Consider the following 72,089-nt stretch of genomic DNA (forward strand, 5'->3'; position numbering starts at 1 on the left):
ATACTCTCTTGTGATTGGCTAATGTTAATAATAAAGCATAGAAAGAGAAGCATAATCCTCGCCTCCGTGTCCTTAATAGAATTGAAAATTCTTGACATGTCAGCTAGAAAAATTTTTATTGTGGTTTTCTGATTCAGGTCTGCCTGTTCCTGAAAGCTGGGAAGCTTGTGATTTTAGCCATTATCAGGGGAAAAACCACAAGCCTTTTTCTGCAGCCCTTTTTTTTTTTTTAACTAAATTTTCGCTGTATTGTGGCTAATTTCTTGGTCTTCTTCGGGGGGGGGGGAACCCACAAACTCTGGGTACCTCTAGAAACCCCTAGGATGTCGGAAAAGAAGGACTCAAATTTGGCGTGTGTAGCTTATGTGGCCAAAAAGTTATGAGGGCCTAAGTGCGAACTGCCCCAAAAAGCCAAAAAAAGGCCTAGCACCTAAGGGCGAAAAGGCCTGGTAGCGAAGGGGTTAAAAGTTACTATACTTATACCGCCTCCAGGGGCTTGAGGTTTAAGTCTGACAGGGAGCCCGTGGCGGGGAGGAGCCTGCGGTTTGAACGTGTCCAGCCATGTGCTGCAGTACACACGGATAGATCCGGAAGTGATACACGGGAGGTGTGTGCACGCTGCAGTGCCCTGGGCAGATCTGACGGGTCCCCCGCCGCCTGTAGAGGTCACTGTGCCCGCCTAATAAAAGCGGCGACCGGTCGGTGCGCGCATAAGTCCGCTGGAGCCATGGTGCCACTTAGTCTTGCCCGCGCGCTGCTGCTGCCGCCCTGCAGGGCCCTCGCCACCCACGGGGCCCTCAGCCGCGGCTGCAGCCGGTACAGGGAGGGGACCAACGGCGGGGACAGCGACAGCGAAGCCGGGAGCGAGACACGCGGAAACCCCGTGGTGTTCATGGACGTGGAGGCCGACCAGCAGCCCCTGGGACGCATCACCTTCGAGGTAACCTGCTGAAAGCACCGACCCCCTCCAAGCCAGGCGCGGGTCCCTCGTAACCTGGGTTATTTAATTCTATGCATAACACGTAGAACCTTGAAATCAGTCGGCCTTTGGTAGATGGAGTCAGTGGCTGCAGCATATCACGAAAAGTCTTTCGTGGTTTTCGCAGCGGGGGTGAAAATAATTCTCACCTCGCACTCCGGGGAGAGGGTGTGTTGTTGGGGTCAGAGTTGCCGATGTTAGAGCCGGGCGAGCAGGTTCAAGTCCCGGCGTCGGCTCAGCATCCTGCTATTTTGGAGCCACTCAATCTCCCCTGCCTAAAAAAAATGAACGTGGCATTTTGTAATTGTAACTGGCTTTCGTGTGAAGTGCTTCGGTGCCCTTGGGCTGAGTTCGCGTTATGTAAAACTATAAACATAAAAGATGTACAGCGTGATAAGCTTATACTTAGACAGACACGAAACGATTTAGCACTACAAAGTAATTTGCAATGTATTTGCCGAGAGCATACGTCAGCTAATGTAAATATGTAAAACATTTTGGATTAACGTCAGTGAGACGTGTTTTTCCGACTATCCGGAACACTTGCGAAATAAATGTCCATCTTTTATTTTAAGATGAGTTCCTAGTTCACTGACGGCCGTTAGCAGAGTTTGGTGCCAGCCCACAGTTTTCTGGTTCAAAGGAGATTAACGCTTCGTTGTTGGTTTGCTTTTAGTTCAATCATGCCTCCTCTCCAACGCCCAAGACGTGCATTGTTTTAGCCCATAACGATTAAAAAAAAGAAAACAGGTGCCCCAAGCCAGTGTCACGCGACTATATCTATTTTAGTTAGGTAAGCTTTGACAGAATCTTTCTAAAATCGAAAAGAATGCCATCAATTGTAGGGACCTACACTCTGTTCCCATTTGTATTCAAAATGGATCTACGGCAGTGAGGGTCAGAATGTTGATTCAACCTAATGAGGTTGAAAACGTTCAAAGTTCCGTAGATGTCAACGGAACCATAAATGAGGTGGGGGTTTTCTTGTGTGTGTGTGTGTGTGTGTGTATGTTTATTTTGGTTTTTTTAATGCAAATTTCCTGCTATGTACTGTTACCGAATTGGTATCCGGGTTCTCTCTTTATTGAAAAATAACCATTGTCACAGCTTTCAGAATTGATTTGCATTAAGTTCAAGTCAGAATTGGGGGCTTCGGGGCAATTTTATAGGTGGAGAGCCAAGTAAGGTTGGGTGTCCTGGCTATCTGTTGGGCTTCGATTTTGTGCAAAACTATTCAGGTTTTAGAAGTGAGTACTGATTTTCACGTCTGATGTCACAAAAACAGGGTTGTGGAATGTAATTTATCTACTTGTCCACGGGAAAGGTTACTTCTTAAATATATATGTCCAGTTAAAAAAAAAAAAAAATATATATATATATATATACTTGTCCCTTTTGGGTCTGTGTAGTGCGGTGACAAATTACAGCGGCAATCTCATTATGTAATAGCTCTGAAAACAGCCTCTATGATTATGCCACAGTTACTATTATAGTAGGGCTTGAATAATTGCAATTTCAATCCCTACTATAGCAATTTCCTTATTTTGCCACTTTTCTGCAGATCTACATACTGGGACTGGAAGAAGCAGTAAGCAATAGTTCCAGGGCTGGAATGCCTTTGAGTCTGCAAACCTACTAACTTGCATGTTTTAAGGATTCTCACCAGCTCTTCTCTAATCCTTGTCCCATAGTGAGTAAAATTGGAAACGTACTCCTGACAATGGCAGCTATAGAAGTTCTTCCAGGGTCGGGGAAAAAAGCAGTGGGAGGGAAAGTGAACTTGTAAACGTTCAATAGATTTTCACATGACCAAACCTACATGCTCATATTTGCTTGTGCTAAAACACAGTTCACCAATATTTTCCAGAAGTACGATTTTCTGGTCTACTTCTTCAAGTTCTGGTGAATTCATGAAAGCCACTAATTCAAAGACATATACCATGAGTTTACCTTTGTAAATTTCTTTAAGAACTGGGTCCCTAATTAAGTCTAGCATTAACAAAGACAATTTGGTTTTATTAAACTTCTATTTCTCCATCTACCGGCTGGCTTTACTCTGAGTGATCGCATTCTGTTCTTCTACAAGGAGCATATTGGAACACAAAGTAGTTTTTTTTCTGTGCCAGGAGCTTCTGTGGCGTACCAAAAATGGAGGGACCCTACCCCCTCCAGACTCACTCGGGGCAGATGCCATGCTGCGGGGCCTTTGTTATGCCCCTGGTGTTAATATGTGCTTTCTGAGACCAAAAACTTATTTTTTATTTTTGCCAGTGTTCCTCACAAAGATGAGGGCCTGGCAGCTACCACAACAATAAAGTGTTACAAAAGCTATGTCAAAACAAGACACACATTGACGAAACCAAAAGACTCAAGAAAATGTCACAACGGTTGCCTTTGCCGGTGCTTGTTTTATTTTCATGCTTCTCATAATCTTGTTGAAAATGGTTACACTGATTTTTCCATTTGGAATATTTTTGGGGGAATACTAGCAGGCATCAATACATTTGACTAAATTACATTTCAAAGATATAGCACCTAAGGTTTCATAGTAGTGAAACGTTTTTTTCCTACTTGCATTTTTTTATGAACCTTTTATTTTGAGGGCAAAGAATCATCACTCTTGCTTACAAGCGTGTGCAAACATTTGCATCCAATCAGACCATTCTGGGAGCATTATACTAAAAAACTTTTCAAATGTGTGTACACTTTTATTTTTTACTGGAACCATTGTCAGTAGTGCACTGTGACCTTAAAATGTTTATTTACAGCGCTCACCCCAATAATGAAAGCCTTTCGTGAGTGAGCCATAAATAAAAGTTAAAACAGCATTAACATATGGACACACATATTGCCTCACCTGCAGTTACCCTCTCTGTAAACTGGCAGCCAAAGTGTTTGTGCTGCAGGGGGTTGGGCCTACTTGTCCCAAGGACCAAATAAACATGAAAACTTGTTGCCCTTGACCCCAAACAATATGTCCCAGGCATCGGGCTATAGGAATTCCACATTCCTGCAAAAAGTGGTCACACTTCGTTTTTTGATGCTTGCAAAAAGTGACAAATGCTACCACTGTGCTGTATGTAGTTAAAACTCCTAAAGTAAATGCATACAATTTAGAAGTAAGAAAGTGCATTGAAAATGCCACCTATAATGATTAACACTTGTCTCCCATTGTGAAGGTAATATTAAGCACCCAGAAACTACCATTAATTACCTCAGACAGTGCAGATGTGTGCATGAAAGAGGATTCATACTGAGTCCAAAACACATCTATTTGGCACCATTATGGGTTTGCTTTTTAATTATGTTAATATGTTCTGCAGTCTTGCTGTCCAATGCTTGTTATTTGAGCACAATTCATAAAAACTAACCATTAAGTGTATAAATCATGAATGTAGTTTCTCAAAATTAAAAGGTATGAATCCCTCCATGTTAGTTTACTTTATCTCCACGCTACACCTTGGCACAGGCATATCAGAGGAACATATGGCCAGGGCAACAAAATAAAAGTAGCTACCCCTTAGTGAATCATAACTGAAAAAGTGTGCCTGCATTTGCAAATCGGGGCAGTTTTTAATTTGTAAAGACAGACTGTATAGATGTGTTGGAAGGTATGGGAGGCTCTGCATTTGTCCTGGCTGGAGGGAATGTGCGTTAATATTGGGGAAATTAACAGTAAAAAGCAAAGCCACCATACCATAAACAGGCCCACAAATAGCCAAAAAATGGCGCACACATTCTGACCTGCCACAGCAGCCCTTCTTGCACTGACCCACTGCCCTGTAGGTCAGTGTGACCATGCATACGGCCACAGAATCAGACAGTTATAGGTGGGTTTCTAAATAACCTTTTTTAATTGAAGGGTTCTAAATGAAATCTAGCAGGCATTGAGAAGAAAGCTCAGGTCGCATATGTCACTCTGAACTAGGTTTGCAAACGTTTCCAGAAAGAAATACTGCCCATTTGCTCACGTTTTTAGATTCTGCAAAGGCCCAGACATGGCACCTAAATAGAACTTTATAGAAAATTGTCTATATTAATTTTTAATATGGCTTTTCTGTCTTTTACTTTTTTTTTTAATTATTAGCCAGGGATCATTAAGAGACCATTAGAGCACATTTCAAGGTGCTTTCTCATGTTCACTGTTTAATATTCTACTTAGCAGGTTCTTGAACCACTCTTTCATTAACATTGATTTTTGACGTACGACCAGGCAGCTCCCACGAAGTTCTGACTCCTCCAAGCTATCAGAGGTGTATGGCTTGGCAAGATGAAGTCCTTTACCGAGATGTAGTGAATGTCTGCACATCAGCAGATATTTCCATGCTAAACCGTTCTTGAAACGAGTTTAGTTTGGAAAGAAAGCAGTGCCCGCAGCATCATCACTGTAATATTATGTTTGAGATGCCAAAGAAGCAGAGACCTCTTTGAGAAGAACCTCAGAAAATGGAAGGATTCGTTAGTTGACTTGATACATATTCCCTCCAGAGACTGCTCCCTAATATGAATCAGGGTCAGTAACATATCTCTACCTAACTTTTGCATGCACAAAGACTTATCTATCTTCTTCTTGGGTTTATTACTCTTGAAAGTGACCGTGCAGGACACCCCTCAACCCCATACGACCTCACTAGGAGTGGCTGATCTAAACAAGCCATATCTAAACCTTTCTATTAATTTTGTTGCTGTAGTGCGTTATTCACCATTATTCAAGAAATTCACCGGTGGACTGACAGGTCCCAATTTGACCATCCAGCGTATCAAATGTATTCAGATCAAAATAACGAGCCTCTAATACATCTTGAATGGCCCCCTCCTGAGAACTTGAAGACCTCACATTTAAAACTCTGATTACCCTAAAAGGTTTGCTTCATCATTCCTGTTAAGAGGGAACCATAATGGTTCAGAAGGCTTTCAAACCTCCGATTAAATGGTGTTAAGGTAAAGATGAGTAAACACTACATCCAAACAGCTCCTTTCACTGGGTAACCCAGTGAATTTGCACCCTTCAAAAATCACTCTACCAATACTTTGATCACCTTTCTCCATGCCTCACCTATCCCAGATAGCACCGAGCCTATCCCAGAGCCCCATGCTTCAGACTCATTCCTAGATTTCCTGAAGTATTTCCTGCCACCTATTTCCACGCAGTGAGTTTAGTATTTTTGCCAGAGAGGCAATCTTGCGACTAACTTATCAAAAGATGCAGAAACTATTGGCTTTTTGGTTTTCAGTGGGGGTGACATCAGAAGTGCTATACAAATCTTGAAGATGGCACAGAGGGACATCAGCTGATTGGATGTTTACTTAGCTGGAAATTCTGAACTCCCTAGGGCCTAGTGAATCATGTTTTGATCTGTGCGCTGAATTGCATATTACCAGTGGTGAGTGACCATTGCAAGATGGCAAACAGCAGCTGAGTAGGCTTTGCAATTTATAGTGCTGCTGACTGAAATTTCACGCACATATTTTTGGTGTGTTTGTTATTTTGGCACTATTGTTCCATATAAGGAAACCAAGTGTTTCTTTTGACCTCTTCAAATGACAGCATAGCCTGGGGAAAAGATAGCGGCTGATTACTTTCAGTTTTGATAAAGTTAGGGGCGTGGAGGAAAGAAATGTCTGATTCTGGGACCTTTTAGCGTGGGCCAGAAAGTTTAGATTGCCCTTTCCTTTTCAAATAATGCATTTATATACTTTTTTTTTTTTTTACTGTTTATTTTTGTTGCTTGGTTAAAGGTGCTCTTGTCATAAAGCTATTTTTTTTAAGAGAATACATTTTGCTTTAGGGAATAGGTAAAAATCAGTTTTGACAGTAATTTATCTTTTATGTTGCATTAGTGACATACTTTCAGGACATGTGAGTGACAGTGATCGAGTACGATAGTAGGAGGGCGAGCACACGAGTATGGAAAGTTTCTATTGCAACGCTTGCGTTTCAATGCTGTGTTCTGTTGAGGGACTTGCTTGAGTCATGCCCTCCGAATAAGAATCCTCAAACTGCATGTCAACCCCATACCCTGCCCTCTGTCCACATACCCAGGGCTCTTCGCCCTGCCCACATCAAGCGGAGTTGCTCCCACTGTCATGACACGAATACTGTTTTTGTATGTGCTTGAAGCACTTGCGATCTTCTCTTCTTCCATTATCTGAGACATTGGCAATGATCTAACTACCTAAATGTGAGTGTGTATGTACTTCACTGTTAAGCAGCCTGGCTTTATTTAAAGGGGCGAGATATATATATGTATATGTATATGTATATGTATGTTTTTGTTTTTGTTTTTTATAGCACTTCTCAAGATTTACTACTGACGGATTACTTTACAAAATAGCTTGTTGGATCTTGCTGTTGGCCTGAGCACGGGGAAAAGAGCAATAAAGTATGAATAGAGATGCTCGGGCTCATGAGTGAAGGTGCTGCTCTACTAGTCAGTTCCTAAGTCGGCATCTCTGGCCGTTGCTGCTCATCCTCTCGCCGACTGATGGCCTTGACCTCAACACACTAGGTGATATAAAGAATAAAAAGTTATTTGTCCTTAAAACATTGAAATAAACCTTCGCCCTAAACACTGAATATGTGTAATTTGTCATATCTTAGTCGAACATACTCTTGAATTGAACACCGAGAGGTAATATTTTCCCAATTGCATGAAACCTGGGACCAGCTCTTCAAAAATGTACGCAATAACACTACATCAAATACAGTGCCGACTAGCAATTGCTGGAAAAAACTAGACTTCTGGAAGTGCTTACTGAATTACTCTTCCATGCATGCAATGGATGAGAACACTCGGGCGCTAAACTAGGGGAAGGAGAAGCACATCTCTCATTCACAGATTTCACGATACTTACAAAAGTGGTAGTGGATACCCATAAAATGTAGTAGGGCAATCAATAACCGCTATAGATTACAACTGCCCGAGCCGTATTAAAACCCACTTGTGCACCTTCTGTGATACTGCCCCCAGGTAAAAGATTTTTTTTGTAGTGAATATGGAGGGGATGGCGCAGTAGGTATGTTCCAAGACATGGAGAAATAGGGAATAAACCCATGATCATCTAGCATGCAGAGATTGGTAGCTGCTGCCACGATGATGGCAAAACAATGCGCTTAACACATGCCGAATCACAAGTTGGCCCTTCTTTCATGCCTGGCTATTGGAACTGTCCAATATAGCTACCTACAACAGATGAGTGCGTTGGAGGTTCAATCAGCAAGGCTTGATTCGCAGAAATAGTGTAGTTTGATGGCACTGCCTCAGCAAGCAACTAAAATGCATACTGCTCACCTCTTTAGCATGCCTTTTCTTCACAACTACATCTGCGGCAAAAGCAGGCACACAGGTAACATTTCCAATAGCACTGCATGACCCGTGCCTAATGCCAGGCGAATCAGTGCCAAAGACCAACCAGTTCACAGAATGTCGCAGAGAACACCACACCCTCATAGCCAGATGTATGCAGCTCTATATCCACTTACGAGAACTTGTTTTTTAGTCACCTCAGCATGTGACTGCATGTACAACGTGCTCTGCATGTTTGACAATTGCCATCTGAATTCTATCTCCGCCCAAGCCAAGCACGGCCACTCAGTTTGGTGGAAGAGGCCACACTAGAAGCAGGCACTTGTTAAGTGAATACGTGTAACATAGGGTTAAGATACGTTGACGCTGGCTTTGAACAAAGAGGTGAAGGGGAAGAAAGAGCTGCCAACAAGCTTGTGGCCCTGGAGCAATATGGCATTCAAGACAGTTATTTTTGCTGAAAAATATGAAAGCATGATGCCTCTTGGTGCGCTTGGTCTAGATGTGTGATAGGATAGGACTGGAAGATCATTTTGTAATAGAAATAATGAGGAAAGTGTTAATGTAGCAAGCGTGAGGGGAGGATGGAGCCTGCTACACCATGAAGGGCCATGCAGTGGAAAGGGGCTGCCTCCAGCCAGTCATCTGCTCCAGTGGAAATGGTTAGCAGTGATGGAGGAATTTACCAAGCCCCTGAGTGATGGTGAGTAGGGGCCAAAGGCAGGGTAAGTGATTGTAATGGAAACTGCACCATTTCATTCACCAGGCTTAAAAGATGCCCCAGTGCCTCATGTTAGAGGGTCCAATTCCTCAGAAGTAGTGAAATACCCTTAGAAAAATTACTGGGATAGTGGCTTCAAATCACAAGATTTCAACTGGCAAAAATACGAATATTTCAAGAGGGAAAACTCATCAAAAGAGAAAGTTATAAAATAAAACATCTCAACCGAACTCTGCAGATACATCTGTGTGTCAAGAGTAGCTGGCAAATCCCGCACAGACTGCCTCACTCGCTTGGCTTCAAATCCCAGGCGATCTCCTGTACTCAATCGGACGTCTTTTTGTCCCTTTCCCTTCGGGCACTGACGACTGACTTTGGTATTTGATCTTGCAGACAGACCTATTACGGCTTTCACATCTTCTTGCAAGCCGTCCCTAGTCAATCTTTTAAGTCAAGTCACGAGTATCTTTCAGCCACAAATTATCAACAAGATTGCAGATGTCGCTGCAGTGTGCAGAACTGCCAGCCTGGCTAGCAATACGGCTCTCCCACGTTTAAGACTTGAATTTGTTTACAGAGAAACAGAAAATACAACTGGAGACTGGCTGCTCAAGGTCCCCTCCAAGTCGGACAGTAATAGGGCGAGATAACGATCCACGAGTTTTCATCTCTTCCCATGTATTGGCCATTCCAAGTTACCAGGCTGTAACGAATAATACTTTGAACTCTGCAACACGAATCTCAACACCTGTAAGAATTCTTTCGCAGTGCTCCGGCCCAGAAGAGGGCCCGAGTCACTGAGCTCACATAACTATTTCTCCTTGTTAATTGTTGTACTGAGGCCTGCTGAGCAGATAGATACGATCTTTCAGTGTTGTCACTGCCAAAGTTGTCTTCCAGTGCATCTACTAATAGATAGTGCCGCGCAAACGCGAGCAGGCTTGTTTCTAGCTTGTCCTCAGGGCCCCAGATAAAGTTTGAGGTGAGGAGTATTACTTCTTGCTTTTGGGAAGTGAGAGTAAAGTATTTTCTTGAAGAGTTAAAAATAGATATTTAAATTCGTGCCATATGTACTTTAGAAATCGAGCGGAAAAATACACAATTTGAAACTTTGTATGACTTCTTGCTGTTCTGCTTCATTTCATTGTAGATTAAAATTCATCAAAATTAACTTTTCACTTTTCAAAGCTGGTCTTCTGATAACGACACTATATATAAGTGTGGCTTTCGCTGGGTGGCATGCCTCTGATATGGAGTGTCAACAGGGCACTGTGGATGGATGTTGAAATATTAGTCTGTGTACCCAGCGCTTGCTTTTTTTCCCCACTGCTGGCAGTATTTGTATGCTCAGAGACCAAAACAGGCTGGGGCACTTTTGCCATTGTGTGCCTCACTGACCACAGTATATTGTGGCCACATTCTGAATACAGGCAGGCTGCTTTAGTAGAGAGAACTATTGAAAGGCAGGCAATTGCCTTTCGTTACTTATTTGCAGGCAGGCTTTAACCCTGCAGTGACCAGTTGCTATGGTTCAGGCCTGCCAATTAATGGCAATAGATCAAGGCTGAGACTTTGCCAAAAATTGTTATGAAAAAAACACACATTCGACCTAACCTGTTGGCTCTGAATGAACAAGCTGTCTCGTGTAACTCTGTGCCACTGACTGTCCGAAATTCTGGTAAATTATTTCATGTGCCAACATTGCCATGTGGCAAACACTGCTGGAGTCCTGTTTAGACCAATTGGTTCTGTAAACACGGAGGTCAAGGAGCCACAGTTCTGCCCATATGTCAATCAAGGACTGACCCCAAATCCAGTTCAGGCCACTGTGGCAAGGACTTTAAACTCAAATGTTCCGTTAGTTACACACCGTTTTGTTCATTAACTGCTTCTAATGTGGGTGTATGAATTCTAATTTGCGAAGTCAGACCTGCCTCAAAAAAATCAACCATGGTTTTTGTGTTCATTGGTATTGAATGGAAGGTCTGTAGAGGAGACTGCATCTTGAATGAGCGAATCCTGGCCCACTTTTATGGTTCGAATCTCTAAAAACTAAAGTACTCAACTGATTCTTGTTCAGTTCCTATAGAATGATGAACCTGTAACCCTCTATCTGAGCGCTTGTTTCTTATAACTGCAGAGCGTTGATATTTAGTTACATTTTGAAATCATGGCTATCGTTTAGCATAGTATGTGCTTTTTTTTTTTTTCTGTCTGTATAGAGGAAGTAGATCGATCCATACGTAGTCTTGTTGTGCAGACCAAGTGCTTCTGTTGCTTTGTATGTATAGCAAACTACCTGTTGTGGCATATCTGTGATCTATACAAGCGCATCTATTTCCATTTTGGAAATGTAGCAAGTTCATGACTAAACACCAGTAATGCGCCTGACATTTTCATTGAAGGGCCAAGAGAATGTTGCTAACACCACTGCATGCTCCAAAACCCATGTTCCAAAGGAAGAAGGAAATCTTTCTCTTGCATTGATGCAGAAAAGTGCGGAGTTTAGATGTCTGGAGTGCCTATCGTAATTTCTCTGGGCCTGAGTGGTTATAACAACCCCACCAAAAGTAATGAATCTTTCATTCTGTCAGATGCCAATTCTGAAGCTACACGATAATGCTGTGTTCAAGGGAGTACGTTTTCAGCTCTGTTCTTCATTTAAAGAAAAAAAAAATTCCACTTCTCCAAACTGACCTCTGTGTACAGCTGAGACTATTACATACGTAGTTGTGCCTCAATACTCCTCGATAGTCCACAGGAGTGTAAAATCCGGTGTCTGTCTGAAGCTCAACAAAAAACAGACACATGAAGCCAGCTCTAAAAGTGTTCAAATTATTCCAGAATGGAGGGTCCCATTTAAGTTGGTTGGCATCATGCAGAAGATCCACAGAGGGAAAGATTACAACTACTTGCATTCATTGGCCAATTAGTTCCAAAGCAGGCATCTAGGTTACTCTGGAACCTATGCCCCTTCAAATGGCTGAGACACGAAGCTAGATGCTTGGGAGTCCAAGACCCTAGGGTTAAGACTTCCTGAGCCTAAAACTGAGATACGAATCCAGGCACAACCTTTTCTGGAAACCTTTCTGAACACTTAAAGCTTACTTACAAGCATTACAGAAAATGGATTGTAGTGAGGAACATCTAGGTAACCTCTTCAATGATCAGAACATGACTGCTCAGAGCATACGTTCCTTTGTCCAGACTGTGAGCTTTAGCTATTCAAAGGGGACCGGAGTTGCTGTACAAAACTTATAGATGAATAGATATCCTTTTTGTTTCTGTGATTCTTAGGTGGGTGTTGCCACATGATTGGGGGGGGGGGGGGGGAATAATTCTGTTACCTGGTTTATTAAATGATTTAACTAATAAATGTATAACCATAAGATTTGTATATACTTTGTCATATGTAAATGTAGGAACAAGAGGACCAAGCCAGCAGTGCAACACCACAAATTGAAAAATTTTAGTTGGCAGACACCGGTTGTCCAGCAGTAGCAAATTAATAGTTTAGAAGAAATCTAGAGAAGTTACATTTGTGCATGGTTTTACTTTCCTGTTTGCATGTCTAGCACTTACTACGTTGCTGACCCAAGATTGGCCTTGGCATATATGGTAAGATTCCCCATCAAGATGCCAGATTGGCAGCATATTAGTTTGAAGGTACTATTAATCAGTGTAGTCTTAACCTGAGACCCAAACTTTTTTTCTTCCAGTCAAATGCAAGCTAGGGCTGTTGCACCTTGAACTGCAAACGTTGCAGCTGGTATGGAAGCAACATGGAGTGTAGGATATATCCATTGTCAGTATTTATATTTATTAAAACTCTTCTGATGAATGTTGTTGGAAATAAAAAGGGGAGATGGTTGAGCTGTGGAAGCTTGAAAATGAGCAATGAATTACTAAGCTGATTGTAAGGTCGATTAGAACAGCAGAGGTTTTTTTCAGTTCTTATGTACAATGTTAAGTGACCAGTGAGGACTGTCAGCAGATGATGATGGGGACCAAGCAGCATTCCCTCTGATTGGGGTGGTGTTAAACATAAAAGCCTCATAGCCTTTCCCTCGGAATCGCTAGCACACTGTGCTGTAAATTCTCCTGCTAATCAGCAATGGCCCCATGTTTCATCAGCACACTAGTGAAAGCCAAGCCTATGCTCCATCAGTTTGTTTATGAGAGACCAAAGTTAAATCTTAAATCGCAGTTGATGGAGCAACAGCAGGGAATGTTGTTGTCGTAATCTACAGCAGACATGAGAGGTGATTAATGGTCTCCAGTCAGAACTTCTAAATTTGATCCTATAAGAACAGCCCAAACAACTACAGGGTTGCTTCTGCAAATCTTTTGCAGTAGAAGCTAAGTACTCAAACATGCTCGCCCACACAGAAGCAAAAGTTGCTGCTAGACCCAACAACGATAATTCTCTCATATGTATTTGTTTTTAAAATGAATACATCTTTTTTAAAAAAATCAATAACCTAATTAAAATATTGTCACAATACAGTTGGAAAAAACAACGAAACTCTACTTGAAAACACCAGTAGTGAGAAACTCAGTTTCTTAGTTTAACAAGTAATGTAATCAAGAAGTGCTTATTCTGCGTAATACTTCTGATCATGTCATGTTGGTGTCTTGGTGAAGATTTGAATGTATTATTCCAGGTTTGGTCTCATTTAGGTATGTCACTAGAAGCACTCCGTGGCACGGGAGCAGTTAAGAACATGTGCTCCTGAGTTACTCTGCTGCCGGTGTTACTATCTGACTTCTCATCTCACATACTTTCTAATCGATTCACCGAGAGTGCAGACTCCCTCCACATCTGGGTTGTCCTTACCTAAATGTCTTGGATTTTACTGCAGATTCTAAACTTTGCCCTTCGGGAAGGTTGCACATTTATTTAGACTGTGAAAATCCTCACCCCCAAGGCCACACTTTTTTCAAATATTTTTGAGGATTAATTTTCCTTCAGGGACTTTTTTGCAAGGGAATTCTCATAAACGTTGCTGTATATCCAGCATATTCATTTTCACAGGATTTTTTTACTTTTATATGCTAAAGTTTCTAGGCAGTTTGAAATTTTGAGTACTCCATAAAGTTCACTGGGGAAGAAACGTGATTACCGTTTTATTTAACTGTTCTGGGACCTTCATTCACTGCTGCACAACACTGTATACCTCGTGAGTTTTCTTCTCATTGCATGAAAGGGAGGAAAACCGGTGTACACAGAGGAAAGGTTTCTGCCTATGTTTGAATCTGTTTTTACATGGTTAAAAACAGTCCTAATGTTGGTATGGACTGAAGCTGCACGCTATGCACCACAGCCTTTTCCCACAGAAAGGGACACTGGGTGGTAGTGTGTTAGCCTTTAAATGTTTCGTCATCTCCACTGGTGATCCTTTAATTTAACTCCAAAGAGTGAAAGACCCCGTCTGCCTATTCTGGATTCAAACTTGCAGCCGTGCATTACGAGCCGATCCAGGCAAGGTGTGTTCCATCCTGTTGAACATACCACTGGTGTGGTTAGAACTCTTCAAAGCCACTGCCATTCGCCGAAATGTGTGGTATTGCCCTGCCCTACCCCCAGTCAACTGTGGCATGCCATTCCAAGTCACCAGCATTCTGCGTTTAGCTCAAATGTGTTAATCGCTTCTGGAAAATAGAGGTGAGCGGGCAATGCTAGTTGCTCCCAGGAGGGTGGAATGACCAGAGGGTATATTCACTATGCGTTTCTGGCCACTGTGTTGCACCCATTTTGACTCTTAAGTGCTGAGAGAACCTAGATCGAGTGGCTTTGCAAGACAAAACCACCTGGCAACAGTTGTTTTTATGATTTTAATTTCTTAACCAATAGGAAATAAGTCCTTCATTGCACATTATCCCATTCCATTGTATTTGTGTCTATGATGCTTCATTCAAAATATAAAGGGTGGCCAACTGGAACTCTGTGTGACACCACCCCTGTTTAGGTACCCAGGGCATGGGGTACTATGGGTAAGCCCCTGAGGGCAGCAGTGCGAATTGTGCCGCCATCAAGAGCTATGCATCCAGGTGCACCCATCGCTGCCATAGCAGGCTGAGTATCCTGATACAAACTCAATATGGCACACTCTCTGTGTGCCCTGTCCACCCTACACTGCATATGTTATGGGTAAGTCACTCCTCTAGCAGGCCTTCCAGACCTAAGGCAGGGTGGACCGTACTATATGTGAGGACATAATTGCATGAGCAATATGCCCCCACTGTGTCCTTGCCAAACCTGGGACATAGTGAGTGAACAGAGCAGCCATTTTAATCTATGTGCTGGACAGTGGTCAGTGTGAGTTTCACAACTACATAATGGCTACTCTGAACCCTGGGTTGTTTATCAAACAACTCAGAATAATAAATCCAAACTGGTACCAGTACTGGATTTATTATAAAATGTACCCAGGGGTCACCTTGGAGGTGTCCCCTGCAAAAAACAACTATCCTGGCATGGTTGCGGACTGGTTCCAGCAAGCCTTCCACATCCAGACAGCCAATACACAAACCCCGGGGAGAGACCTGCATCTCTGGTTTGTGAAACAGAGCCCTTCCTGGGTGGAGGAGCTAACTCCCCCCTCCCTCAGGAATGTGCACTGCCCTGGCAGTGAGCTTCAAAGGGCTACTGCCCTTAAAACTCAGCCTGCTGCTAGCAGCAGATGGCCTCCCCCTTTGCAAACCCCCACTCTTGGAGGGAGCAAAGGTGGGAAACCACACAGAGGGTAGGAGGAGTGGCCTCACCTAGCCTGCACCACCCCTAATGGGCTTGCAGGTGAAGTGGACCCTTCATTTCATTTTTCTCCATCTTGGAATAGAGGAAAATAGGCAATCAGGTTTAGGGAAGTGACCCTTGCCACAGGAAGTGGTTACTGTAGTGGGTGTAGCCACCCAAGGGTAAGTGTCCCAGTGTACACTACCAGGTTTCCCTTCAAACGCCCTCTAAATTCAGTATTTAGTGGGCTCCCCTAGACCAAGAATTTTAGATTTGAAAAGGATCCCCAGAAGAAAGGAAGACCAGCACCAAAGAACCCGCCAGGACAAAAACAGAGGACCTGCTGCACCAGAAGAGATACCAAGACCCTTGCTTGCTTCACCAGAGTCCCAACAATCGCGACTGTGGAGGAGTTGGACACCGGACCGACCCCAAGAAACCCAGGGGACATCCAGGCTTCAAGGATCACCCCAGATCTCCCTCCTGAGTGGAGGCACCACTCAAGAAAAGCAAGAAACCTACAAAGGACAACAAACCAGTGAGGGTCCTTTCACTGAATCGCTGATATCTCCATGACCGGAAGTCACAGCCGGATCCGACGACACACAGATGACCACCCCGAAGTGCCCCACAACTGTGCCAAGTTTGGTGGCACTGCGCCCTCTAGTAGCCGAGATACAGCAATAACCTGGGTATGGGTCAGCTGGCGTTGGACCAGTGGAAAACAAGCTCACCAGGGCTGAAAAAAGGATCAGGAGGAAGCCCCAGTTGAGGGACTTCAGGAACACCCAGGACCTCCGACCAGACTGCCCCCACCCCCCTTTTGTCCTGTAAGTCGTCCATAAAGACACTCTCCTCCAGCTGCAGTGTACTCCGTTGCACACAGCATCCAAGACCTCAAACGCCCTGCACATGGCCGCCCTGGGCCTTGCATCGCAGGATCTGCTGTGTGCCCCGGGTCCCTGACCCCTTGCGACCTCGGTAGCCCAAGGGGACCCCAAGGCTCCATCTTTAAAACTGCAAATGAGCTCCTTCTCCAAGTGGCCCCTCCAGGTTGCCTTGTGCCTGTGCCAAGAACCTCTCCAACGCTGTTCCCGCCGGAACTGGGTGTTGCCCGAGACTCTCCAGCTGACAGTGTGCCCACCGACTGCTGCAACCACCCTGCAAAAGAAGAGACTGGTAACTCTACTGTGCATTCATTATAATTTTTTTTTTTTTTTTTTTAATGCATTTTTAAAAGTGACTGCCTATTGATTCCAATGGTGCGGAATTACACACAGAAAGACTAAGTTTTGCTGAAACGTTAAAAAGTCATAACTTGAAAAGTACTTAATGTATTCTAAAGATCTGGGTCTTAAAATTTTATATAAAAGTCTGAAGTATTTTTGTAAATTCTAGTCTGGAGTTATTCATTGAGAGTTTGTGGTACATGATTGGATTTGTGAGTAGAGCAAATACTTGGCACACCTCCTGGATTAGCCTAACTGCTTGACCAGCTACCTTTTAAAAATTGGAGCATTAGGTGGTCTAATTTTTACCTCTGGAAACCAATGTGTGGTTGACTGATCCCTCTGCATAGTGTACTCGCCAGCATCCAACACTCTGTGGATGTTATAGTATTGCTAGATCAATGCCTTTTCTGCACACTCTTAAACCGTCAATCCTGTCTACCTACAACTTGGTCTTCACTATCACATTCAGATTACTGTGTCCGTCTTGAGACTGTTAGCTGTGTGTGTTTTTTTTTTTTTTTTTTTTGCACACTGCTACCTACCCTCTCACCTATTAGAAGAAAAGGTGGACAGAAGCTAAATTATCTTAAATTATGTAGTGGAGGCTCGGTTGGAGGACTAGAAATCTGAAGCTAGTTTTCAAAAGCAGCTTCATGATCTGGTCAGATTATTGGCAGTTCAACTGTCAGATGTCTGAGTTTTGTTCATGCTCTAGGTTAAAGACTAGGTAGTCTAGGTCTTTTCGACATTCCAGTTTTGATCGGTGTTGTTAAAGGACTTCTCAGCCAAAAATAGTTTCTGAATTTACCTTCATGTGTTCATTAAGTTATGAAGGGCTTCAACAGATGAATTTCGGTGTAGGTGGATATTTCCATATCGGTGTGAGGACTTCCCCTGACGGATTCCTGGGTAGTTGAACCAGAGCTGACTCGATCTTGTTAAGGTACATCAGAATATAGTTGAGGTACTATTCTTCATCAAACTCTAGAACACCCAGAAAAACTCGATTAGCAACTTGGAACTGGGAACACATTTTTCCTCCTCTGCAGGAATCAAATGCACAATGACCCTTTTACTCAGAAAGATGTATGGGGAACCATCAACAATTACTTCAACACCAAAACAATAATTTAGGTACCATGACCCACTTGGCCATAGGAGTTTCTGGTGTGAACTCTATAAATGTTTATTTAAAGATCATTAACTAATACTGCAGCCTTGAGAGGTCCGACATTGTCGTGTTCCTTAGTTTATTTAGGCATGTTTCTGGACTATGTTTTTGGTAGAGGTCTTTATGGGGATGTGTACTTAAAGTAACAGGCCAAACCCTATACATGAGACTGCCTCCTCGCAGTTGTTAAATATCATGGAAATAAGCATCTAATTTATGTAATGCTACTGTGACTTCTGATATTTGTTAATCATTTGTATTTTAAAAAAATACACATTCTGAACTTTACACATATTTTTGTTACTTTTTTCAGCTGAAATCCGATGTGGTTCCTAAGACTGCAGGTAAGATGTGGTCATTATATTTGTTGGGTATTACACAGGGTAGAAGCCGTGTTTGAAAGAATGATTCATCTGTTTGCTCCTACTTTATGTAACTTTTAACAACGTCATTTTCATGTTCCAGTCAACACCTTAAATCTCAAACAATCTATATGCAGTTAGGAGAGGCGTGCAATACTCAAAGGTTTTGACTGAGTCATAGAAATCGCTCGTTTATCCAAGTGCGAAACCACCATGAAGATAAATGTGGTGCAAATGTGCTCCAGGGCAGGATCAGAATTGTTATGAAAATTTTTTTTATTTTGAGTTTAGAATAATGTATTGAGAGATTACATGCAGCATGTAAACATTACGACTCCGAACTCAACTGGTTGTGTGATTGTGTTAAGATCCAAAGAAAAACACATGGAAAATAATGCACGTAAGTGCTACGAGAAATAATTCACTGAAAGGAAAATGCTGTCTGTGGAGGCACAGTAATCCATATACCTTGAACACAGACTATGTTTCAACCCTTATTGTCGTTTAAAATGTGTGGTCGTCATCAGGACTGAAACATGGTGATGAATATAACTGCTAGAAAGTCATGCATCAAGTACAAAGCTAGTGTGTTATGGTGCAGGCGAAGTGGTATTTTGTTATAGGGTCAAGAGGTTGTGCTTTTGCGGTGCTAGTATTTGCTTAGAGGGGTACGCTATAGCTAGAGTATGCATTGCCCTAGTTAGAACATTCTTATGTGGTTTCTTGAAGGGAGCTGGAGACATTTGCTGGCCTGACACTTTCTCGTACCTTGTAACTATTACCTTGGTGTAACCCCCTCACCTGTGATCACCTGTTGGTTCCTGGTGATCATAGAAGCCTTCCTTAGACTTGGCCCTCCTTCTGGAACACAGTGCCATTTTGGTTAGAGATTACAGAAGTGGGTATATATCGTAAATAAATTAATTCTACATTCAAAGCACAGACCAGCCGTTTAGTTGACTTTATATCTTTGCCAGTGATACCCATGGGCAGTAATTAAGATGTTCATTGCAGACAGTTTTATATTGCAGTATGCAGCTGTGAGCGTTCATCTTATCACAATTTATGAAAGTGCTTCATTGCACAATTTACTGCACTGACTCAATTTAATTTTAGGTTGAGATACGCGACGGACATTTTGTAAACCATCAGATTTGTATATAAATCTGTATAAAAAGCATTGTTAGCTAATTGAAGAGGAGTGGGTTTGAAAGCTATTTGAGAGTCCTCTCTGATGGGGACTTTAAGATTTGTCCTCGATTTCGTTCTGCATTGACTTTATCAGATTTGAATCTGTAGATGGGCTTTCATCAGTTGAGCAAGAAAAAAGAGGTTTCATTATGACTGCGTATTTCAACCTACATTCAGGCCATGTATCAGTAGGAGTGAAAGCAATGAGATTAATTTTTAATGTCATTTATAAAGCAATAGCAAAAAGAACAGATGTTGGACGGAAAGCTGAAAAAGCAAACATTCACTTCACCCCTAGTCATAAATCTGGGTTTAATTCATTGTGTTTTTTTTGTTTTTGGTTTTTGCACTCCACGCCACCCCGGTTTGGACTGAGCCATATGCAAATCAATCTTGACCCTGCTCCCCATCTGAACAGTACAGCCTGAACAGCCAGACCCATCCGGTGGTGAAAACGAGCATCCTGGGACCATTTTCAGTGGATCTCCCCTCATCAGCCAGGCTAGCTTAATTCCAGTGGCACAGTGAGCATGGGACCCACGTCTGGACATATTCGTCCCACTTAGGGCGACATCATCTGTACCCCCCCCTTTTTTTTTTTTTTTTTGGTTCCCCTATGTGGGAAGGGTATGCCCAGACCTGGGTCCCATGCTTACTGTGCCTCCAGCCATTCTAACCGGCTGGACGGTGTATGCGGCTTCCTTTTTGCAGTGTGGTACTAGTAAAACATGGGGGGTGATTTGTGTGAGATGGTCATGATGCAGGATACTGAGGTGAGTCTCCTGGGACCCGTTTGGGGTTTGGCATCTGCTTGCAGTGTGGCAGCTTGTCTTGGGTTCTATATTCTTTCTCCTGGTCGGAGGTCTACAGTGCCTTCCTCCGGCGTGGGTGGGGGTGGCCTTCTGGTTGTGGACTGAGTTTACCCTGCCAGAGGCCTGCCATGCCTTTCTCCAGCCTGGGGTTTGTTCCTGGTTTGCTATGCTACTGGATTCACCACGCCCTACTGCAGGGGCTTTCTCTGCAAAGCTACGATGTTGTTGATTGTTAGATGTTCTGTCTGCCGGCCTATTAATTTCGTGGCATTTCAGCAGGCTTGGATGTTTGAATTTATGTATTCTTCCCCATGCTCGTCTTTGTGCCATGGCGCTCAGAAGTCTGCTAACCAGGGTTAGCATGTATGGGATGAGTCGCTATGGCGTTGTGGTTTGGGTCTTGGTCTCTGGCTCTGACCGTTAAGGGTCTGTCCCCTGGTGTTTCAGTAGTGTGTGCTCAGTTGCAGTGTTAGTCCATGGTTGTCTTCCATCTCAGTTCCTCGACTGAATGCCAACAGAAGTGTGCCATTCTGCTGCAACCGCTTTCCTTGCATGCAACCTCAAGCTCCACTTTCTCCAGCAATACATCCATTCTACTTTAAAGTAGGTGAGCACTTACACTTTGCACAAGGTCGTTTGATAAGAGCCAGACATCAAGGGTAGTAATTCTTTGAAAAGGTCATAGTGTTTAATAATAGCTGTTTGCAGGCTGGTTAGAGATGTTGCACTTGACAGATGGTAGGGAAGTGGTTCACGTGCTTGATGTGTGTGTTTTTTTTTTTTCTTTTTCCATTAAGGGCACCCTTTGGTGGTTTTACCAAGCAAAGTTTAGTGGAGTAAACTTTGCAGTAGAGCAAGGGGAATTACGTGGTTGGTCAGCCAGAGCTAGTTAATTAATTTGGGAGAGAGTTACGTATACCTCCATACGTCTTACAGAAGGCAAGAACTAATAATGAAAGCAAATGAAGTAAGTATGGAGGTGTGGGTGAGGGGGTAGAAGTTGTAAAGTAAGCCTGTAGCAAATGTTAGCAGCTAAGACATCTGCAAGAGGGCTTCCGGTGGGAAATGCAGTTACAGAGAAAGACTGGCATAAACCATTTGAAACAGGAACAAGGAATAACATGTGTTGACAGCCACTAGGTCTTGCTGTTTCGCTTTGCTGATGCAGAGCTATTTGCTGATGCTGTTCCACATCGACAAAAAAAAAAAAAATACTTGTCTTCTAATGCCGAACATCGGCAAAAAAATAAAGCATGATGATCTGCATCATAATGCCAGGATGATGACCTGTGTGCACGCATAATGCATGGCACAGCCACTATGTTGTGGTTTAAAAAAAAAATATATATATATATATATATATATATATACACACACACTGTTTGAAGCTGGACGCTCACGTCTAAGTGGTAAATAAGTGACTCGTGTGTACAAGTTCCTCGAAAGAAATGTTAAAAAAAAAAAAAGTGAGGAAGCAATAGAGGAGGGCAAAAATCAGCAGCATTGTGGGAGGGAGCAGTGGGATTGACCTGATGAATCAAAGGTAGATATATTTTTTTTTTTCTTTTTTCTTAAAAAAAAAAGAAAAGCCAGTCTGGTAATTTTAGCCAAGCAACACACAGGGTGAGATTTGAGGAGGGGAAACAGCATATGAAAAATATGTACTCGCCAGGATGCTTAAAGGCAAAAGAAAAAGAGTAATTCCCTAACTGTGGGCATGGCAAGGGTACAAGTCATCCAATCAAAAGGATGGTAACAAGGCTATGTTCAAGGATAGGGGCAAGCCGGAGAAGAGCATACAAGTTATAGAATTAGATGCAAGAAAATTAATGATAAAGCCAACTATAGGAAATAATCTTTTTTTGGCTTGTTAGCCCCCCACTTTTTGCCTGGTATCTGATGTGGCTTTGACAGTGCACTGGGTTCCTGCTTAGCAGCTCCCCAGTGCCAGATCTCTTTTGCTTTGTACAATTGGCACACAATTTAGCACCTACTGTAAGTCTATAGTAAATGGCACCCCTGGTACCAGGGGCCTGGGGTACCAAGGAAGGCCCATGACAGTTGCAGTACCAGTTGTGTCATCCCCAGGGAACCACCTCACCAAACCCACACAGTACTGCCATATCAGACTGCGTGCATTGGTGCAGGCTAAATTGAAAGCATGACCTGTCCCACACCCATGTGTGCCGGTCCTCTCACTGTGCCAGGTGTAAGCCACCCCTGAGGAAGCTTGCATTAGGGCACATGTGAGGACATCAATGCACAAGCAGATATGCCCTTGCTATGTCTTTGTCGATTCAGAGACCTAGTAAGTGAACAGGCAAGTCCGTTTAAATGCATGTGCTGGACACTGGTCACTCTAAGTTCCCCAGCTACATGATGGCTTCTCTCAACCCTGGGATGTTTGGTATCAAACATCTCACAATAATAAACGCTCACTGAATCCAGTGGTGGATTTATTAATAAATGCACACGGAGGGCACCTTTTAGAGGTACCCCCAGAAAACGTACCAGCTATTCCTGATCAGTCCAGCCACCACAGATTCATTTCTACCACCAAGGTGAGAGCCAGTGGTCTTGAGGGCTTGAGACAAAGCCTGCACTAGGCAGAGGTGTTACCACCTCACCCAGGCAGGATTGACATTCCAGTGCGGGGAGCTTCAAAGGCCTAGCCACCTTTGCCATTCAACCCAGGTTTCTCCAGATGGCAGAAATGACTGACACATCCAATCCTGAACCCCCTTTTGGCAGCTGCACAGGTGGGGAGAAAAATAAGCAGATTAGAAGGTGTGCTCACTTCATTCCAGGCCCACCCCTAAGGTGGACGGGCTGAAGTGAACACTACTTTTTTCAATTCCTTCTTCTTGTTTGGAAGGAATTAGGCCGTTAGGGTTAAGGTTATGCCCTCTTCTCAGAGGAAGTGGTCATCGAAAGTGTTGTCACCCTAAAGTTGAGCAGCCCATAGTTTACCGCATGGCACTCCCTGCAACACCTCTAAATTGAGTATTTAGGTGGCGCCCCTGAACCCTAGTTCTCAGATCCTGATGACCTAAGAAGACCAGGACAACGAAGAGTTGCACCTGCATAAGAGGAAAATAAGCAGCAGCTGACCATGCCGGACTGCCTGCTGACCTCAAAGCACTCTGCCCAGGAAGTTGACTTGTCCTGCCTTCCATAAAGACTCAAGTCTCCCTTGAGCAGCGGACCTGCTCTGCAAAAAAAAAACGTCCAAAAAAGGACTCCCCAGCTGCTAGAACCCCAAAGACCGACTCCTGAAGTGACCACTGCACCCGATGTCCCCGACCTCAGGTGAAACCTACCATTAGTGCTAACGCAGGTCCCTAGCTGCCCAGAAACCGAGTCCAGTGCTGTCTCACTCATCTTGGACTCGCCTGAGTGCTTCCACCCTCTGCACACAGGTCCCCCTCTCTCGCACCCTTGTGAGAGAAAACCCAACACCACAGAAACCAAGGCACCTGTTGCCCCTGACACCATCTGAGGTGGGTCACTGGTGTTCACAACGTTCTCTGGCTCCTGAGAGCTCGAGTTCACCCCGCTGGACTCCCTGACAAAGCTTGCAGCATCAAAACACAGGACGCCCTGACCGTGAGTGCTCCCGGGCAAGGAAACCTGACGCCTAAGGACACCCTTACATCCATCTCCCCTGGAGACGAGGACCAAAGGTGCACCTATGTCCCTGAGCACCCCAAGTCTACTACCTACCTGCTTGTTGTCCCTTACTGGCTTCCTAGCCAGAGCATGCAGCCTGTTTGTCTTGAGGTCCAATTCACATAGAAAACTACTGGGCACCCGATGCCTGACTGCACCCGGCTGGCCCATTGCTGCCCGCTGTGACCTGTTGTGGTTCTGATCAGTGCCCAGTAATTACCTTTGGTCCCTGAGCTAGACCTCCTAAGTCGTTGTTAACCCTGTATTTCGTGCACCTTGCTTTCCTCAATAGGGTAATATTGAGAGAACTCTGAGAATTGCACTGTTGATTTCTGAAACTGCAAAGTATTTATGCTTAGACTACTTACCTGATTACAAACTTCTTGGTTTAAAGTATATGTAAAAAAACAAGTGTTATTTTTCTAAATTGGTCTCCAGTTTATTCTCTGACTAGGTGTCTCATTTATTGCCTCAGAGTACAACAACTGTTTAGCACTACTCTCTAAGCCTAACTGCTTGCCCACAGAACCACAAAATGGTGCATTAGTCCCATCTACTTTTGCCTCTGCAAACCAATTGGGGGATCAGCTGTACTCTCTGCATGGTGTACTTCTTTTTGATGCACCATATGGAGAGCCAGCTTCCTACACAAACCAGTGGTAAGCAGTGGACTGACCTAAAGCACACTGTAAGTATTGCTATTGCCATCAATATGTCTTCAAAAACCAAGACTTAGGAAGGCTGAGAGAATGTGGCAAGACTATGAAGGACATGTCCAAGTGAAAAATAAAGCAGTCTGGACCTGGAAACCTGTCTACTTGGACTTCGTGAGATTGGGGTAACCATGCACCCTTCACTAAAACTTGGAGAAATTATCATACACTGCGTTTTCTTCACTAGTCGTGATCGAAATTTCCACCCGAGGCATGAAATGGGCACTATTATCTACCTTGCCAGAAAGTTTGTCTAAAAATGCCTGGTCTGATTGGCTGTAATTTTGCCCAAATTGTGTTTTTATATTTGTGTATTTTCCAGTTGGAACAGAACTCGAATATAAATTTAAGGTTAAGAGAGCCACAGTGCTTAGTGCATGCATATTTTGCTCTGGGCTGCTGTCAAAGGTTTCTTCTAGCAAGGGGTACCCCTGCTATGACTATGTGGCTTCCGAGACTGTTTAATCAATATATAGGGTCCTGTTTATCGCTTTAGTGTTAATGTTTTTTATGGCACACACTGTAAATTGAATTGCTTATAAATGCCTGGAAGAATCAAGAGTGCATGTTTGCTGTTGGTGAGAGGTGACAGGTTGCTTACAGTGAACCGTGAAGTCTTGCATTAGTGTGCCTCTGTTCCTATAATTTGATTCATGTGCTTAATATTTTCTGAAATGGTTAGTTTGTTTTTCCACACAATACCACTTTATTTTTTCTTTGTTTTTAGAGAATTTTAGGGCACTTTGCACGGGCGAGAAAGGCTTCGGCTACAAAGGGTCCACTTTCCACCGGGTTATCCCTCAGTTCATGTGTCAGGTGAGCATACGAATGGCCACTGGGCCCTGTGCTTCTTATGAACATTGTTTATTGGGATTTCGTGCCCGTTATGACCATTCTTCTACCATCCATTTCCTTTTCCTATGTGTTCTACAGGGAGTGCAGAATTATTAGGCAAATGAGTATTTTGACCACATCATCCTCTTTATGCATGTTGTCTTACTCCAAGCTGTATAGGCTCGAAAGCCTACTACCAATTAAGCATATTAGGTGATGTGCATCTCTGTAATGAGAAGGGGTGTGGTCTAATGACATCAACACCCTATATCAGGTGTGCATAATTATTAGGCAACTTCCTTTCCTTTGGCAAAATGGGTCAAAAGAAGGACTTGACAGGCTCAGAAAAGTCAAAAATAGTGAGATATCTTGCAGAGGGATGCAGCACTCTTAAAATTGCAAAGCTTCTGAAGCGTGATCATCGAACAATCAAGCGTTTCATTCAAAATAGTCAACAGGGTCGCAAGAAGCGTGTGGAAAAACCAAGGCGCAAAATAACTGCCCATGAACTGAGAAAAGTCAAGCGTGCAGCTGCCACGATGCCACTTGCCACCAGTTTGGCCATATTTCAGAGCTGCAACATCACTGGAGTGCCCAAAAGCACAAGGTGTGCAATACTCAGAGACATGGCCAAGGTAAGAAAGGCTGAAAGACGACCACCACTGAACAAGACACACAAGCTGAAACGTCAAGACTGGGCCAAGAAATATCTCAAGACTGATTTTTCTAAGGTTTTATGGACTGATGAAATGTGAGGGAGTCTTGATGGGCCAGATGGATGGGCCCGTGGCTGGATTGGTAAAGGGCAGAGAGCTCCAGTCCGACTCAGACGCCAGCAAGGTGGAGGTGGAGTACTGGTTTGGGCTGGTATCATCAAAGATGAGCTTGTGGGGCCTTTTCGGGTTGAGGATGGAGTCAAGCTCAACTCCCAGTCCTACTGCCAGTTCCTGGAAGACACCTTCTTCAAGCAGTGGTACAGGAAGAAGTCTGCATCCTTCAAGAAAAACATGATTTTCATGCAGGACAATGCTCCATCACACGCGTCCAAGTACTCCACAGCGTGGCTGGCAAGAAAGGGTATAAAAGAAGGAAATCTAATGACATGGCCTCCTTGTTCACCTGATCTGAACCCCATTGAGAACCTGTGGTCCATCATCAAATGTGAGATTTACAAGGAGGGAAAACAGTACACCTCTCTGAACAGTGTCTGGGAGGCTGTGGTTGCTGCTGCACGCAATGTTGATGGTGAACAGATCAAAACACTGACAGAATACATGGATGGCAGGCTTTTGAGTGTCCTTGCAAAGAAAGGTGGCTATATTGGTCACTGATTTGTTTTTGTTTTGTTTTTGAATGTCAGAAATGTATATTTGTGAATGTTGAGATGTTATATTGGTTTCACTGGTAATGATAAATAATTGAAATAGGTATATATTTTTTTTTGTTAAGTTGCCTAATAATTATGCACAGTGATAGTCACCTGCACACACAGATATCCCCCTAACATAGCTAAAACTAAAAACAAACTAAAAACTACTTCCAAAAATATTCAGTTTTGATATTAATGAGTTTTTTGGGTTCATTGAGAACATGGTTGTTGTTCAATAATAAAATTAATCCTCAAAAATACAACTTGCCTAATAATTCTGCACTCCCTGTATTTATTTTGGTGTTGCTTCCAGTTTGGGTGAAAGCAGAGCTGGGGAAGGGAACACACCACCGTACTGTAGTGCACCAGCATAAATAAACATGGCTGGTGGTTCAGGCTTTGGTTCTCTCCTAGCAGATCTGGTAATACAGTGTGATGATAGGCCAGCTAAGATCTCTTCCTTTTCAAAGGCAGTGTTGCATAGCCAAGGCAGGCTGGTTGCCAGGCTAGGAAATTTCATTACATTTTACTTCTCCTTCAGTACCTGTATTGACTCCCATTAGGGGTCAGGTTACATTTTAAAATGGTCAGTCAGACACGTAATGTGAATTGTCTGAGGATTCCAGCATATTCAACAGATAAAGTGCAAATTTTAATAGGAACTCAAGCAAAGGAAGTGGTTATTTTTCAAGACCGGGAGTTCTGAGATTTAAATTGTCTAAAACCTAGTGGCTAGCTTCTGTAGTCAGGGATACGTGAAATCCTTTACCAAAATATTTGACATAGGAACATTCTCTGATTTGCCTGCTGAAATTGAAACCACTTGTGTTTTTTTATTTATTTTTTTAACTAGTTTTTAAATTGTTTCTATCCACATTTTTTTCTAAATATAGATATTAATGGTTTTTAGACCATTTTTCTTAGGCTGACCTTATTTTATTTTTGCTGCATTACAATAGCTTTGACATGATGTAAGGCTTTAAAAAATATTATTATTTTTATTTATTTATTTTTTAAACCTCTACCCCGCAGGGATAGTTTTGGCAAAAACAGTAGATGAATGCTAAAAAACTTGAGGCCACCTGAGTCGCAAGAATAAATACGGGAATTAAGTAGGATCTCTGTCCAGCAAAACAGGCCTTGTGGGTGATACTGAAAGTCTGTTTGTTAGCCCTGTTTTGTGCTCGTTTCTATGTAACCATAATGTAAAACATTCTGGCAAGTGTGTATATATACAGTGAGGTCATGACATTTCGTGGAAATAAAAAAACAGGTTATGTTTGTTTGCGGGAGATCATCACCTTCCCTCAGCGTTTGCATGTTTTATAAAAAGCTTATTAGGTGACTCAGCAGAAATGCTTATGCTCCCTGGCTCACCTAGAATATAAATAGGACATTGTCTAAGTGGCTTCTGGTTGGCAATTTTTCACAAACTATTAGGTTAACTAAGTAGGTCGACTACCTGCAGGAGAAACTCCGTGTTGGGCCAGCCCTAGACTTGAATCCCGGGAAGGCCAGATCTTTTTTTCTTTTTTCCGAGTACCTTGGAAGAGATCTAAAAAGCTCCTTAACTACTCTTAAAGCCTTCTCCAACATAGGCATTCTGGAGAACCTGCCCCAGGAAGGCACAATTTAACAAACCAAATACATTAACAGTGTCCAGGGTACAAATCAGTAATAGTATCTCACAGGCCACTGGAATGTCAAGTTGAGCCTGAATGAATATTGGTGGATAGTCTAGGCTGACGTGGCATGAACCCTTTCTGAAGCTTCAGCGGTGTTGCCTGCTACCTTCCTGAATCACAGGCCCAAGGTATTTTCTATCTCAAAACAGAAGCTGGCTTCCTATGTTTCCACTGCTGCAACATATGAATTCAGCTCAGCCAGTTGCTGAAGGGCGAACTTGGGTAACTACAGCCTGGTGAACCAATTCCCAATTAGAAAATGTGTGTTTCCTTTTTTTTTTTTTTTTTTTTTTTTTTTTTTTAAAGCTTGAACAAAAAACTCAAAATAGCCTCCTTGTTGACCTGCCAAATAAAATGATTCGGGGAAATTGGTTAAAAAAAACTCCTTTTATTATGATTTTTCAGACCTGTTCACTAAAGACTACCAGACTAAAAGGGTTTCAAAAGATTTCTCATTTTCAAACTGTCATTCACTTCCCAATGTAAATGTAGTTTACTCATCCAACAATCTACATTTAGTTATTTGTATCCACATTTCCTGCAAATGCCTTGTATAAGTTCCATAGAAATCCATGTAAGGCTGAGTAGGCATTGAATTTTAAACATCTTTGTCTGTCTTAATTTCATGTACAAATTCAGAATCTAGTAGAAGCTGAGCTTGCTGCCCGTGGGATGTTATTTTGTATAGCGAAAGAGACCTACTACTCAATGATCTGAACTATGATTTGATAGATTCTACCACCAACTCAGATGATGTTGAGCTGGCTGTTAAGCTGACTTAAGAAAGGGTCATATCACTTTTGAATGGCACCATAACCTTTGTACTGCTTGCCTACTCCCTCCAGATATCGCACAACCCTTGATGGTATGTTTCCTCTGTTTGTCTCAACCCTCCATATTTATCAAGTCTGCTCGGCTTCCCTTCCTTATGTTATGAATCGTCTCTTCTACTTCCTTCTATGTATAGTTTTCTGCCAAATATGAGAAGCACCGCTAGAAATGTTATCTTAACCGTTGCCCCCAGACTCGTCAGTTTATCCATTCTTTTCTCTAATTCCTACTACTGAGGCTCTCACCCTACAGAAGTCTGAGGGAGTGTTTGAAAAAAAAAAAAGAAAAAATAAGGAATTGGCTTTTAAGGCAACCTCTTGGACCCACTTTTCACTGAATAGGACAAAAAAGAATTGAATGTCATATGATTCTGTCTGTTCTTTCACATGAAAAATATCTTTATGTATGTCCTGAGAGGGGGACCTGCTGTTTTGATTTATTTTCTGTTTACCTCTGAAATAACAAACTCTCCTGACGTCTCTTAATATTTTTGGGTCGATTATGAATCTTACTTTTCTAAGATCAGCTCAGTCCACGTCCACTTGCTCCAAATGTTTTGCTATATTCCAATATAGCTAGTTGTAAACATTTGAGGTGGGAGCTGAAACAACTTTTGTTAGGGATACTGAAGGCATAGATGATATCTCGGCACGCAGTATTCTGATGCTTTCACTGTACCCAAAATCTAGGTGGTGGTCATTCGATTTTTGGGTCTAGCACATTTTCGTAAATAAATGTTATCAGTTTCAACTGGCTCATTCGTCAAACGAGTTTGGTGATGCTGTGTGCTCTGAATCGATGTTCTCTAATACTGGATGGAAATGGGTAGCTGAGCATACATTATCCATTTTGAATGGAAAGGGTAGCTTTGAATGCTTAAAAGCACTTTTATGTAAAATACTCCTACCTCCTAAATATTTTACAGCCTTGGAGTAAAACCTTGTGGAGGGTGCCTTTTTGGATATTGTTTTCGCAATAGCTCTTGAGTTTAGCTCTGTTTTGCCCACTGCTCTGCTACAGACTTTGTTGATTCTCTTTGTTTAATAGACAGCCTCCTTTCTTTTGCAAAACTATTTCTTTGCTTCCTCTTCTTTGCGGAAGCAGTACCCTGTAGCGATTTCATTCGCTGTACAAACACTGTGCCCTAATTCCTTAGTATGTCTACTCATAACGTAGTCTTTACTTCTTGTCAGATTTCGTGGTCGGCAAGGTTTATCCTGTTTACCACCTAATTTTTGTGAAACTGACATTCTAGCCTTCCAAACAAAAATGTCGTTTGTCTCACTTGAGTCGATCTAATCTCCTCCGCAGTTGTACATTTAATGAGATCTTGCCCACATAATTCACATGGGTACTTCGGAGATTTTCCCAGATGTAGCATCCTTAATTCAAACTGTCGCGAGATCGTGTTCCACTGGCTGGCTCGAGGAAGAATGCTAAAGTTTGTGTTTCCCCTCACATAAGCTGGCTTGGCCTACTGAAGCCCCAACATGCCAACTTATGATCTATCGCCGACCTGATGAGTTACTTGGCTGGAACTATTTCCCGGCACGTTCCCATTCTAGTAGCGCAAGATTGAACTCCGCATCAGAAACCCACTCTTTTAATACGGCCATTCCCAATAAACTGCTGCCCCTCTCCAGATCAGGTTAGTAAAACAAAATGAATCTGAAGACCGGGCGATGTAGGTGTGTTTAAATCTCCTATCGCAAGGCTGTAGGGTAGATGCTCTGTCAAGCTCCCATCCGGCGTGTTAGCTGGCCACCTGTGGCACCCTAGGTTCTATTTGTAGGGTCGACTACGCACCCTGTGGCACAAGCGGTGTTTTCGGTGTTGCCATCACTAAAGGCCTGTTGGCAACATTGCTACAGTGCCCTATGGTGTGACTGCACAGGCTCTCACTCTGGTATTGGATACAGACTATTTTATGCTCTTACTGTAAATTCAGTGAGTGCAGGAGAGCTCATATGAATATAAGGGAGGTGAGGACAGGAAGAACGAAGTAACACAAATATAAACGAAAGCTACAAACACTTAGCTTTCAGCTAAGTAGTGGTGCACTGCTGACCCTGGGGGTTTGCATAGCTAAGAGGCCTGAGGATCAAGTGAACCACCGTGGTAATTACTGATGAAAGAAAGATGTGGGAACGTTTGAGTGCTCTGCCCCATCTTGTATCTGACAGCCAGATCAGGAGCCCTGGATTGCTGTATTATGTGGCTTGCTTGGAGCCAATGATTCAATCATCCAAAGAAAATGTATGTAGCAGGAAAGATCTCTATTTATTTATTGCAAAACATGCACCAGTCTGAAAGGACATCACTCCCTATTCTTTCCAAAAGTGTCACCCTGCAATACATATTAGATACCACCTGCAGAGCCCACCGTAGGATGAAGCAAATTAGTGGCACACAGCTGTACTAAATAAACAATTCAAAGTCGAGGCTCAAGCATGGGCCCCAGGCAAATACCCATTGTGGGCAGACTTCCAGCCCCATCCGTGCACCATGTAGATGTGGCATCTATCTTCTAGCTTTTAGAAAGCTGGTGGCATTGTCCACAGCTGCCTCCAGGAGGAAAGCGCAGAAGTTGTTTAGAAAACTATTTCACCGCCCCATGGGAGACAAATAGTGTGATCAAAAGAACCCTCTTACCGTATTACGCGTGTGAAAATATTCAAACTATTATTCAACATACCAAATACAGGTGATTTCATAAACTTTGAGGCGGCTATAGCAGAGCTAGAGGCTTACTTTTTTTCCCCAGCTAACTAATGACTGACAATGTTGTCCTCTTGCAGGTGCAAAAGGAGGGTCGTCATTCACTAGATGTCTTTAATGCCCACCGGCAGGAACTTTACAGATGATTGGGCCAAAGAAGTAGGAAATCGACTGATGCATGGCTGCGCATTGTCAGTACTGTGACTGGGGATCCTACAAGAGCCCTGATTGATGCACGGGCAATCTCCATGCTGGTACATTCATACAAACCTTTGAATCTAAGTGACCAAAGGTTGGAGTGAGCCTTGGCTCAAATGTCCATCAAAGCAGAAGTTGATCAGCAGTGGTCTATTGAGAGACCGTTTATGCCTTCTAGAAAATATCCATGACGAAGGTGTGAGCAACTGAAATGAATGACAGGAAGAGGTGGCAGACCTGTGTCTATAGTGGGGTGAATGTACGCATTTGGAGCAGTCTTTACCATATGCATGTTCTGCATATTGTAAAGGCCTTTCCAATTGCGTACATTCAAATTACACTCCTAAGGTGTGCAATTGAAACAGAAGTAATAGCAATGTGGAGAAAATGACATGTTATGAACCCTGGGGATGCTTTTGTAGGTCATGAGTGGACATGCTCCTACTGAACCCAAGACTGCTTCGCAGATCCAGTAAGCACTATCGATCTACATGTTGTTTTTAGATGAATCCTCATAAAACGGGTGCTCTTTGCTGACCTGTCATGTGACAATGCACAGCTTAAAAGTAACTCCCTCGATTGACTCTCCGGTGTCCTATTAAAGCCGTGGATAGGAAGCAATATTTAACAACACTAAGACCACACTGGAGGCCACTAATGGAAGAATATATGCCTAAGGAGGGCACACCTGTTGGGGCTTGGGAGGAAAAATGTGTAATACAACTGCATCACTATGACATATCTGAACAAGTCAAATTCTTTGTGACAGAAGGCGGCCCTGGCACTTTTCAGTGCTTGTTACTGTGGAAGATTTGGAACTTTTTTTTTTTTTTTCCTCTCGACAGATATGTAAACACTTGGGATATAGAACTCCTGAAAAAAGTCTGCCATTTCTTTGAGCTAATCAGCTGTCTGAAGCAATAGAATATAGCATTTGACAACGATCCAATGATAAAGGCAATTTGCCTTATGTATCGACCAGTGGCTTTTGAACTTTTTAACCCCCTCAAGACGCCAGTGGAGGGGGGGAAAAAACATGCGCCCCCTCCGAATTTTGGTAAATTATTCTATTACATTGGCAGTGTTTTAAATAGGTCTACAATTTTTTTTAACATTGCAGTTAAGTTATGTTACTGTTTTAAAAATGCAATCAAATACATGATGCCAAACATGCTACTCTGCTCAGTCAGGCCCTACTAATGTTTAAAAGTAACCGCAGTATGATTATTAGAAGTGGTGGTTGAGGGTTCTGAAGAGTATTTAGAGTCCCTTCCGTTTTGGCACATACTTCCAGCTTGGATTTTTTTTACCTCAAAACAAAGAGCCCTGTTATTAGCATAATGCTTCTTTTGGCCAGAGTCTGCCCTACCCCCTCCAAGATCACTTGAGACCCCCTACCCCCTGTTTGAAGACCCATGGTATTAGCTAATAAGCTCCCACATTAGACAACTTGGAAGAAGCTAAACTGAAAGTTGGAACAGGAAGCTTGAAGTGCTAGAAAATTATCTGGCCAATGCCCTGGGTATCCACCATGTTGGTAACAACAAAGCCAATGTAACCAGACGCAGCAAGAATTTGCATTGACATGTGCCTGCCCACTTAATACTATAAGTGGGAAGGTCCCATCATACCAACAATTAATAATCCACTCTGACCTAAATGATGTCTGCTGGTTTTCCAAATATGATTTGAATGCAGGATATCACCTGCAAAATCAGGAGGCGAGCAGCCGGCCTGTCGCAACTTTCTCAGCACTTTAGGTTAGGAAGGGTGAAAAGACTATTCCATTGCAGCTGAAGTTTTTCAGCACACAATACAAGCAGCTACTGCTGGATTAGAAGGAGTTCTACTGACCATCACGGTCTGCTACGCTTAAACACATCCAAGAATGTTGCCTGACCCTACACATGGGAAAGTGTGAATTTCTTGAAAACAAAATGCCCTTCTTTGTTAATATCCTCTTGAGTGGTGGGGTTGGCGTAGAGAAAGCCAGGCCCAGTGACCTCCTCAAAAATTCAGAATTCAGCAGAGCTTAGACGTTTCTCTGGACCTGGCAATGTACAGCAGGTGTTTAAACCTAGCTTTGCATTCATCACTATTCTGTTGGGCCAGCTGATATCTTTTGTTCCGAGGGAGTGGTTGTCACATGACGCATTCCAAGAAACTAAGAACGCAAAGATCAAGAATGCTGCAAAGAAGTACGTTGATCCAAGGACTGACTTGGTGGTGGATGCCAGCCTTGTGGGACATGGCGTAGTGTTGCAGCAATCTACAGCAATTTGGATGGCTGAAGATAAGGAAAGTGTTCTCAAATTGAACAATAACCCTAGGGAATCCGATTGGGCTCTGTCTGTTTTCATTTATGTACGTATGGAAATGGAGTTCAAAGTGGTGACTGATCATAAACTCTCATTCTAGTGTTCAAGCCATGCCATCTCAACCCTGTCAATAATTGAAAAATCGGATTTGCAGAACCAAAAATACCGCACTCACAATTCTCTACAGACAAGGCATCAGCAAACAGCCTGATTTATTTCTCCATCATCGTAGATGTACAACGCAGTCCTTTGTAATGATGCAGTCTACTGGGAAGCTATTTTGATAGTGCCCAAGGAACCTGAATGTCTACGGAGAACCCTTTATGCCATTAAGGAAGACGTTTGACAGACCTGCAGTTTAAACATGCAGGCAGTTGAGCAATATTGCCTACCCTCTGTTGGGGACGCCCTGAGTTAGGGGGGACAGTGGATTGAATCCACTAAGAGGAAGGAACATTGTAGTCCCATAACTGATGTAGAGCAAAATGATTCAGTTGGCGCAGCAAGTTCACTAGGGCATAACAAAATCTATGGTTCTCAGAAATGGATACCATGTTCAATGAATTCCAAACTCCTCTTGATGGAAGATGACGGAACACCATATTAATCAGTTGGTGAGTATTTCAGCATTTTGCCCACTGGACATTACCGATTAGTCCTGATAGAGCAAAAAAAACAAATCCTAGTAGCTGAATCTGTATTATACACCTTCTTCGACCATGTGAAACCATAAACTACCGAAGATCATGAATTCCTGTGGCCTACTGCAAGTGAATAAAATAGACGTTTTGCCACTGTTCACTAGTGGGTCTTTGGCACTGATCTGGAAAGCCTGGCGATATGGTATTGGAAAATAACACCTACATGGCTCACGGAAAATATTTCTTCATGAGAACTCGGAAGAAGTTTCTGCAGATCAGTGTTGAATAAAATGACGTTTGAATGGGTTATTCACAACTTTTTGTGCAAATTCAATAATTCCCATCATGATAATACCAGTTATGTACCTACTAGTTTTGTGTTTGGGAAGCAATTGGAGATGTTACTCCAGTGGAAACCTCCAGTCCTAATCGCTTGGGCCACTCGACGACTAGTGCATAAGAACATCCAATATGCCAGTCAGAAGAGCGTGGCCAGCCAGTTGGACTGATAGTTTTCATAGGATGCCCATCAGAAATCGCCATCATGAAAAAGTTTTTCAGGCAGTTTGTGTGGCTCATTGACTGTGACTCAAATGACAGGAACGCTGGTAACAGCTTCCCGTAGCGCTGAACGAGGCAATCTTAACGTATCTTTCTTCTAGAGTGTCAAATCTCCCTGCAGTGATCAGGAGGGGTAGTAAAAAGAATAGAGCGAATGTCAGAAGATCCAGCAGAACACTGGAGAATTATTCCACTCCATTCTCACTGCAATCTTAGGTTAATGCCATATCCAAAATATGAATGAAGCAAAACCTTCTGCGTGGTAGGTCCAGACTTGAGAAGGATCTCGATGTAACTTGAGGCCTCTGCCATCTATTTGGTTGAAAGACTCATATGATGTCTGTACTCTGTTTTGGTCTATTATTATTATCCATGTGGTGTGTTGCCGGGTGAGTGTTGTACATATGTCTCATGTAGACATGCATACGCCAGCGCTGCAGAGCTTGCAGCGTAGTAGGCATGAAAAGTGTGATCTTTGCATGGGGTGGGAAGGTGGGCTCCTCAGCAGGGGGTTGCGGCTCGTGATTGGGCCTTCTATCTACACTTGTACCGAATTGCGGAACATGTGAATAAAGAATGTGACGTAATTTAATGTACTCATTTTTGGTGACCGAAACCACCATACGTGTGTTGTTGCACATGTAGTATTGCTCAATAGTAAGATATGAACACGAAAGTTTCAGTGCCTCGATTCGGACTCCCTGTGCTTACATGCCTGAAGGCGTGTTAAAATAGATCTTTCTCTTTAAGGGGCCACACCTGTTACATCGCGGTGTACTCCCACTTGGTCAGCTGCTTTTTACCCTTGGTAATTGTATTCAGAGTAGATCTTCACTATTGCATTTTTAGTCAAATAGCAAAATAAGACGTGTGCGTACCGAGCTTTGCTGCATTTATGGTAAAGTTTAGGGTATGTCACACATTGGAACTTTTTTCCATTGGCTAACGGTTTCTAAATTAGTCTTTTTTCCACCTAAGTATTTCCTCTTAAATGTTTAAAAAGACGGTTTGGTGGGAGGTTTACACCTCCTGTGAGGCAGCATTCGTACAAGTTTTTCCTGGTAATATTTTTGCCGCCCACTAATCTACAAACCAGCATCTCCTGTCGAGCCTGTTCTGCCATGGTAATTTGATACTCTAAGGTCTGTTGTAATTTTGGTGAAACAGCTGTTCTGTGGCGTTAAAATATTGCTCACCCCCTCTAGGACTTTCCCACTAGTCTCTTTTAGTTTCGCTTGCCCTCGGTACCACAGTGACTTGGCGTCCATTTCTGGAATGAGGCAGCGGAGTGGGAGAGAAGACCACACAGGAGGCACGCGGCCGTTCCCAGAGCACAAGTCGGTGGCGTGGCCGATTCCTCATTCATAAGTAAAGTTAATTAGTGCTTGTATGTCAATGGCACGTGTACAAAATTTCACAATGCTGCATTTTACGTAGGATGAGACGGACGAGGTTTCGTGAATAACTCAGTCCCATATTTTTTTTTCTTCTTTTTTTTGTTTATTCTTGTAGTCCTGTTCATTATAATACATTCAGGGCTACAAATGCCTGACGTGAACGAATAACATTGAAATTGATGAGTTACCCACATATAGAATAGGGAAATAGAAAACTACAAGCCTTCTTACTGCTCATTAAACATTGTTCATATGTTACACGCTTTGGCTTTTTGGGCAGACCTATTTTCGTCCAAAACGTAAAGCTCCTATTCCAAATCTTTACTATCAGAAGAGTGGTAGAGATAGTAGAAACGTCAAAAATGTATTTATCTTTACATTGCTTTTTAGTCCAAATGTATTTCCAGATCTTGGTCTGGCTGTGATTGACTATCTAAGGTGGCGCACTAAACCACAGCACGCAGGGCACTATATCCGTCGGCCATCTGCCCTGGGGAATGCGAGCTTCGTAGAAACCCAGGCCATAAAACTAAATCTAGCACTCCATGTTCCGACTTCACTTCTTCTGTGCCCTCAGCCCCTGCTCCTAGAAGGTGCTCTGTTTTTGCAGTTTGTGCAGCAGAAGTTTGAGTAGTGTCTCTTCTGCTGTTGCTCGCATTTTCACACGTTACCTGAACATAGACGATGTGTCATTTGCGCCAGTCCTCGTGGGCGGCCCTAATCTCCAAGGGATGGAGGGTGACCCCTCCACCGCACCCGAATGAGCATTTAAAGAGTCATTTATCTCCTTTATCATGTAACGGTGACCTAATAAGTTAATGGATGGTCCGGAAGCGCTACCTGACCGACACACTGTTTCAGAAATTTAGCAGTTACTTCAATTTTACGTGCGCGCACTCACCACTTTTTGCTTGTTAAATTAAGTGTTAACCATTATGGCGTAAGTGCAATTTGCAGTATACATACGTCCTTATCTACACGTGAAAGTGTCATTTGTTTTTTTTAACTCCCAACAGTAAAGAGCAGGCCAGCCTTACAGACTTTTTTTTTTTCTTCTCTCCTATTAGTGTTCCCTCCATGGGCCCCTATTTTCTTGTGTTGCTTGGTGCAAGCTCTGGACCTCTATGATCCAGGGGTGTGGAATTTATTAAAATATCTACTTGTCCAGGGGACAGGTTGATTCTCAAATCTACTTGTCCTGTAAAAAGATCTACTTGTCCCTTTGGTGCCATGTAGTGTGGCGACAAATTATGGCAGCAATTAATAGCCTCTCTGATTATGCCAGGGCTACTACCATAGTAGGGCTTGAATACTTGGAGTTTCAATCCCTACTGTAGCAATTCCCTTATTTTGCCACCTTTCTGCATACTGGGGCTGGAGGAAGCAGTAAGCAATAGTTCCAGGGCTGGAATACCTTTGAGTCTGCAAACCTACTAACCTGCATGTTTTAAAGATTTTTACCAGCTTCTCTCTAATATTTTCCCATAATAAGAAAGGTTGGACATTTACTCCTGACAATGGCAGAATTAGAACTTCTTCCAGGGTTGGGAAGAAAGTGGCTGGAGGGAAAATGAACTTGCAAATGCTCAATAGATTCTCACATGAGCAAATCTACACATCGTATTTACCCACGCTAAAATACAGTTCACAAATATTTTATAGGGGTACGACATATACCATGGGTGCACTTTTGTGACTTTCTTTAAGAATTTGGGGCCACAAGTAGGTAGGTTCAGATTTGTGACCTGCAAATTGCGAGTCGCAAATCCGAATGTAGGATGGTGTCCTTGACACCATCTGTGATTCGCAAGGGCTTCGCAAATGCCCACATCATGAATAATCATGAGGTGGGTCGCAATTTGCAACCCCCTCACGAATGGTGGCCTGCTGGAGACAGCAGACCACCATGTCTGTGACTGCTTTTCAATAAAGCAGTTTTTTTTGTAATGCAGCCCGTTTTCCTTAAAGGAAAACGAGATGCATAACAAAAACGAAAAATGACACGTTTTCGTTTCATTTTTTTAGAGCAGGCAGTGGTCCACAGGACCACTGCTTGCTCTGGAAAAAATGTTTACAGTGACATTCACAATGGGAAAGGGGTCCCATGGGGATCCCTTCCCTTTTGCGAAAGTGTTAGCACCCATTTGAAATGGGTGCAAACTGCGATTGGTTTGCGCCCGCGTTCGCGGTCACAAAACAATCCTACATTGCACTGCGAGTTGCAATTAGGAAGGGAACACCCCTTACTAATTGCGAGTCGCAAACCCGTTTTGTGATTCGGTAACCAGGTTACTGAATCGCAAAACTGGGTTTGTGCAAAAAGCTACCTACATGTGGGTCTTGGTCCCTAATTAGGTCTGGTGTTAACAAAGACATTTTGTTTTTATTAAACTTCTATTTCTCTCTCTTTCGGCTGGCTTTACTGTGAGGGATCGCATTCTGCTCTTCCACAAGGAGCATATTGCCACACAAAGTAGTTTTGTTCAGTGTCAGGAACTACAGTGGCAATCAGTGACGTAACGAAACTGGAGGGTGCCCCTTTGCAAAGAACATGGAGGAGCCCCCTCTCCAGACTCACTCAGGGCAGGTGCTGTGCTGACGGGGCCCCCTGGAGGGCGGCTGCGGGGCCTTTGTTATGCCGCTGGTGGCAACGTGTGCTTTAAGAGTTCAAAAACTTTTTTGGGGGGGTTTTGCCAATGTTTGTTACAATGTTGAGGGCCTGGTAGCTCCCACAACAATAAAGTGTTAGAAAAGCCATGTCAAAACAAGACACGCATTGATGAAACTAAAAGACTTATAAAAATATGTCAGATCAGTTGGCTTTGTCAGTGTTTGTTTATTTTCATGCTTCCCATAATCGTGTTGAAAATGGTTACACTGATTTTCCATTAGAAATATTTTTGGGAAATACTAGCATGCATCAACACATTTTACTAAATGACACTTCATTTGCATATAATCAGAGAGCATTCTGGGAGCATTATACTTAGCCTCTTAGCCTAAACTTTTCAAACATGTGTGTACACGTTTTTTTTTTTTTGTACTGGAACCAACGTCAGTAGTGAAGTGTGACCTTAAAACATTTATTTACAGCACGCACCCTAATAATGAAGGCTTTCAAATAATGAACCATAAATACAAGTTCGAACAGCATTATCCTTTGGAAACACATTACCTCAACTGCAGAGAGTTCAACTCTCTGTAAACAGGCAGCCAAAGGGTTTGTGCTGCAGGGGGTTGGGCCTACTTGTCCCAAGGACAAAGTAAACATAAAAACTTGTTGCCCTTGACCCCAAACAAGATGTCCTGGGCCTCGGGCGATAGGAATTCCACATCCCTGTGATCTCTTCAGTGTGATCGCAATAATCCATACCTTCACTCCGAACATTTTATCATTATTTTCTACTGGACAAGCCAGCCGACTTGATTATTGTTGAACTCTATTGTTATGCTTACTGGTGCGAAAAGGTTCACTTGCAGGGTTGGCATCAATAGCAAGAATCTCCGTTCATCCATTAGATATCGCCTACCAGTGACCAGCTCCTGCCTCATCAACCTGAATTATAAATTAGTTTAATTGGTCGACCCTGGAAATTGGCGAATCTGGCCGCCTTTTTTCCTTGATGCCGGTACCAACGTTTCTTTCAACCACTTGTCCAAAAGAGGTTCTTTGAGTTCTACAATTATAATGCTTTGTGGCTGTACTGAGCAAATGTTGCACCGGGAATGGGAAACCACTAAGTCATTATTGATGCCAAGCAAAGCCACTTTGAGTAGTTTGAATCGCCTACAAATGTGGAGTAAGGCAAAACAGCTCAAAATCGCAGTGTTGACTTACTCTGCACCATGGAGGCGTTCCATGGGCTTTCCCACACCACTCCCATGTTTTTTGATGCATATCTAGATTAAATAAACTGGGAATGCACCAAAAGATACGCCTCCACAGCAGAGGCGCAACAGGGAGAAATTTTATATATATATATATATATATATATATATATATATATATATATATATATATATATATTTTTTTTTTTACTCCTGGTTACTTCCTCTTTCTATGTATTCTGCATTCTGCAGAGCACATAGAGGAATATGCCTCTGATTGTTTTTGTGCATGGCGGTGCCCCTTTCTGATTTAAAGAAAAAAAAAAAAAAAAAAAAGAATCCTGCATTTAATGGAGGCCCCCTAGGACCATGGTGCAAGGGTGCCTGTGTCAGCGCTAGGCAGCCCACTGCGCTCCAGCGTAATGGGAAAGGACAGGAATGTGCTTAATGCCTTTTAAATACGGCACATTCCTGCCCTTTCCAAGTGATGCAGCGCAGCAAGATGACTTGTTGCATTGCACTGTGCCACTTTCCCGTAAATATAGGCCTAATTCCTCACTTTTCCTCAAGCCCCAAGGCAGAACTGGTCAATGTGGTGTATAAAGCTCTCGATTACATTTAAGTTGTGATAGGCTGGAGTAATGCCCAAAAAATGATAAGCGCCTGCTTTCAGCAACCTGTGACGGATAAGCTGGGGTTTCTCCAGTGAATCCCCAGAGTCGGTGGTGTTGAAATGCATACACTAATCCTGTTGGCTTAGCCTTCTGTCTTCCAGGAAAAGAAACCCACCATTTTATTAAAATCTTTGTCTATTTTAGGGTGGAGACTTCACCAACCACAATGGTACTGGCGGAAAATCCATCTACGGCAGCAGGTTTCCAGATGAGAACTTCATCTTAAAACACACTGGTGCTGGTAAGTATACGGTGGTGCCCCACCCATCTCTTGCTTTTTATTAATTAATAACAGTGTTATGGAATTTCTATTGCCGGATGCCCAGCACATATTGTTTGGGGTCAAGGGCAACACATTTTCATGTTGGATTTTGTTTGTCCTTGAGACATAGTCCCACCCCCCTGCAGCACAAACACTCTGGCTGCCAGTTTACAGAGAAAGGAACTGTGTGCAGTTGAGGTAATGAGTGTCCATATGTTAATGCAGTTCAAACTTGTATTTATGGTTAATTAATGAAAAGCCTTCATTATTAAGGTGAGCGCTATAAATAATTCTTAAGGTCACACTGCACTACTCACGGTGATTACAGTAAAAAAAAAAAAGTGTTCACGCGTTTGAAAGGTTTACCAATATGAGGCTAAGTATAATGCTCTCTGTTTAGATGCAAGTGTTTGAAGAAGCTTGTAAGCACAAATGATGATTCTTTTCTTTAAAAAAAAGAAATAAAAAAGTTTTGAAAAAAGTGCAAGTATGGAAAAAAAAAAAGTTTCGCTACTATGACATTTTAGGTGCTATTCCTTTGCGTCATTTATTAAAATGCATGCTAGTATTTCCAAAAAGTATTCCTAATGGAAAATCAGTGTAACCATTTTCAATAAGATCATGGGAAGCATGAAAATAAACAACCACTGGCAAAGCCAACCAATTCTACAGTTTTTGTGAGTCGTTTGGTTTTGTCAATGCTTTTCTTGTTTTGACATGGCTTTCGTAACACATTACAATGGTGAGGGCCTGGCAGCTCTCACAACAATAAATACTGGCAAAAAGAAAAAAAACGTTTTTGATCTCAAAAAGCACACATTGCCACCAGTGGCATAACAAAGTCCCCTCACCCCTCCAGAGGGCCTCCTCAGCACAGCACCTGCCCTGAATGATTCTGGAGGGGGGGGCTCTCCATGTTCTTTTAATCAGGGACCCAATTCTTAAAGCTAGTCATAAAAGAGCACCCATTGTATATTTCTTTGAATTGGTGGCTTTCAAGAATTGACTAGAACTTAAAATATTTGTGAACTGTATTTTAGCATGAACAAACATGCATGTGTAGATTTGATCACGTGATAATCTACTGATCATTTACAAGTTCACTTTCCCTCCAACCATTCCATTTCCCCCCCACCCCTCCAAAAAAAGTAGTAGTAGCTGTGATGTAAACAAGAGGCTATAATCGGAGCTCTTACATAATGGGATTGCTGCTATAATTTGTGCCGCACTACATGGCACCAAAGGGACAAGTAGATTTTTATTTATTATTATTATTATTTTTTTTAACAGGACAAGTAGATTTAAGAAGCAACCTGTCTCGTGGACAAGTAAATATTTTATTAAATTCCACACCCCTGTTAAGTTATTGAATAATTTAGGTGGAGAGAGCTTGTTTCTCAGTTTGAACCTACAGTGATCAGGATTAAGCAGGCATTATTAATGTCTCCTTTTGAATCTGCACTGATAGGGTGGTTGTTTGGCGTTGGCTAATGTAAACGCCATCCACAAACAAATGTCCACATACGTGACCCTTACTAAGTAGCCTCTTTCACTGATTGGTCTTTGTCCTTAATGAAATGCTACTCTCTATCGTAATAAAAATGTTTATATGGAATGGTCAGCTGAATTATTGTATTAGAATGATTTGGCACATGTTGTACATTGCTTTTAAGCCCTTGTGGCCTGTATTTTGCTTTGAAAATCCTTGAAGACTAATCATTCCCACCATGAACAAATTTGTTTGCATCCAAAGCTGCATTATCTGGAGGCCAGGTTTGGACAGGCCTAGGCCCCATTACCAGACTCTGCAATGTTTTCTGCCAGTATTTTGTGTTGGAAGAATGCAGGTTTTGTTGTGGAGCTCACAGAAGTATGACCGTTGTGTCTTTTTTTTTTTTTTTTTTTTTCCCCTGCAGGTGTCCTTTCAATGGCCAATGCTGGCCCAAACACCAACGGGTCTCAATTTTTCATCTGCACAGTTGAAACGGAGTGGTAAGTACTCACAAACTGTAGGTAGTGAAATGGTGTCAGTTAAAATCTTGAATCTCCCAAAACCTGTGCAGCTGTCCAACAATTCCTTTACCATTTTGTAACCTAGCATTTTAAAGCCTTCTACATGCTGGGCAAAGGAATGTGAGCGGTCCTCACTGTGGGTTGTGGGCAACGAAGCGAAAGGTTATCTGCAAAACTCTGCCATGGCACTTGTGTTTAATGGAGAACGGTTTCTGCCAAGCATGCAATAGCCATCTATTCAAACTGTATATCAACTCATGGCAGAACAAAGACCACGCTGCCCACGCAATACAGGGGATGCACCAAATCGGGCCCTTTCAGTGGGCCCTGTTCAAGCACCTTTAATGTCAACCTAAAAACATAAGCTTCACTGGAGGACTGCAGAGTGACTGTAGGGGGGGCAATACAAGTCACTAAATGGACAATCTCTACAAATGGTCATCATTGTTCATAACTGTGAAGTGTGTGTGCATTGGCACCATTTACAAAAACAGTGATGGCATGCCTTCATGAGGTATCGTTCATGTGCTACCACCGCAGGCTGTCACTACAAGGAACGTTAACCTCACTCATTCTTTTTCATCTGTCTCTTCTCTCCTCATAGGTTGGACAATAAACATGTTGTGTTCGGGTACGTTAAAGATGGCATGAACGTAGTAAAGAAAATGGAGAACTTGGGCAGCAAGAACGGCAGGACCTCCAAAAGAATTGTCATAACCAATTGCGGGCTGTTGCCAGAATCACAGGACCGCCCCTTGTGATTGGAGCGAAATCTGGACTGTAGATGTTTGTAATTTATAGAATATTCGAAGCTGTGAAGAACGGGGTACGGGTGTCAGTGGGCCTGTTGTGAAAGGTGGACTGTCTTTATGTGCCTGCCTGGAAATGATGTTGTGCTGCAGGAAAGTGAAAGCATGCTATGTTTACACAGTCTTTATATGTGCCTTTCTGCTGTGAAGGTGAAGATGTTTTGGGAGCCATTTGCCTTCTAGTAGGATCCACTACTGCTTTGAAACCGAGTTTTCACGTTGGGCCTATGTGTGAAACATTTTTTTTTTTTTTTTTTTTTTTTTTAGTGAATTTTTTGTGTGAGCGTCACAGAGCTGGTAATGTATAGTTGCCTTTAACCTGTGGCTGTTATTTATTATCTGACAGATTATTGTGCAATTAACCATAATAAGTATTCATTCTCTGAGTAAAACCAAATTTACCTCCTACCACACTGCTGTCAAATTGCAGAAGGATTTTCGCCATAATGATTACTACTATTTTGAGTTATTTTGGAGAACCGCTCTTTTTCTGAATATTGTAAATACCTCTTGAGTTGGACAGCCTTGAACAAAGAAAATCCTGTGAAGCTAATTTAAAATTCAGCTGAAAACTCTGCATTAAAAAATACATTTTAGAACTGGACATTTAACTTTGCTAGAAATATTTTTGGAACTTTGTAATGTAGGCGTTCAAAACATATGATCATGCAGGACATCAGGCCATGCTTGCAATAGTTAGATACTTGTAATGTAAAGGTTCATACAGCTGGTGTTCTATGGTTAGCTTTTTCAGACTAGGAAATTTAAGTATATTTTAAATTTGATACTCTGTAGGGATATCCTACGAACGTCTGGTGATAATAAACCTGATTTATGATGGAACTTACAATGACATCAAATAGGTCCCTCTCTTGCTGCATGCACTCTTATGCCACACATGTGCCTGTTGATCCTAATACAGACTTTTTGTGCCTAAAACCCAACCCTTCCACCAAGTTGACTTTCATCACAGCAAGTTGTCCAAAGCAGTCCATTTGATAAGCTGTTTTAGTTTATGTATTCAGGAGCTGCCGACTCCTTGGAGATAATAAGTACTGAGTTAGGTTATTGCAACATTGGTGTTCACCATTTTAGATGGTGCAAGTGGGCATTCTGGTTGCGCTGCATTTTCAAAGTTTGAGTGAATTGTACAATATAAATCTGTATGTTCAGTAAAGCATGAAATGCAACTGAAGAGCAACACTCTCCCCACATTCCCTTCTCTTGGGCGCAGGAGATAAGATAATTGAAGTATACCAGTTTAATTCTTGTGTCCGCTAATTCCGTATTAATGTTAACCAGTTAATGATGTAATAAAGTAAATAAGATGTAATTTTGTTTGGGGCGCATGGGGTTGAAGGATAACTGTTGGACCACCATTTTGTCTGAATGCAAATTTTTTTGTCCATGTTTTTACTGTACACGGATGCACAAGGAAACATTTAACCTTTAAAGTGACTTAACATGTGTTGACTGGTGCCTATTTTCAGTAATAAACCATTTTTGGTAATAACTCCACTTGTTTTCATTACAAACCTGCTCCTGCCCTAACCTGCTCACCTTTGTTAACATCACCAAAATTGTAGGTTGCAGATAAATATAGCTGAAAACAACTTATTTTGGCAAGAAGTAATTTATTCTAAATTACATTTTATTTTAATATAATCTCAATTTAAGCTTCCCTGTGTCTGACTGGTCAATGTCTGAGGGAGCCCTTGCACACAGACAATTTAATGCACCATAAGAACTACTGCTGACAACTGTTTGTGGGTTCGGATCTCTAACTTGCAGAAATATAACACCAGGGCCTGGCTCCTGGTGTTATATTACAGAACTGCCCCGGGGGCACAACAGGTATTTTATTAGTCTGCTTTGTGTGTCACTGGGGCACTTTAGAACTACAGAAGGTGTAGCAGATGCTTGTGCAGCATCTTCTATAGTACAGCTAGTGCTGGTGCATACATAGTGCCCGCGCTATCGAGAGATGGCATACCCTCACTTGCTTGGCTGTGGGGCCCCATGCAAATTAGGGACTATTATCGACATGGGCTCAGAGGGACGCCTTTTTCAGGAGGGGTACTGAAAGTGGGCCACAGAAATGGTGGTGCACCTCCTAAAGGCAGCCCTCTGGAGGGGAGAAAGGGAGTCCAATGGACAATCACCCCTGCCCCCCACCCACCCCCATCCTTGCAGGTGGGTGGAGTAACTCACGACACTCGCCAGCAAGGGGATCTCTCTCTCTTCTCTTTCAGCTTAGGAGTGCACATGGGTAGCACATTTTTCCTAATAGGGCTTACTTTCCTTGTTTGCACTCATCGCACCCAGTCTAAAGTGCGCAGTGGCGCAAACAGGAAAAGTGCACTCTAGGTTTAACAGGGCCCCAGATTAGGATAGTGCAGGGATGATTTCTTGTTGTGGAATTTGTAGTACAAAACATGGAAAAATATATGTTGGAATGTGAGAAGAAGCCTGCGATGGAATTAATAGTGCTTGTCCTGATGGAATACATAGGTCATTGACTAAAATTCCATCCTTGTTGTGAAACCTGAAGTGACCATACATGCTGCTAGTGTTAAAGTAGAAAATAGTGAATTTGAGGCACAGCTGTGAAAGGGGAATCCCTCCTATCCAGGCTGGCTACCATCTGCCACTGGTCTCTCCCAGCCTTCCATGGGGACATCAACTGTGACATAAGAGGCCTGATTCCAATAGTAACAAGCATTTGCAGTGCAATAGGTCTCATATTTGTGAGTTAGACGTATTGGCGTGGTAAATGACAATGTCTTTTACCTATGTGTTTTGGTTTGGAGTGTAGTGGATGTATGCCAGCAGCCACAGCAACCCTCCCAGGCTTGTAGCTGCAGTAGAGGGGACACAACAAGGCTGCCATCTTGGGAATGTTTTTTGCTTTATTCCTACAGACTGGCTGTGATACCCTAGAGATGGAACCCTGTTCTTTTGTGTTTAGGTAAACTTTTAAAGCACCAAACAAGCCACAAAGAGGCACCTTCATGGCATTTAACCCGTGGAATGAGGGGTCAAAAGAGTTAGGAGCAAAGTAAAAAAAGGGGGCAGCCTTATATTTGTGCATTAACCTTTTAAAGGAATTATTCCTCTACATTGGCAATACCAGCCTAACTTTTAAAATCATTGGCTATATACAAAGAGAATAACAGAAGAGGTAGCCTAACTGCAAATTAATTCTAGTGTTTTTTTTTTTTTTTTTTTTTTTAAGAATGGCACCTGCTCTGCAGCACTATGAACTGGAAGCCCTGTATTACCAAGTGCTATATTTAAGAACAAAAAAAGGAAAAACACGAGTTATTCCCAGACGGACCCAACATGCTCCGGATAAAGAACCGCTAGGGAAGAGGATATGGTGTAAAGGCCCGAGCTGCTGACTTAACAGCTGGGGAACACGGTTTGAGTCTTGGCGCCGGCTCAAAGTCCTGTGATTTTGGGCAAATCACTTAATCTGCCCTTGCTACCAAAAATGAATGTGTTTTTGTTTAATGTAACTGCTGCTCCTGTATAGCGCTGTAATACCTTTGTATAGAGTTTGCAATAACTGAACTCTATTTGAAGAGGGTCAATTTATATCCAAAGACGAGGGGCCAGATGTTCATACAATTATTCTTGTTCCAAAGTTTGCGACAAGAAAAAAGCATTTTGGTATGTACAGACCCGATTTTGTGATTTGGTAATCTATTTACCGAATCGCAAAATAGGTTTGCCAGCCCGTGAATGCGGTCACAAAACAGTCAGTTGTCGCCAGTTTCAAGTTGGTGCTAACCCATTCGCAAATGTTAATGAAAATATTTTTTTCAGAGCAGGCAGTGGTCCCACAGACCACTGCCTGCTCTGGAAAAAAAAAGCGTTATTTTTGTTTTTGAAATGCATCCTGTTTTCTTTTTAGGAAAACGGGCTGCATTTAAAAAAAAAAAAAAAAAAAACGCTTTATTTAAAAGCAGTCAGACGTTGCGGTCTGCTGTCCCCAGTAGGCCACCATCCCTGTGAGGGTGGCTGTTCCCAGTGGGGTCGCAAATTGCTACCTACCTCATGAATATTTATGAGGTAGGTAATTTGTGACCCTACTGGGAATCGCAAACTGTGTCATTGACACTGTACATCACGTTATGCGAGTCGCAAATTGCGAGTAGCTAAGACTCTCAATTTGCAAGTGGCAAAACATATTAGTACATGTGGCCCTAGATGTTTTTGCTATGAAACTTGAGGCTGTGAAGTGCGTGGGTCTGTAGTCATGACTGCTTTTTCCACCATTTTGGGGACCGCACCTTTCGCCATCTTCTTGCCCAGAACTAACGTATGTACTTGGCTGGTGACCCTCCGGAGGTTATCAAGAGCACGTGCTGTTGCCTACTGTTAAGCTCTACTCTATTGGTTAAGGCACACACTGCAGAGATCTTGACAGAACGAGAATGTCACAGATTACACCTCTGACAGCTTTTTCACCTATTCATCTCTGCAAGGTTGATGCAAATGAATTATAGCGTTTTTGTAAAGAATAGCACCTGCTTTGCAGCGCTATGAAATGTCAGAGCTTGTATTACCAAACACAATATATCATAAAAAAATGTTTTAAAGTTCTTCCCAGACTGCTCCAACACACACCAGACAAAGAACCCTAGCGGAGGGGATGTGGTGTAAGTGCCAGAGTTGCCGACTTCGTAGCTGGGGAATACAGTTTGGGTCTCGGTGCCGGCTCAAAATCCTGTGATTCCTGACAAATTACTTAATCTTCCCTTGCTACCAAAATATAAATAAAGCGCTCTAATACCTTCGTGTCGAGTTCTTGCTACATAAAACTGCGAAAGAATAACTAAATCGAGATCCTGCGGGCATCGCAAAGAAAAAGCAATATTCCTGAAACCAAGGAAGACGAAGAAACCACATGCTCCCACGAGGTAAGTGGAGAAGCAAAAGAAAAAAGAGTTTGCCACACTAAGGTACCTGGCTGATCATGCAATAATCCATGTAACGGGTGAAGTCTCCAAGGCAGTAACAAAACAGCCTCCAGGCAGGACAAACAAAAGCATTTACCAATGAAATCAAGGGATTTTTGAAAGGCAGGCCCAGGAACGAATGAAAGTGATGGGTATGGTTAGAACCCACAGAGTAAATTACAGCAGTTTGAGAACAGGGCTTGCACGCTTCAATGCTTGGCCTAAAAAAGATAGTATAAGCGAGCCCCCATACTAGGTGTTTAAAAAAAAAAAAAAAAAAAAAAAAGTGTTAATAGGGTAACAGGGGAGACACTTGCTCTAGAGTGGTGAATTAGAATGACTAAAGGCATTAGAAGGAAAAGGATTTGATGATGAATTTTATTATCACGCTGCTGGCCAAACTCCTAACAACTGCTTCAGATCGGCCCTTTGCTTTGGCATTCTAGGGTGAACTGGTGAGTGCATGAGCAGATGTGGACAAGTTAGTAGCATTTTAAAAGTGCAAAAGCTACTTCAGGAATAATTGTTTAGGCATTAATGTGGAAACAAAAGCAGACCACGGTTCAGCAAAAGGGAAGAAACTGTCACCAAAAAACAGATGGTATCAGTGAACTCGTGGGTTTTATGACGTTTCCTGAAGATGGTAAGAATAGCTTGAACTCTAATAGGAAACGGCAAGGGATTCCATGCCTTAGACGAGACCACCTCTAAAGAGCGAACTCCTGTTGTGGTCTTCTTAAATTCAGGCATTTTGACCAAGCCTGCATGTTTTTAGATATTAGACACACAAAGGGGGATACTAGGTGGACAGTGTTTCATGTAGCTTTCTTGCCCAGTATTACAAATCGTCTTGTGGCAAAGACACAGGACTTTAACTCCATTAGCTGTCATCCATGAAAAGATGATATGTTAATTTGTTTAAAAAAAAAAAAGTGCAGAGGTCCACATTTTTTTTTTTATAATTATTATTTCTTTATTTAAAAAAAAAAAAATGGGAAGCATGCCTCTGTTTCACCGCCCTGCGCTTCAGTCTACCTCGCGCTTGAAAGTTATTATTTTTTTTTTTTTAAAACCCTGCGTTACTCACTTCCTGTCCTTTACTTCCTCCTATTTCCATTGTATGCTTTTGTCTAGCGTGCTCTGGGTTAAAGTATGGTGATGCAAAGTAATTTGTGTGCCCCCAAAATGAGCGTCGTGGCCCATTACCTGCAGATACTGTAAGAAATTAAGTACTGGTGGTACGTGACCAGAGTTTCCTGCCATTGTTGGTGTGGGGGCAAGAGTCGTACCCCCACAAGATGTTTTGCAGGTCCTTGGGCTGAAATAGGCAATGGAATACACAGATACGTGTGCTATACGTGCGACCTAGCCTGCAGGCCTGATGGCCCAGCACACTTTATATACACATCTCTGCATACTAGCTGCGTGTGTTGTTGTAGTCCACCTGCATACTCTAGAGGTTGGAGTTGGTATTACCACATGTTTTTCTCAAAGTTAAAGGATTTAGGAGTCAAGCATACCAGAGCCACAGTGCAGATCACCCCGACTCCCTCCCCTCTTGACAAGCATCTACAAAGGCCCTACTTCTTGTTCTTAGATTACTGTTTATTAAGTCCAAGCATCGCTACAAAGCAAAAGAGCTGTATGATAAAAGGTGGGGAAGAAAGTGAGCGTAAAGTCAGTCCTGCTTACAAATGGGAGGGCTTTCTTCGTTGGTGTGTGTTGTATTAAGACAAATCCAGTGAGGGGAGTACAAATCTTTAACCAAAACATATTTCCCTGACATTAATTTTAATAGTGCTACTGGAACTAACCTTCTACCCAGGGAATATTATCCGTAATTACAGAAGATAAAAAAAGCTTTATTTCATTTGTTCTAGGGCAATGTATGAACCGCCTAGAGTCAGTGATTACCAAACTGTGGTTGTGACCCTATTTTTTGGTGGAATGTGAAAGTCTAAGCAATAAATAAGGATACTTTTAAAATCTGTATTTATTTTTGTCATATTTGCTGTGCCTTAAAGATTTGTCTTCTGACAAATTGGTGCTAATATTTTTTTTCTTTTACATGAAAATTGATGTTTACAAACTCCTCTCACTTTGCAGTCAGAGATCGAAAAGTAAAGTGTATTATGAGACAATCTTGTCGGAGTACTAAGAGTTTGAATGAAAAGGCTATAGGATGCCATTTTTTATAATGTACAACAAAATGTAAATACCTTTTAATGAACTGTATACATTCAGCAGTTAGGAAACCAAAAATGAAGCACATTTTTTGTAATTCTGAAGTGTGACGGTAGCAAAGGTTTTTATGGTATCAAGACAAGTCAAGACACTTTACTTAGTGATGCACAAATGATAAATATCCACTTAAACCAGACTTCCACACATTATCATTTGATGCTGTCAAATGCTGCACCTGGGGATGTGTTCCATTTTACATTGCTGCCGGGGGGGGGGGGGGGGGGTGAGGCCTGGAACACCCTCCCACAGCACTAAAAAAGCATCTTCCCAACCCCTCTGCCTGGGACTGGCAAGTGCTGCACCTAGGGACTTAGGGCCATATTTATACTTTTTGATGCAAACCAGCACCAGTGCTGGTTTGCGGCAAAAAATTTATCGCTGGCTAACGCCATTCCTACGCACCAGGTGAGCGCCTTATTTATGGTTTGACAGTAGCCGGCGCTGCGGGCTCTAACCTCCCAGCGCAGGCATAGGGAAGAATGGGGGTTGTGTGTCAAAAAATGGTGCAAGTCAGGTTGGAGTAAAAAAAACATGGCTGTAACCGGACTTGTGCCATTTTTTGACGCACAACCCCCATTGAAATGACTCCTGTCTTATAAAGACAGGAGTCATGCCGCCCTGCCCAATGGCCATGCCCAGGGGACTTCTGTCCCCTGGGCATGGTCATTGGGCACAGTGGCATGTAGGGGGGCCCAAGTCAGGCCCCCCTATGCCACTTAAAAAAAAAAAAAAATACTTACCTCAACTTACCTGGGATGTGTCCCACTCCCCCCCCCCCCCCTCCCCCCCATCCATGGGTGTCCTCCAGGGGTGGGCGAGGGTGGCACGGGGTGTCCCTGGGGGCATGGAAGGGCACCTGTGGACTGCTTCCATGGTCAGAGACCTTAACACCTGCCCTCACCCAGGCGTTAAAAAAATGGCGCAAATCAGGCTGTGCACAATTTTTTAAGGCCTGCCCCCTCCTGTGCGTCAAAATGGCGCAGGAGTATAAATAAGCACACATGCCTTAAAGTCTTTTTTTTGGGACGGGAACGCCTACCTTGCATATCATTAACGCAAGGTGGTTTCCCTCATCCAGAAAATGACGCACACTGCTGAATTTTGACGTTTGCGGGGTCGGGAGTCAAAGTATAAATATGGTGTTAGGTTTGTGCCGAATTTGCGTCAAACATTTTGATGCAAATTTGGCGCAAACAGAGTATAAATATGTCCCTAAGTGTCCCATCTTACATCGCTGCAGAAGGGAGAGGAGCCCTGGAACACCCTTCCACAGGGCTATAAGCACCAACGCAGCACCGCTGCGCGAAACGCGCCCAGGCAAAGCCCAGGTCAGGGGCGGACCTGCCAAAGTCAGGATAAGGCAGGGTGGTTCTACCCCACTTGATTTTGCATCAGGAGGTCTGTGGCAGCCGTGCTTCTGCAAAAGCTAAAGTACAGTAATTTTCCTTTTCCACTTTTTAGCAATATGTTGTTTGCAATTAAAGCCACAGGAGAGTGAAAGTGCTGTGTGACTACAGTATATTTGCTTACCATCTACCACGTTTTTTTCTTGAATAATTCTTTATTTGCACTTTCACAATGGAAATCACATACATATAGCATAACAAGAGTAAAGAATAGGTCACAGGTATCTGCAGACAGTACAAGCAGGAGAGTCAAGCATCTGTACATAGTGTATGAGATGCAAATCGGTAGACTCCACTACCGATTTCTTATATGAGGACTTATACCTGTGATTGTGCACCTCTATGTTCAAGGCTGCCGCCGTGCAGTGGGTACCAAAAACAACAGGTGAAACCAAACAGAACGGTCACTGTAGGCTAGAAACTATTTGCAGGGGCAGGAAGAAGAGAAGTCACCCAACCACAGCATGAGAGTGGGTCCACAGCGACGAGGGGAAAAACTCTCACCAAGGGAGGTGGGGGGGGCAGGCTGGGGAGAGGCCAAGAAGCAATCACTGCAGAGAGGGAGGGAAACCTGGCGGTGAGTCCCCACCCACCAGATTGCAACCCATGGGTGGAGCAGGCCAGATTTGGCTACAGGGCGCAAGCAGTATGCAGAGGAGCATGAGGACCCCAGGAATGAACAACTGCTAGAGGCCTTTCTAAAAGTGGCATTTTTATAATGATAATAAAAAATCCACCTACACCACTTATCAACATTTCTCACTACTATTACAACCATACCAAACATTTCTACGCCACCCCTCATAGATTAGACAATACCACCTTGACATATGTTTGGGCATTTCCAATGCAATCCAATGAGAGGAGCTGCACTCACAATAGTGAGAAACTACATGGGCTGTTTGTCACTACTAGGACATGTAGTACATAAACACATATGCCCTACCTTTTACATACACTGCACCCTGCCCATAGGGCTAGCGAGGGTCTTCCTTAGGGGTGACTTACGTAGTAGAAGGGGAGTTCCAGGCTTGGCAATTACATTTAGATGCCAGGTCCCAGTGGCAGTAAACTGCAAACACAGGCTCTGCAATAGCAGGCCTGAGACAGGTTTGAAAGGCTACTTCTGTGGGTGGCGCAGGCTGTGCTGCAGGCCCACTAGTAGCATTTGATTTACAGGTCCTCGGTATAGGGATACCACTGTACAAGGGACTTACAGGTAAATTAAGGCCTGTATTTATACTTTTTTTGTGTCGCATTTGCGTCATTTTTTTATGCAAAAGCGGCACAAACATACAAAATACAATTATATTTTGTAAGTTTGCGCCGCTTTTGCGTCACAAAATGACACACATGTGGCACAAAAAAGTATAAATATGGGCCTAAATGTGCTAATCAGGTGTAAGCCAATCATACCAAGTTTGGAGGGGAAGCACATGCACTTTAGCACTGAACATCAATAGTAAAGTGTCCACATTCCCAACATCAACAAAAAGGGTCACAAAAAATAGGAGTAAGGCAGGCAAAAAGTTTGGGGATGACCCTGTAAAAAGGCCAGGACCAACAGGGGGCAAGAGCTGACTTCCAAATCATCGCTATCCGCCATTTAGCGAGAATCGGGGCAAGTTCAAAAACGTATTGGTAAGTTTTTGTTTCTGCCATGTGTGTGGTGAGCCCTAGCAGACAATGCAGTTCTTTCTTTGGCAGGGAGGAGCCCAGGGCTTCTGACGGATGAGTGAGTACTTCGTTCCAGTAAGAGCTGATGGAGAGGCAGTTTCAAGCCATATGCATAAAGTCTACCCAGTCAGTAAACAACAGGGACAGGCATCTCCTTTTCCTAGGTACATATGGCCTATCTGCTTAGGGGTGGGTTAAGTGTTGTGGAAATAGTTTAACTGGATGTGCTTAAGCCTGTTGTTGGTAGACACAACTTTAGCCATCACTGTGCACTGTGTCCATAGCCTGTCCATGAATGTAGTAGTCAGTGTAGGCTCCTAGTACGTCCTCAGTGCCAGGAACAGCACACTTCTATCCATACATAATGAGCTATGCAGGCAAGTAACGGATTGCCTGATCACACTGTGTGTGAGTAGGGTCTGCAGAAATTAAGAGGTGTCTGGTTCATCGTGTCCTATGCCAAATCTGGTATAAGTGGCGTATGAGAGTAGCATAGATTAGGAAAGGGCCCGGTGGAATACCATAATCATCCACCAGTCTTTCAAAAGTGTATAGAACCATGTGGGATAAATTAATTTCCACATGTGGTGAAACCCACCTCTATTGGAGCACTTCTTGCCTCAGTCAAAGCGTGTGGGGACCCTGGCACTGCCCAAAGAGGCAAGTCTGGCACATAGGTGTTAAGTGTGCAATGCTTGATAGTGTAGGTGTCCCACCACACCTTAGCCTCCTGCATAAAAGTGTTCTCACCTCCCTTAGGAATCACCTAGTTGGAGCCCATAACCACCAGAGTACTGCTGCCGGGCTGCTCTACTGAAGCAGTGTCCCAGTTCTGACATGTTATTCCTGGTAAGCCAGCGCGTCTGCCATTGTAGCTGAGCTGCTGCATAATAGAAGTAGTTTGGAGCCTCTATGCCACCTGTAGTCAGCGGGCGTCTAATTTGGAGATCGACACCTGTCACCTCATCTTTCCTCAGATCAGGGCAATCCGGAACAAACGTAGCCCTCGATGAACCTCTTAGCAGGACAGGAATAGCAGAGAAGAAATATAACTGTTGTGGACGAACCAGCATTTTAGAGATAGCTATGCACCCCATAGGAGGTTGTGGGAGGAATGTCTAAAAAGGCATGAAACTGCACACCCCATTCATTACCCTTCCTATATTGCCATCCATCAGGTCTCTCTCCATATGATACGTTCTGATCCCCAGATACTTAGGTGTCATAGGTCCAGGGATGGAGGCATGAGAGCCTTTTTGCCTCCGTTCGTCCATAGCTGCCGTAAGGGGAAAAAGATAAAACGTGTCCCAGTTCACCTTCAGGCCAGAGGCTTCAACGAAGAGGCACAGTAGGTCCACAAGTTGAGGGATGTTGTTTGCATCTTTATGAAGGTACACCTGCGGATCGTCTGCATATAATGAAATTATATGCCATCTATCTGTGATTCACAGGCCACAGTCGGAGCCCTCACACAGAACTCACATGCAAGGGGCTCCATGGCCAGAGCACAGACGACTGGGGAGAGGGAACAGCCCTGTTGTGTGCAATGCTGAATACGGAGCAGGTCGGATACAGTGTCCCCCATCTTCACTTGTGCCATCTGCATATTCTATTATAGCGCCATCCATTTCAGAAACCTCAGCTTCACACAAAGGCCCATGTTTATACTCTGTTTGCACTGGTTTTGCATCAATTCTTTTACGCAAATTTGGTGGAAACTTAACTCCATATTTATACTTTGGCACTAGACCCGTCCAGTGCCAAAGTTATGGAGTTTAAGTCATTTTTTGGACGTGAAAACCTACCTTGTGCTAATGACATGCAAGGTAGGCGCTCCCGTGCAAAAAATGACTCTAAGGCATGTGCGCCTTATTTAACCTCCGGTGTCAAAATGACGCACAGGAGGAGGCGGGCCTTAAAACATGGCACCCAGCCGGATTTGTGCCGTTTTTTATGCCTGGGTCAGGGCAGGCGTTAGGCGCCAGCTAACGTCATTCCACAAATAAGGTGCCCGGCTGGCGCATTGGAATGGCATTAGCTGGCGGGACACTTTTTGACGCAAATCTGCCCTGGTGCTGATTTGCGTCAAAAAGTATAAATATGGGCCAAAGTTCATGAAGGTTCTCCATGAGGTATTCTCACCCCAAAGTATCAAACGCCTTCTCTATATCAAGAGAGGCAACCCACGGGTTAGTGCTGGAATCCTTCGCCCAGTCCATCAGCATGAAAAGGTGGTGCAAGTTTAGGGTGTTCCTGCCGGGTATAAAACCGTTCTGGTCAGCGCTATGATATGTTGTGCTATGGGTATCAGTCTGTTGGCCGGCACTTTCCACATGATTTTATAATCTGTGTTGAGAGAGGACAGGGAGCGATTCGATCCCAACAGCAAGGGATCCATGTCTCTTTTGGGAAGGACTCCTAGTATCGCTACGTGTAAGGAAGGGGAAGTGTGCTTGCCAAGTATGCCGCTTCAAAGAGCTAGAGGCGATGCGGGTGAGCTGCGATGTGAAGATGGATTATGTTAACTCTCCGTTTACAAGAGGCCTGTTTATTAAATTTAGGTCAGGGATTCTGCCTCTGGCTACTTTTACTCTTTCATGAAACAAAAACGATAACTCTCCTAATCTATGCCCCCGGGCTCTCAGGCTGAAGACAACGAAGAGCACTTGCTTTCTTTTTGCAACACCTACGCGAAGCAGCGTGCCTGGTGGATTGCGCCCCTCTGGCGCCATTTTAGGCTCAAAGAGCGACATAAATGCACTGATAATATGTAAAATGGACAACAGGAGTGATCTCAAATTATCTGCAATTTACCATATAAGATTTAGGAAAGGTGCTAGATAAAGCCCATGGGTTACGTTTTAAATGCGTGATCATTATTTAGAACTTCAAAGGTGTAACAGCTGCAAAGTCAATCTCTCTGAGTGTCAGTAGAATTTTTCTGGATAGCATAGCGGGCACGTTTTGAGGCCCTTTTCAGAGACTCTTTTTTAAATTTGTGTTGAGCCAGTAAATCTGCTAGCCCTGACGTTCAGCACTTTTTCTATCGAAGTCTTCTGATTGAACTAGTAAAATCTATATGCTGCATTGATTCGGAAAGCTTTGTATTGAATTCTGTATTACATGGGGTGTATGCTTTTATACTGTACTTTTATGGTTCTGTGAACTGAAATGAAGCTTCTTTGAGTTGCTGATCGAAAGTTGAGCTGGTTCTGCTGAGGTGAAACCTTTGCCCAATGTTAATTTATGTAAAAATTACAAAATAACGTAGTACTGTCCCAAAACGTGCCAAGTTGCACTGCATAATTTACCCTTTCTTCCCTCATAATTTAGTCAACCCTGCCACACGTGGTCCTCCCCTGCCCAATAGTTACAATAGCCTTGACCTCATGGATGATGACCATGACTATGGGACAGATACCAGATCTGTGTCTCTATTCAGTCCTCTGTGTTTCCTTTTCTGCCTCCCTTTGGCCCATATTTATACTTTTTGGTGCAAAACTGCACTAACGCAGTTTGCACCAAAATGGTTAGCACTGGCTTGCACCATTTCTGAGCACCAGCCGTGCATCATATTTATGGTATGGTGCAAGCCGGGGCAAAGGGTAGGCTAGCGTAAAAAAAAATGACTTTAGCTGGGTGGGGCTGGCTGTATTGGAGAAGGAGGTTTTGCACCAAAAAATGACTTTAGGCAGGTTAGAGTAAAAAACAAAAATGACTAACCAGCCTAGTGTCATTTTCTGATGCAAAATCATCCATACCACATGACTCCTGGCTTAGAAAAGACAGGTGTCATGCTCACCACCCCAATGGCCAGCACAGGGGGCCAGGGTCCCCTGGGAATCGCCATTGCACCCAGTGCCATGTAGGGAGGCCCATTTCAGGGCCCTCAATGGGACTTTAAAAAAAATAAAAATGTACCTGTACTTACCTATACTTACCTGGGATGGGGTCCCCCATCCTCCGCTGTCCCTCTGGTGTGGTTGGGGGTGTCCCTGGGGGTTGGGGACGGCACCTGCGGGCCTATTCCATTGTGTTCCACCACTTAAATAGGCCCACAGGTCCTCCAACACCTGCCCAGACCCAGGTGTTAAATAATGGTGCAAAGTAAGCTTTGCACCATTATTTGACCCCTCCTCCTGTGCGTGATTTTAGCACGGGGGATAAATATGTCGCTAAGGCCATAGAGTCATTTTTTTTCACGGGAACGCCTACCTTGCATCTCATTGACACAATGTAGGTTTCCACGTCCAAAAAATGACTTTAACTCTTTAAATTTGGCGCTAGACCGGTCTAGACCCAAAGTATCATTATGGAGTTTGTTTTGCACTGAATGTGCGTCAAAAAAAGACACAAATTCGGCGCAAAACAAGTATAAGTATGCCCCTTCGTTTCTTTCCCTTAATTGTTCAACATATTGCGCCCTGTGCTTAACTCTTGTTTCCAAAGTTCGCCCTCACCATGCTTTTTGACACATACGCTTGTTCTGTCATGCTGGTTTGATAATTATATGACACAAAGGGGTCAAAGGACCAAGAATTTCATGTTAATGTGTATAGGCCCTCCAAAATTTTGAGTTTGTACTTTGCAGTTTATGATTTTATAAGTATGCTGAAATTGAGACTTCATACACTGCTCAGTTATCGCTAGTAAAATAAAATGCTATTTATGTTTAAAAATCCCCTTTATTAGAATATTGACTAGCACTCCACCATTTAACCATAATATTTGTATATACTAATCCAGTATGTATATTGAGCTTTTTATAAACATTGTGCTGGGTGTTGAATACTCCACAGTGGTATGAAAATGAACTCTTCATTCTCGTTTATACTGCACAGTAAAGTTAAACAAGCATTTGCAATGCAACAGGTCTCGCCTTTGCTTGAGTTAGAGCTATTAGCGTTTTAAACTTCTAACCTGACTTTTCTTGCCACATAAACTGAAAAGTAAAACAGTTTCACATAAGCGAGCCGGCGAGCACTTTGAAGCGTGATGGAGACACACAAAAGGAAACAGAAGTTCGCTCGCAGTGAAACATTTTGGCAAAAGTGCAATTATCCATGTAACCGGCAAAAGTGCAATTATCAATGTAACCGGCAACAGTGCAAATATCCATGTAACAGGGTCAATGTCATGCACAACAATTACTGCCCAGCGAGATCGCGCTGCCTGTGAAATAAAGAGAAAACGTAGTCCAGAACCATACGGGAAACATGGAGCATCGTATGTTTTTAGTAGTTGGCCGGTGCACTCGAGGAGGGCTAAACACCAGAAAAGACGTGACATATGCATGACTTTCACTAAAAAAATGAAGCAAATTTTAAAAGGCAAGCCCACGAACCAACCAAACTGATGGGCGTGGTTAAAATCCCCTTAGAGAGATTACACCAGGGACAGAGCACTTTGTGCTCGACCCTAAAAATGGCTGTGAATCCTATTATAAATTGTAAAAAAGTAAACACTTTATTGCAAATTTTCATTTTTGTTTATTATCTTCTCACAAGAGTGAGACAAGTGGTTTCACCACATTGACTTTCTTACAGTGACCTCATACAAGAATGCAATATGACCAGTGTTTCTGCATTTCCATATGTCAAACTTAAAAGTGTTTACAATAGTAACAAAATAGGAAATGTGTGTTCTCCAGTAGTAAAAAATCAAATATAATAACAAAATAACAAGCATTGGCAAAGCCAATAGGTCTCGCCTAGGAGAGTTATTGGCTTTGACAGTGAGTTTAGTCATGTTGTACAGCAGTGCATATGCTGTGCAATAAGCCTAAGAATATATGTTTTAAAATCTATATGATGCGGCCATTACTAATGTGCTTTAAAAAAACAAAGAAGGTAGTGGGCTGGGGCATGAAGCAACACAGAGGAAGGGAGGGTGGGAGAGAAGGACGTGGCGGAGAGGACATGTGAGAGACAATGGGATAGCAGAGACAACAGCAGGTTGGTGTTAGGGGCTGGGGAGGGACACAAAGATGAGACTAGGGAAGCAAGCTAACAACAGAGCGTGGGTGGGAGTGGTGAGTCTACACGCTAACAATGGAGGCTGAGGAGAGGGGCTGGGGCATCAAGCTGGCAACAGAGGGGGATAAGGAGGGGCTGTGGCAGTAGGCTAACAATGGGGTGTGGGTAGGAGGGGCTGGGCAGCAAGCTGACAAAGAAGGGCTGGGAAAAAACGCTAACAATGGAGGGTGGATGGGTGGTACTGAGGAAGCACCCGGGCAAACAAGGGTGGAAGTAAATGGATGGGGAACTGCACAGACAACTGCAGGGGGGAGCGGATGGGTAAACACAGATCATGGAGGATGGGAGGGGCTGGGGAGCGAGCTAACTATGGACGGCAGGTGAAAGCAGATGGGACAGCAAGCTGACAATGAAGGGTGGGCAGGATGGGATACCCGAATGTGTGATGTGGCAGACTCAGAGGTGCGAGGTGTCTGGACACATATTTAGAAATCATGCTGCATCCCTTGGGAATCTTTTAGGGGCATATTTATACTCTGTCTGCGGCAAATGTGCGTCAAAATGTTTGACGCACATTCAGCACAAAACTTGCCCCATATTTAAACTTTGACGCCCGAGCCCGCGGACGTAAAAATCCTGCTGTGTGCGTCATTTTCTGGATGCGGGAAACCGCCTTGCGTTAATCATATGCAAGGTAGGCGTTCCCGTTCAAAAACTGACTTAAACGGCCGTGCGTCATATTTATGCTTCCAGGCAAAAATGCCGCACGGTCAGGAGGCGGAGTCGGAAAATGACGCACAGCAAGATTTGCGTCACAAATTAATGCCTGGGTCAGGGCAGGCATTAAAATGGGGCAAACACACCTGTATTTAATCAGAACACACAGAAGCAACAGCAGAGCAGCAAAAGGGAGACACGGAGGTGCTACTCATCCAGCGTGCACACAGACGCAGAGCCCAGCAACAACACCAGCAGGAACCCCAAATGCAGCGCAGAAGGCAGGAGAGAATATTCTGCACCAGAACAACCCTTCATGGCCTCAGGGAATATGACATCATCCAAAGTAACAGGTTGATCTGGCAGGCCATTCAGCAGCTGCTGCGCAACATAGAGCCACGGTTGGCACCCACCTTGCTGAGACCCCGCACCACCCCAACAGAAACCAAGCTGCTAGCTGTACTTCACATGTTGGCAAGGGGCTCCTTTCAAAGCACTGGTGCTCTGGTTGGCGTAATATCACAGCCATCATTTTCTACCTTCTTGCCCAAAGTACTAGATGCCATCATTGGACTCACACCCCGCCACATCTGCTTCCTAAACACACTGCAGAAGCAGAAGGAGACAAAACAGGGGTTATACATCATTAATGGATTCCCACAGATCCTTGGTGCCATCGACTGCACACATGTACGCCTAGTGCCACCTGCTGCAACTGAACACCTCTACCGCAACAGGAAGCACACACATTCCATCAATGTGAGGCCATTGTCGATCACCAAGGATTGATCACCAACATCGTGGCAAAGTCTCCTGGGAGTGTACATGACTCATTCATCTTCTGTCACTCTACCATCAGCACTTTCAGGATGGACGATATGGCAATGGACTACTTGTTGGTAAGTACAAAAACCTACTTATATACACACTGCACTGCAACCCTCTAGGACACACAACACATACCCCACGACAGCAACATGTGGACTGGAACATACAGAGGTCGTGACATCGCTAGCCATGTTTGATAGGTCTGCAGTAAACCTGTCACACATCTGAAATTAGTGTACAGTCAAATATTAAGACGTCAATGATCACAACGTATGGAGAGGTTTGGCTAATTGTCACCTTGCAAAATGTAAGCGTCTCACTGATGTTTAAATCAATCCATTGCATAAGTCTAAAGGTATGGGATGTCCAGGGTACATACATGCTAACATGTTACCACCACTGTCAAAATGAATCTGTGTATGGAACTATCATCTCACCCCCAGTGAAGACACGGGGACACCGGTATCACAAGTCACAATGCTAGGGAGTGCACACTGTACTGCAACTACCCAAACATACTGCTGACAACCGGTCAGCAGGCAAACACTCATTCAGCCAAGGAAACAACACAATGCAGATGGTACATCCTACAAGTCTAGGAAGGAACACAATAACACAAAAGAGTCACAGACAACACAAGACAACTACTGCCATGCAAGGTGATATGAATGGGGCAAGCTACATCAACATGATCCCATTCATTTTCTTTTTCAGCTGATCAGGGGTATGGGATCCAACCATGGATTATGACACCATTTGGCAACCCAAGCACTGCAGCAGAGCGTTACTACAATGACGCACATAGGAGGACATGCAGCATAGTCGAGAGGACCTTCGGCATCCTCAAGTTGAGATTCAGGTGTCTCGACATCACTGGTGGCAGCCTCCTATATTCCCCAGAAATGGTCTGTGAGATCATTCTGACATGTGCCATCCTTCACAACATTTGCATACCAAGGAACATTTCCCTCTTAGAAGCAGAGCCACAAATGCCTGAAGAGGAGGAAGAGGAGGATGCTGGCCTGCAACATGAGGGGGAACAACAAAACACAGCTGCTGGATTGCGTAGGCGCCAACATACTGTATTGTGAACAATTTCTTTTAAAACAACTCACCATCACCACTGTATTAACTAATGTAAATAAACACTGATAATAATCACCATATCATGGTATGGCTTATCATTTGTGCTCACCTTTATATCTAACTATCAGAATAAGAGTGTAGCCTCATGGAGCTTTGCTGATATACCGATCAGGACACAGAGATTTCCTGAGCAATTGTGATGCGTATTATACAACAGTCACATACACACACACACACTATAAATGACATATATCCTGTACATTTCACCTTTGAAGGGCAATAGCAGAGGACCACACCTATTTCACACATACATGTTGGCAACATGGTTCATCGCAGCATATGGCACACAACTAAGACACCATCAGTCAATAAGGCAAAAAAAAAGCCTCATACATGAGGCAGTGGATGTGCTATTGCATTGGTAACAGGAATGTATGACAGACCCTTGACAGCAGTAAGTCGCACAGCACCTATCTTTGCAAGGACTATCTGTGACTAGAGTTCCCTAGAAGCAGAACATATACAGCACAAGTGCCATACCTATGACAGGCATTGCGCTCTGACATTCCATGTACATGTCAGCCCATTTCCTAACTCCTGACACACCCATGCTCCTGGTCTCAACCCACCTGTCTGAAGAGGTCCCTGGAATGGTAATATGTGTATCCCGATATTTCCTACTCTACACACACAGACTAACAATAGTAATCCAGTGTGCTACACCCTTTCCTATGTTATGCCATTGTCATAGTACATCTGACTGCATGGACGTCAGGTCAATTAATACACTGGTTTGTAGTTTCTAAGCCCTGTTATCACCTGTAGATTGCTTCCTGTGTGAAAGGTACTGTTGGCCATTTGAACTCAAATCTCACCTACAGGACTTGTGAGAAACTGATGCCGCAAACCCCTGTGATCACCTCCATGCACACCACCCATTTGAACATGCACTGCCCCTGTAGATGATTGGGACAGCATAGAAGTTGCCATTTTGTCAAATACACTGTTATGCGTTGCTAGTAATTAAGCCCTGTAACACAGCCCTTGGGTTTATGAGTCACCTTAGAAAACACAGGACAAACACAGTTTTGCATGTCAACTGTCTTGTTCTTCCTCCGACCAGTCTTAGTCAGACCACTGAGTATGTACCTTGTGAAATTGCTCGATCCTGATTGAACCTGCATCCTGTCAGCCTGACTGGCACCTGTCTGTGCGTTACCCTAAAGGTTCCTTGTGGCCACATATGTACCATACTTGCTTTACCAAACCTCACATTCCTCAGGGGGTATTTTGTCATGTGCTTCCTCAATGCATACCCAAATACATTGCATAGCATCATCTGCATTTTAATTGTACCATATTTGTAAAATTGTCTTTGAATACCAAAATCATGGCCTATCCCTTGTCTGGGTCTCATGTATGCATGAACGACAAAGTGTGACACTGTACCATGGCCGTATGCAGGGATTGGGTATGATGCCTCCAGCAGAACCAGCTACCTCTGATAATGTGCATGAAAAGTCCACACATGTTTGGACCCTGACAGTTCACACGCTGAATCACATTGCTCACAACATATTGATGGGCTGTGCGTGCTAAATAGCTGCAAGACTAATCAACACAGAGGCTATGATGTTCCCAGATCCAGAGGGAACTTTGCAGGCCAACCTGTGTACAAATGTTGTAATGACACCTGCCGGAACATGACTCCTGAGATATGATCTCACTCAACACACCAAGGTTGCCCTGTTGACAGTCTCATAACACGTCTGCAGTGACAGGGTGGGACCATCCCCATGTAGGTTCTCATGTCCTCATCGACTTTACTCACATTGATCCGAAGGTTACTCAGTAGATACAGGAATAGCCGCCACTGACTCATGATGAAACCTGGACGTAACTGTGACAACATATACCCCTAAAAATATACAGGATCAACATTGGACCACACACATGAACCAGACACCTCTGTGCAATTGATCACTGGAAATATGTGGCCATGTGCTTCCTTGTCTGCTGGTCCACCACTGCCACTGGAGAGTTGTGGCTCAGTCATATGACCACAACTGTGGCATGATATAACAGTTGGGGGTCATCTTTGGCTGTCTGTGCCAATAACATGGTACCCACTTAGTCTGTACATGTGCCAGATTCACAGTGGGTTCACCAACAAGTGCCTAGGAAGCACTTACCAAATTTCTAGGACATGGGATGGGCAACTTTTGGACCATTGACATGAACAAGCGTCTGCCATCTATCCGGTGCATTCTTTGTCATTTGTGGTGTCTATGTTACCCAAAATCTTGGAAGTGCACACAACAGATGTTGCTACATGTATGACTAGCACATGTCCTCTCTCATTTCCACACTGACTTGCATCTAAGGTTTGGACACATTGCCTTCACATTCATACAAGCATATTTTCAATAATGCATCTTGTGATGCACACACACTGGGTCGGCAACTACATTAGTAGCCAATGCACACACATTGAGCCATAGGCATTGAGGTATTGTACTTATGTGCGTCACCTTGCTATCCTCTCCTGATGCAAAACATGCCCAATTTGTGCAATACATATATGTAGGTCACACATATGGCCATCTAGTGCGTCAGCCAAGCGCGGGAATCCTGTTAAGGAAGTAGCAGATCATGGTCCGCAGCAGTATGATGTCTCACATGTGACCATACACCGTCAACACCAAAGTTGGTGCAATCATCCTATCTCAGTTGTGTCACAAATGTAACATTACATTAAAATGGCAAAATTACCCAAACCCAGTTACTGCCCTGAAATTTTGATGCGTACGCGTCAAAAAATGACACACAAGCGTCAGAAAATTACACTCATGCCCGAAAAACAACGCATAATACCCTTAAGATTGGTTAAGTGTTAGACTATTTCCAAATATATGGGTGCGGCCTAATTTGTACTCCTGTGCGTCGAAAAAAATGACGCACATACTGTATGTGTCAATAATTATGACGCATAGCGATAAAAACGGCGGCCATTTTATGCAGGAAGTTATGTAATAGGATATCCTGTTTACAGATTATGTACAGTGGGGGTACTTTCACTTTGCAGTCTGTGAGTCTTCTAGACTGTGTGGCTGTGTTCTGAGTTTTGTCCAGTGAAATTGTGCTTTTGTCTCCTGTGTGCTCCATTACTTGTTAGTTTGTTATCTAAAATTGTTGTTGTATACTGTCTGAGTGTTTATTGTGTACTATTGTCCAGTGTTGTATTGTCTTTGTTGTTTGTGGGAGTCTGTTGTGGGTAGTGTTAGTTTGGGGATAGTTGGGCTCTTTTAGTTGTTAAGTTTACTTTTTTCTTATTCTACTTTCCCCCTTTTCTCCTTTGTTCTTCTTTATCCCCAATTCCCATTTTTCGGTGCTAAGATGTTGGGTAGGCCACGTCTTGGCAAGATGGGTGAGGAGGAGCTTGGGGGGTTTATATGGCTGGTGTGCCATTTCCTCCCACTTATGATTGAGGCAGGAGGGCGGGTGATACAGGGGTATCACACCGAGGCACGTAGAATCCGGTGGGGAAAGGTCCTGCATCACTTGCAGGGCGCATATCGGAGCCAGAGGAATGACCACCAGCTGAAGCACCGCTGGGCAGGCCTCGTCTCCAGGGAGCAAGATCTGCTGGACCACCTGGGAATAGTGATTGGTGGCCCTGTTGGTGAGTACAAATCATGTAAATGTGCACGATTAAAAGCTCTGTAGTGACATCAGACGATTTGTACAATATCTGCCAGCTATGTTGTTGAGTGTGCGGAATGCTTTGGAAACATACAGGGTCATTGATGGACTATGTGAAGGACCACAATTGTTAGCTGTCAGGATCAAGTGCTCTGCAAGCTTACTGAATACTTTTGCTTAATGTAAGTTGGTGCCGCCTTTGTGTCAGACAGCAACACAAATTAGGAGCCAATCATGTCTATATAGGTCACATTTTCCAGTGAGGTATAGATTTTCCAAAATATTAAAGACCTTTGTTGACGCAACAGCTAGACTGACTTTAGAAACACTACATTATGCAGAAAATGAGTGCAGGCTTCACATCAATTGATGATAGCAATGTGGCCCACACATCTGTCTCATGTGTGTCTGGTGAGTGTGTAAGGAAAGGGTCCACGGAAGTTCTATGAATGTTAGGGATTATTGTGGTCCTTCATCATTTTGGATACATGTCGGATTTGGAAACATAGGTAAAAAGTGCAAGGTGCCCTCAGCTAACATCTTACACTGGTATTTGATGTTTGTTGTTCCACCTTTCGTTTAGGGATGGCAGGCCAAAGGTATGCATATGGGTTCATATCTCTATGGTTGGTGCAACTCATCATAGCTGGGTCACATCACATGAAGAAACTGTAACAACATGAGGGCTTAAAATGTCCCTGCCCCTCTGTACATTGTACCTATGTGTCATACATTTGTCATGGCCACAATGGCTGTTTGACTGGCAATGCACTCCTCAAGGAAACAGGCTTTGGATGTCTCTCTTGGATGCACATGATGAGACGAATACACTCCATTATTATGTCTGCTCACTAATGAAGGAGCATGTTTGCCACCACATGATAGTTAGGGCCACTGCATGTGTGCAGATATGTGTGTAAATTTCACAGGAGACCCATGGTATGTACATGTTAGCCGTGCTATATCGGATGCAGTATCATCATGTCTGAGTGGCTTTACTTACTTATGTAATCTTACACATAGTTTTTGTCTTTGGAATTGTTGGACAGTGCACAGATTTTGAGCACATTTCTTCCTTCCATGCCTTACAGGTGGATCCGCACCCTACACTGTGGGTGAGGTGGCTTCATTTGAGGACCCCGACAACTCCAGTAAGTGTTGATATGTCTGTTATGTGTTGTGTTTGCTGGTGATGTGTGAAGGACTCCTGTGTGTTGAACAAATAGCAAGGTGTGATGTGCTGGCCCATGATTTGTCTTGTTCCATGAGTGGGATTTAATTTTCTCAGCATTTTGGAGTTTGCCAATGCTTATCCTATTGTCTTATCTAGGGATTCTAGGTCATTCCTGTAGGCCCCGCAATGTGAATTGGGTTGAGTCATGTGGATAACTCTTGTATCAACAAGAGTCTCACTGGACCTAATATCAGATTTAGTCAGCCTGTCAGACCCACATTCTCCCAGAATGGGGCTGCAAAATGCTTACCCACAGACTTCTGCTTCCCTATTCACTAATGTACTTATGAAACTGTAGGTTGAACTTCCTAGCAGCATGTAGCTCCACATGTAGTGCTACAAGTATGTGGCACTTGAGTGCAATGGCCTAGGTGTGCATGCAAATCATGGCCAGGGGTGTTCTTGCAACTCTGTGTTTGTTGTAAGTCATAGCTTAATGGAAGTATATGATGTGGACAAAGGTCTGCATTGCAAGACATGTGTGGCGCTGGGATTGGTCAAGGGTTTGCTGTCTCCTATTTGTAGATACACTTTACCTGTGGTGTGGGTGTTGAGCCAAACACATGTCCAGCTTTCATAAGCTTCCTCGGTGTCCATGTTGTTTGAAATTGTTAGTTGTTTCTCCAACCCCCCACCCTCAAACACAGGCATGGGTTTGTGAATAGTGTACCTAGGACTGATGATACAAGTATGTTACACATGTAAATCAGTGAATCTTTGGTCGGAATCTAGTATACACTCTTAGGTATAGCACATGAGTACTATACTAGCAAGTCCATTTACAACTTGCAGATAACGTGGCCCTAGATTTCCATCCCGTACACTGACATTTGTAGCCCTGGCATTGGCGGAGGATGTGCTGCATGATTGTTAGCTGACAACTGGCAGAACTCTGATGACAAAATCATGCCAGTTGTTACCCATCTTGTAGGGTTTGGATGTGCTATGTGTGATACGACTTTTGTAGGCTGGCCTGCCATGTACTTCCTCAGGGACATTCAATGATCTGTATGATGATAGGAGCTGTTACAAGTACAGTAGATGGACTGTCTGATTTACTTCTTGTGCCATTTCACACAATGCAGTTCCTAATGTAAGTTTTTTCCTTTGTCTTCACTGCTGCTAATATGACACTCATCCAGGTCCGTGAATTCCAGAGGCGGGCAATGCGTTACCAGCATATCCTTCTGGTAGAGTCGGGGTACAGAAGGATGGCCCGAAGATACAGGACCGAACGTGCCTCCGGAGCCTGGAGGGCTTTCCCACAGGGTGGCCCTACTTTGCCCACCACAGCCACCACCAGCACGACCACCACTACCACCCAGGTGGCACCACCCACAGCTGGGACCGTTGTCCCAACAACATCTGCAAGTGCTCCAGGCCCTAGCAGTGGACCACCTTCAGGGCAGCCCACAGGCATTGACAATATACGGCCACACACGTCCTCAGCTGGTACCTAGACCACCCCATCTGCAACAATTGACCCTGCTGCTTTTGTGGACATGCAGCTCAAAATGGACCGTGTCCTCTGGAAAATGAGTCACCTGCGGCGGGATGTTCCCCATATCAACAGGCGTGTGCAGTCCGTTAAGCGGACCCTCCGGAGGGCCAACCTCTAAACTTTGTTGATGGACATGATTCCCTCCCCTCCCTCCTCTTTCCTTATTCTTATACTTAGTTGGCTTAGGGGGCTTAGTGTTAGGTTAGTATAGGCTGTTAGTTTAGTTAGTGTTCGTGGGTGTGGGGTCCTGATTACTTCAATTTTTTCTTTCTGAGTGTGTGGGTGGGTGGCTATGTTGGGGTTCTTGTGTCCTTAAAATAAAAATACAATTAAAAAATAAAAATAAAAAATACAAAAAAATATATATTTGTTTAGGATAGGATAGTATGTGTTTAGATTAGTATCTGTTGTCCTCCATGTGTCCCGTCTCATAAGAGGGTTGGGGGGGGTGATGTTTAGAACGTTTCGTCACATGTGATAAGTACGTTTAGGTTAGGTTAGTTAGGGACAGTTGTGGGTAATGAGTAGTTAGAGTAGATTAGGGTAGGTAAGACTTTTCCCTGAGTTTCCTCTTCTGTTATTACCGTTTAATAAATATGTAGTGAACCCTTTACAGTATGTGTGAAATGCTTATAGATCAGGGCCTTGGCATAAGTGTACATGAATTCTGTCCTATTACATTTGTGTCCTATACTGCGAAGAAATCCCAACTGAGCTGTAAGATTGGCAGCTACCCCAGAGCTACCTTGCAAAGATTCCACCATTCATTGCAACCACCAATCACAGTTACTATGAATCCCAATGTGTTTTTTTCATCACGTATGTTTTCAAAGTCACAAACAGTGCTTCTAGATTTGGTATTGGGGACACTGTGTTGTGTCTGACTGCAGTGTAATGTTCAAGGAACCTCTTATTAGCTGAGTGGTAGTATGCACTCTTGTAGTACCGTGTTCATGACTCACAGAGATCATTTGTGACACTGTTCAGCATGATTACTTATTTGGATGTAAACTCAGACACCTTCATTCATGCAGTTTGTTGACTGTTTGCTTAGATTTGTAGGCACTGTTATATGTGTTAGCATTGCATGGTGGCTACATTTTGCTGCCACTATTTGATGGCTTAGATATCCCTTGAGAAAGCATTATTCTGTACAACACAGCATTGTGGTGTATGGTTTCTCTTTTCATCAGATATTACCCTCAGGAACGGCAGAGTATGGTGCAATCCAGGCCACTGTGCATAGTTATCAGACTACATAATTTCAGGACAGTTGTATTGACAAGCTATGTGATTTGACAGGAGGCAAAATTCAGTGATCTACTGCATGGTTGATGTGTCACATTACACAGAGACAAAGTGGTTGTGTAAGTGCTATTTATTGAAAAGTGCTGTAGTGCTATATGTACATTGTCCATGATTGTGAGTCCATTATAGTGACATCTTCCATTGTGATCCTATACAAGTGCTAAAGGAAAATACATTTGACATGCTCGGGTGATGTGTCAGACAGTGCAGAGGGACAGGATTTGCCAATGAGTAAGTGAGAGACAAGCACTAGGCAGGCTGACAAGATATACAGTGGTTTGCAGAACAGTCATTGAGTACAGTTGTTGTAAGACTGGCATGTTACAAAGCGCTGGACCTTGGTAATAGTTGGCCATGTGGCAGGGCCTAGTGCTTCCGGGTACTTTTCCGTGTGAAGGTGATCTGTTCCACATCTT

General features: G+C 43.3%; 1 protein-coding gene across 1 annotated transcript; it reads left to right on the plus strand.

Moving 5' to 3' along the window:
* Positions 1-592: 592 nt before the first annotated feature.
* On the plus strand, positions 593-46,544 carry PPIF (peptidylprolyl isomerase F). Its single transcript, XM_069240184.1, has 6 exons — positions 593-940; positions 18,460-18,490; positions 25,621-25,709; positions 42,092-42,188; positions 44,126-44,201; positions 44,827-46,544. Exons 1-6 carry the CDS (start codon positions 728-730, stop codon positions 44,981-44,983), a joined length of 663 nt encoding a protein of 220 aa, XP_069096285.1. The 5' UTR covers positions 593-727; the 3' UTR covers positions 44,984-46,544.
* The last annotated feature ends 25,545 nt before the right edge of the window (positions 46,545-72,089 follow it).

The sequence above is a fragment of the Pleurodeles waltl genome, chromosome 6 (genome assembly GCF_031143425.1).
Source record: "Pleurodeles waltl isolate 20211129_DDA chromosome 6, aPleWal1.hap1.20221129, whole genome shotgun sequence".
Taxonomy (NCBI): domain Eukaryota; kingdom Metazoa; phylum Chordata; class Amphibia; order Caudata; family Salamandridae; genus Pleurodeles; species Pleurodeles waltl.

Coding starts and splice junctions, on each gene's coding strand:
- PPIF (XM_069240184.1), top strand. CDS start 728: ATGGTGCCACTTAGTCTTGCCCGCGCGCTGCTGCTGCCGCCCTGCAGG. Junction 941..18,459: donor TGGGACGCATCACCTTCGAG/GTAACCTGCTGA, acceptor TACTTTTTTCAG/CTGAAATCCGATGTGGTTCC. Junction 44,202..44,826: donor TGCACAGTTGAAACGGAGTG/GTAAGTACTCAC, acceptor CTCTCCTCATAG/GTTGGACAATAAACATGTTG.